The sequence below is a fragment of the Haemaphysalis longicornis genome, unplaced genomic scaffold (genome assembly GCF_048455015.1).
Source record: "Haemaphysalis longicornis isolate Haplotype H1 unplaced genomic scaffold, Haemaphysalis longicornis Haplotype H1 scaffold_10, whole genome shotgun sequence".
Taxonomy (NCBI): domain Eukaryota; kingdom Metazoa; phylum Arthropoda; class Arachnida; order Ixodida; family Ixodidae; genus Haemaphysalis; species Haemaphysalis longicornis.
The window spans coordinates 5,395,199-5,467,287 of record NW_027526204.1 but is presented as its reverse complement, the minus strand read 5'-3'; positions in this window follow the sequence as shown (position 1 = coordinate 5,467,287).

Below are 72,089 nucleotides of genomic sequence, written 5' to 3'. Positions count from 1 at the left end.
GACTTATCAATCACCGCAATAACAGCATTTCTCAACGCATGTTGGATAACAGGGCAAATACCGGAATCATGGAAACATGCCAAGGTTATCCTCATTCCTAAGCCAAACAAACCACTCACGATCGAACATCTCCGCCCCATTTCCCTGACGTCATGCTTAGGAAAACTCATGGAGCACGTAATCTTAGCCCGTCTCACAACATACATGAACGACACTGAACAATTCCCCCACAGTATGATTGGCTTCAGAACTGGTCTGTCAACTCAAGATGTACTTTTACAATTATCAGAGCAAATCATCAAACCGCCCAGCGGCCTAGACACGGCGGCCATACTGGCCCTGGACCTGACCAAAGCATTTGACAACGTTGCACACGAGGCCATAATGTCGGGTCTAGGATCGGTCAATCCGGGCGAAAGAATTTACAATTACATTAAGGACTTCTTGTCGAACCGGACAGCCGCCATACATCTAGACAGCCTCATCTCTAACACTATCCCGCTAGGCAGTCGAGGCACGCCACAAGGAGCCGTCCTGTCACCATTACTTTTCAATCTGGCAATAATAAATATTCCCCTAAAGCTAGCACAGATTCCCCACCTCTACCATAGCCTCTACGCAGACGACATCACCCTCTGGATGAACCGGGGGAGTGATGGCCACATCGAAGAAACGCTTCAAAGAGGCGTAGAAGTGGTGGTGGAGGAGGCGAGGAAAGCGGGCTTGACCTGCTCCCCGGTCAAGTCTGAGCTACTATGTATTCCCCCGAGCCACAAAAAACAACTCAGACCCAACATCAAAGTTCACATCGAAGGGAGAGAGATTCCAGAAGTCACTTCCCTCAAAGTCCTTGGGCTTCAGATACAATCATCCAGACTGAATAACAACTTTCTCAAGACGATAGAACGGCATGTAAACCAAACTACTAGTCTCCTCAAGAGAGTCACCAATAAGCACTCGGGCCTCACCGAGCAGGACAGGGTCCGCCTCCTCCAAGCCTTCATCGTGAGCCGAATAGTTTATTCCATTCCATACCTTAAGCTTACAACGGTAGAAACGGACAAAATACACGTCCTCATTAGACGCGCCTACAAGGCGGCGCTACGCCTCCCCCCCGGCACGTCAACTGCCAGACTGGAAGGGTTAGGCCTTCACAGTAAGGCCAGCGAACTTGTCGAAGCGCACCTGATGGGACAATACGAACGCCTCGCTCGCAGTCCCACAGGAAGACACATCCTCCAAAACCTAGGAATAGGATACCACACCCTATATCAGGATGCAACAACTATTCCCCATAATATTCACGCTAACATCATAGCCAAACCACTTCCCCGCAACATGAATCCCACGTACCACACTGATCGGAGGGAACAACGAGCCCGCGCCCTGCACAAGAAATACAAAAACGACCCGTTAGTAGTGTACGTAGATGCAGCGGAATACAGGCACCATGAGGCTTTCACCGCAATCGCTGTTTGCAATTACCCCCAAACCAGCATCATTGATTCCATTACAGTCCGGACGCCCATCCCAGAACCGGCGGAAGAGGCGGCGATAGCGCTGGCCCTTTCACTCAACCCTACCCCTGCAACAATCATTACGGATTCTAAAACCGCTCTCCAAAATTTTGCCGATGGACGCATATCCCCAACGGCGCTCAAAATTTTGCTCAGGAACCCCCCGCAATCCCCAGTATGACTGATCTGGACCCCCGCGCATTCTGGGCTCGAGGGAAACGAGGTGGCCCATCACCTAGCCCGGGGATTTACTATCAGGGCAGGGCCGAACCCGTATCCTTACCACGGAGCCCGGTCCGCGCGGGACCGTCTGATCGGTTTTCACGATATTACCACCTACTACCTCCTCTCCCGCCGGATCTATCCTCGGGCGGACAAATCCCTGACATTAGAACAAAGCCACGTCTGGCGCCAACTCCAGACGGGAGTCTTCCCCAATCCGGCCGTTATGACGCATATCCACCCCAGCCTTTACCCGACCTCGGCGTGCCCCTTATGTGGCGCTCATGCCAACCTGGCCCACATCATCTGGGCATGCCCCGAGGACTTTCCCGAAATCCCTTCTGAGGAGAGGTGGGAGGCCTCGCTTCGCAGCCCCGACCCGGACCTACAGGTACGCCTGGTCAAGAGGGCGGAAGAGGTCGCCGAAAGGCATCGGCCTACGGTCACCACGAGCTCGCCCACCTAACTCAAGGAGAAGACGTCCTGGTGGGGTGGACGTTCAGCCCTTACCCGTCGCCAACATAAGGACTTCAATTCTCTTTGGTCGCTTCCTCAGCCAATAAAGTGTTTTCTCTCTCTCTCTCGCGTAAAAAGCAAGCGACCAGCTCACCGAGACTCCCACGTGGTTTACCAAACTTCTCGCACTAAAGACGAGGACAGGAGAGAGGTGCACACTCGAAAATATCGGAAAGCAAACCTCGAAAGCAAACCTTAAGCTCCCTATGGCACCAAGACTGCCAGAACAGAGGCCAGAAAAGAGGGTTTAACGCTGGTTGACCACTCTTGACATGTCGTAGACACTCGAGTCACGGCGCGGGGATTAAAAAGAAGGTCCCCTTCACCCCGAGAAGTCAGAGTGGCGCTGGCTACCACCCCCAAGCACAGGAAAAAATTACAGTGACATAAATACCACAGAAAGCAGGGGAGAAAATTGCCCCGCCGTTAGCGTAGTGGTTATCGCACCAGACCGGTATTCTGGAGGTCGTGGGTTCGGATGCCACCTGGCGGGCATTTTTTCTGTGCTTTCTTTCTTTCTTTCCAAATTCTTTATCTGTTTCAATGACCTACCGCAACCTCCCCTTTGCTTTCCGAGGTTTTCTTCGCTGGCAATCCTTATTTCTGTGTTATTTATACGAGCCCCTCAATTGCTATTCTGATTCGCTACATGCATAGCGAGGGCCTCTGTTCTGGCAGTCTTGGTGCCATAGGGAGCTTAAGAGGGTTTAACGCTGTTTGACCACTCTTGACATGTCGTAGACACTCCAGTCACGGCGCGGGGATTAAAAAGAAGGTCCCCTTCACCCCGAGAAGTCACAGTGGCGCTGGCTAACACCCCCAAGCACAGGAAAAAATTACATTGACATAAATACCCCACAAAGCAGGGGAGAAAATTGCCCCGCCGGTAGCGTAGTGGTTATCGCACCAGACCGGTATTCTGGAGGTCGTGGGTTCGGATGCCACCTGGCGGGCATTTTTTCTCCGCTTTCTTTCTTTCTTTCCAAATTCTTTATCTGTTTCAATGACCTACCGCAACCTCCCCTTTGCTTTCCGAGGTTTTCTTCGCTGGCAATCCTTATTTCTGTGTTATTTATACGAGCCCCTCAATTGCTATTCTGATTCGCTACATGCATAGCGAGGGCCTCTGTTCTGGCAGTCTTGGTGCCATAGTGAGCTTAAGAGGGTTTAACGCTGTTTGACCACTCTTGACATGTCGTAGACACTCCAGTCACGGCGCGGGGATTAAAAAGAAGGTCCCCTTCACCCCGAGAAGTCACAGTGGCGCTGGCTAACACCCCCAAGCACAGGAAAAAATTACATTGACATAAATACCCCACAAAGCAGGGGAGAAAATTGCCCCGCCGGTAGCGTAGTGGTTATCGCACCAGACCGGTATTCTGGAGGTCGTGGGTTCGGATGCCACCTGGCGGGCATTTTTTCTCCGCTTTCTTTCTTTCTTTCCAAATTCTTTATCTGTTTCCATGACCTACCGCAACCTCCCCTTTGCTTTCCGAGGTTTTCTTGGCTGCCAACCCTTATTTCTGTGTTATTTATACGAGCCCCTCAATTCCTATTCTGATACGCTACATGCATAGCGAGGGCCTCTGTTCTGGCAGTCTTGGTGCCATAGGGAGCTTAAGAGGGTTTAACGCTGTTTGACCACTCTTGACATGTCGTAGACACTCCAGTCACGGCGCGGGGATTAAAAAGAAGGTCCCCTTCACCCCGAGAAGTCACAGTGGCGCTGGCTAACACCCCCAAGCACAGGAAAAAATTACATTGACATAAATACCCCACAAAGCAGGGGAGAAAATTGCCCCGCCGGTAGCGTAGTGGTTATCGCACCAGACCGGTATTCTGGAGGTCGTGGGTTCGGATGCCACCTGGCGGGCATTTTTTCTCCGCTTTCTTTCTTTCTTTCCAAATTCTTTATCTGTTTCAATGACCTACCGCAACCTCCCCTTTGCTTTCCGAGGTTTTCTTCGCTGGCAATCCTTATTTCTGTGTTATTTATACGAGCCCCTCAATTGCTATTCTGATTCGCTACATGCATAGCGAGGGCCTCTGTTCTGGCAGTCTTGGTGCCATAGGGAGCTTAAGAGGGTTTAACGCTGTTTGACCACTCTTGACATGTCGTAGACACTCCAGTCACGGCGCGGGGATTAAAAAGAAGGTCCCCTTCACCCCGAGAAGTCACAGTGGCGCTGGCTAACACCCCCAAGCACAGGAAAAAATTACATTGACATAAATACCCCACAAAGCAGGGGAGAAAATTGCCCCGCCGGTAGCGTAGTGGTTATCGCACCAGACCGGTATTCTGGAGGTCGTGGGTTCGGATGCCACCTGGCGGGCATTTTTTCTCCGCTTTCTTTCTTTCTTTCCAAATTCTTTATCTGTTTCCATGACCTACCGCAACCTCCCCTTTGCTTTCCGAGGTTTTCTTGGCTGCCAACCCTTATTTCTGTGTTATTTATACGAGCCCCTCAATTCCTATTCTGATACGCTACATGCATATCGAGGGCCTCTGTACTGGCAGTCTTGGTGCCATAGGGAGCTTAAGAGGGTTTAACGCTGGTTGACCACTCTTGACATGTCGTAGACACTCCAGTCACGGCGCGGGGATTAAAAAGAAGGTCCCCTTCACCCCGAGAAGTCAGAGTGGCGCTGGCTACCACCCCCAACCACAGGAAAAAATTACATTGACATAAATACCCCAGAAAGCGGGGGAGAAAATTGCCCCGCCGGTAGCGTAGTGGTTATCGCAGCAGACCGGTATTCTGGAGGTCGTGGGTTCGGATCCCACCTGGCGGGAATTTTTTCTCCGCTTTCTTTCTTTCTTTCCAAATTCTTTATCTGTTTCAATGACCTACCACAACCTCCCCTTTGCTTTTCGAGGTTTTCTTGGCTGCCAACCCTTATTTCTGTGTTATGTCTACGAGCCCCTCAATTCCTATTCTGATTCGCTACATGCATAGCGAGGGCCTCTGTTCTGGCAGTCTTGGTGCCATAGAGAGCTTAAGAGGGTTTAACGCTGGTTGACCACTCTTGACATGTCGTAGACACTCCAGTCACGGCGCGGGGATTAAAAAAAAGGTCCCCTTCACCCCGAGAAGTCAGAGTGGGGCTGGCTGCCACCCCCAACCACAGGAAAAAATTACATTGACATAAATACCCCAGAAAGCGGGGGAGAAAATTGCCCCGCCGGTAGCGTAGTGGTTATCGCAGCAGACCGGTATTCTGGAGGTCGTGGGTTCGGATCCCACCTGGCGGGGATTTTTTCTCCGCTTTCTTTCTTTCTTTCCAAATTCTTTATCTGTTTCAATGACCTACCACAACCTCCCCTTTGCTTTTCGAGGTTTTCTTGGCTGCCAACCCTTATTTCTGTGTTATTTATACGAGCCCCTCAATTCCTATTCTGATACGCTACATGCATAGCGAGGGCCTCTGTTCTGGCAGTCTTGGTGCCATAGAGAGCTTAAGAGGGTTTAACGCTGGTTGACCACTCTTGACATGTCGTAGACACTCCAGTCACGGCGCGGGGATTACAAAGAAGGTCCCCTTCACCCCGAGAAGTCAGAGTGGCGCTGGCTACCACCCCCAACCACAGGAAAAAATTACATTGACATAAATACCCCAGAAAGCGGGGGAGAAAATTGCCCCGCCGGTAGCGTAGTGGTTATCGCAGAAGACCGGTATTCTGGAGGTCGTGGGTTCGGATCCCACCTGGCGGGCATTTTTTCTCCGCTTTCTTTCTTTCTTTCGAAATTCTTTATCTGTTTCAATGACCTAGCACAACCTCCCCTTTGCTTTCCGAGGTTTTCTTGGCTGCCATCCCTTATTTCTATATATATATATATATATATATCTATATATATATATATATATATATATATATATATATATATATATATATATATATATATATAAATATAAGTTTTTCTTCTCATATATATATATATATATATATATATAAAAGAGAAGAAAAACTTCGAACAAGGTAAGAGCACGATTGTGGCCACAATCGTGCTTTTACCTTGTTCGAAGTTTTTCTTCTCTTGTGTTCTCTACCATCTTCAAAGTTCTACTACTCCCTATGTATATATATATATATATATATATATATATATATATATATATATGTATATATATATATATATATATATATATATATATATATATATATATATATGTATATATATATATATATATATATATATATATATATATATATATATAGGCGAGAGATTGCCCTGAGGAAAGCAAGTTCTCTTTGCTGAAACGTAGGCCACAACCGTGCTTTTACCTTGTTCGAAGTTTTTCTTCTCTTGTGTTCTCTACCATCTTCAAAGTTCTACTACTCCCTATATATATATATATATATATATATATATATATATATATATATATATATATATTTAGGACATGAGGGGCTCGTTGAGGTAATAGAGATAGGTCGGCAGTCTGCAATGCCAAAGGAGGCATTGGGGTGTTGTTTGGCTCTTTTTTTACTACGGTTAGTGAAGTTAACTTTTTTACATACAGTCGACTCCACTTTTAACGATACCGTATATAACAATATATCGGACATAACGATGAACAGCTATGGCCCCGTCAACGTTTGTACTCTTTTTATGGTTAAATAAACTGCTTATTACAATGCTCCAGTGCAACGATATCGGATATCACGATTGACTCTGGTTATATTGTGCACCGAAAGTGCAACAGTGACGACTCTAATGACGCAGTTGCGCAGCCCACTCAGGTAGTGCGTTCGTAGCAGGCGCAATGCGTGACACAGCCCTCTGAACTTTGCTTCCGCCAAGGACATTTACCTCAGCTAGGTGAAGCACTTGTAGGTGCTCCTGGAAAAGATATGCGCTAGCTTCACACGCGGCAAACAAAGGTGACCAACTGTGGCTTCTTTTCCGGACATTAGTAGTAGTATTTTGCTGGTATGCAAATAAAATGTTTTGAGCTCTGTTCCGTCTTTTTATTTCGCAGCCCCCTTGTAACAGTTACCGCTTATTACGATGGGATTTCCTTTGCCCTTGGATATTGTTATAGGTGGACTAGACTGTATACGTAAGAAAGAAAGAAAGAAAAACACGCGCCCAAAGTGCGGACCGAACCCACGCCTTTCGATTAGATCTCGAATGCCTTACCAATTCGGCTATCTTTGCGACTGTGTTCTCCTTCACTGTCTGGGGTATTTATAGTTACCAGAACTGTATCTGGAGCTTGAGCCAGCGCCACTTCAGACAATACGGGGAGAAGGGGGCACCTTCTTTTCGACCTCCGGGGCATGACTCGAACGTCTACAGTCGGTCATGAGCGGGTAACTGGCGGAAAGCACTCTTATCCCACCTAGGCATCAAGGCTGCCAGTGCCGAGACCCTGGCTAGGCTTTTGCAGAATAATATAGTTAGGAAAATGAGGGGCTCATTGAGGTAATACAGAAAGATAGGTCTGCAGTCTACAACACCAAATGAGGCATAGGGGTGTTGTTAGGCTCCTGTTTTTACTACGGTTATTCAGGTTAACATTTTTATTTTATCTAAGAAAGAAAGAAAGAAACACACGCGCCCAGAGTGGGGACGGTACCCACGCCTTTTGATTTGTTCTCGAATGCCTTACCAATTCGGCTATCTGGACGTCTGTGTTCTCCGTCACTTTCTGGGGTATTTATAGTTACTAAAACTGTATCTGCGCTTGAGGGTGGTGGCCAGGGGCGCTCTGACTACACGGGGAGAAGGGCACCTTCTTACCTTAACGATTAAAGTTGATGCTTGGGCAAGTTGGGGTTCCATAATATTGAATTCACAGCGCAAACAAGAAATGAGGACGAAAGGTGCCCTCGTGCCTCCCTTTCGTCCTCGTTTCTTGTTTGGGCTGTGAATTTAATATTACCTTAACGAGCCCTCATTTCTTAAATGCCTTAAATGCAAAAGCCTAGTGAGAGTCTCGGTTCTGGCAGCCTTGATGCCTAGGTAGCGTAAGAGGGCTTTCCGCCAGTTAATAGCTCATAACACGCTGTAGACGTTCGAGTCACGCCCCGGTGGTTAAAAAGGTCCGCTTCACCCCGAGAAGTCCGCGTGGCGCTGGCTACCACCCCCAAGAACAAAAAAAATTCATAAAGATAAATACCCCAGAAAGTGGAGGGGAAAATCGCCCCGCCGGCAGCGTAGTGGTTATTGCACCAGACCGGTATTCTGGAGGTCGTGGGTTCGGATCCCACCTGTCGCGCATTTTTTCTACACTTTCTTTCTGTATTTCAAAATTCTTCATCTGTTTCAATGACCTCGCACATCCTCCCCTATGCTTTCCGAGGGTTTCTTGACGGCCAACTCTTATTTCTGTGTTATTTATATATATTCTTATATATATTAATTTATATATATTATATATAATTCTGTGTTAATACATATATATATATATATATATATATATATATATATATATATATATATATATATATATATAGGGAGTAGTAGAACTTTGAAATGGTAGAGAACACAAGAGAAGAAAAACTTCGAACGAGGTAAAAGCACGATTCTGGCCTACGTTTCAGCAAAGAGAACTTGCTTTCCTCAGGGCAACCTCTCGCCTGGCAGGCACGGTTTATATAGGGGTAGGACCCCAGGTGAACGGAGAGGGAAAGATGGAAAAGAAATTGAGCAAGCTGATTGGTTTGGGAGTGTGTCGGGGGAGAGATTGAGGGGCCAAGAAGGTTGTCTAGTCTAAGCCGGCTTAAGCCGGCTTAAACCCTATATAAACCGTGCCTGCCAGGCGAGAGATTGCCCTGAGGAAAGCAAGTTCTCTTTGCAGGAACGTAGGCCCCAATCGTGCTTTTACCTTGTTCGAAGTTTTTGTTCTCTTGTATATATATATAAATATATATATATAGATATAGCGTATGAATAATGTACAATGGGGCCGGTAAAAATGTACAGTAAAAGAGAAGACTAAAGGGTAATGAACGAACGTGTATTAACGTTTCGGCTTGGGGCAAGCCTTCACCAGAATAAAAAACAAATGGCAAGTAAACTGGCTTATAAAGCAGGACGAGCCAATCACGGTAAACATGGTGACACGTGTTGTGTTGGGCACGACGACAACAGTTCATGAACGTTTGATTAACACTTGACTTCAGAGCAAGGCTAACAGGATTTCTAAATGCCAGGTCCTTTACACTGGCAAGAAACAATGACAGGTGTACAAAAAATGTAGATAGAGTAATGGGAAATGGGTGTGGGAAAAGGGCAGTGGATGAAAAAACAAACGTTCTACTGAACAGCAGAGTCAGCATAAAATATACACAATGCAGAGCGGCAAAAAAGGGAAAAAAGATAAAACGGTAACATCTGAACAGTCAGCCGGTCGTAAGGAATACAGTATAGATAGCATCACTTGTGAGACTAATGCCGAAGCTAAGATGGAAAAAATGGTAAAAAATGCTTATTTGGGGCACGCGCACACCCACATACACGTGGGCCAATGCAAACACAAGTATATCTACGTAAACAGCAGTAAAAAGGTTACACAGACGCGATCAGTGCGACAAGAAAGCCACCACGTCAACGCTTTCATATAAACCCGATTTCATAGATTTGAATTTGTGAATGAGATACGATTCCCTGACTTCTCTAACATGATGTGAGCGGAAACCAGATTCAAGGATTGTTGCTTTTATTTTGTTAAATAAATGACCAACTACGTTGACATGTTGGGACAACGGCAGGTTCGGGAGGGTTATAATATGCGACTTGTGATTATTAAAACGAAGTCGAAAAGACATGCGGGTCTGGCCAATATACTGAAGCCGGCATTCGGTGCACTGGAGCAGATAAATCACGTTTTTGGTTTCGCAAGTGAAATTGCATTTTATGTTTAGTGTGAAATTGGAAGCTGTACTGCTGGCTGTGGCAGTTGTCGTCATTTGGGGACAAATTTGACATCGCGGTTTTTTGGCAGGGTTGGCAGCCAATGCAAGATTGGCGAGTGGTCTTAGACGAAGTCAGTGAATCGCGTAGGTTCGCCGATCGTCGATAGACAACGCGAGGCGGATCTTGAAAAATGCGTTGGAGCCTCTCGCTTTGCATAAGTATGTTGTGATGCTTCTTAAGAATTGATGTTACTTTAGGGGCTGAGGATGAATAACTGAGTACCAGATTAGTGGTTTGCTGAGTGCGAGGCTGTGTCGTCGGGAGTAAAAGTGCGTTGCGATTAAGCATGCTTGCTCGTGTCACTGCATCGTCAATAATCTGCGTGGGGTATGTTTGTCTAGTCAGGGCCGCGCGGAGTACTGCGCAGTTTTGATTGAAGTCGGATTCTTGCGAGCATATCCTATTAAAACGAACCGCTTGCTGTAAGGTATGCTAGTTTTATGATGTTTTACATGACTGCTTTCGAAGTGGAGGTACTGATGGCGGTCTGTGGGCTTTCTATAAAAATTTGTAGTTAGTTTTGCATCCGTAACTATCACTGTGACGTCAAGAAAGTTGATTCCTTCAGTCGAGTACTGATGCGAAAAGGAGATACGGGTGTGGCGGTTGTTAAAACCATAAATGAAGGAGAGAAGTTCATGTTCGCCATGTTGCCAAATTAGAAAAACCTCGTCTATGAAGCGTTTGTAATAGAAAGGCTTAAGAGCGCATCTATACAGGTATGCTGTTTCGAGAGAACACATGAAAATATTAGCATTGCTTGGTCCCACCCTCGTCCCATTGAAGTACTGTTTATCTGAATATAGTGTGCACTATCGAATTCAAAGTTATTTAGTTCGAGATTCAGTTTTAACAACGTTGCCATTGTGTCACCATCAACCGGACTTGATTAGCAGAAGGCTTCATAGGTTTCAACGACAGCTCGTATGCCATCGCCGTGAGGTATATTAGTGCACAATAAGGCTACATCCAAAGTCACGAACAGCGAACCGGGCGGAATGCAGAGTTCAATGATATCGTTAAACAAATGGTTTATGTCTTTTACAAATCGAGGAAACTTAGGTGGGATATTGTTTATGAGCGAGTCTACATAAAGGGATAGTTTTTTTGTCACTGTGCCAATTCCGGATACGATGGGACGACCTGGATTATCTTTTGATGTATTTTTGGCAGTAGATAGAATCTACCTGCTACCGGACTGAGTGGAACAAGGGATTTTATTGCGTCTGGTGCTACCTTATTAGCCTGTGCCAAAGTTTGTACGGTTTCCTTGATAGTGGCATTAAATTCTTCTGTGGGATCGGAATCGACACGTTTATAAAAAGAACTGTCGGATAACTGTCTCAAGGCTTCGTTTATATAGTCAATTTTATTCATGACAACTATTGCGCCTCCTTTGTCTGCTGTCTTAATGATGATTTCAGGATGCGTCGCTAACAACTTGAGCGCGTTGCTTTCATCCGCCGAAAGATTCTTACGATATGGGGCCTGCTTTTTGTAGGCGTCAAGAATTTCCCGCCTGACGGCAGATATATACATGTCTAAACACTTGTCACGCTGTGTCGGGGGAGTGCAATGCTTATGAGAGGGTAAAGGGTCATGCGTCTCATTAGGGTTGGGGTGATCGTAGAAATACTCCCGAAGTCGTAAATTGCGGCAAAAGTTATCCAGGTCTTTGAAGAGGGAAAATTCGTTAAAACCACTGGTTTCCGGGCAAGAACTTAGGCCACGGGTTAACAGACTCAATTCAGCAGGAGAGAGGGTAGCGCAGGACAAATTTAAAATGCAAGAATTTTGAGGACTAGCGGACTGCAGTATTGGCTCGTATTTTTTGCTGACTCCAACATCTAACCGCTGATGAACCGTAGCGGGCTGTACAATTCCGTCGCGGCGAAATTTCTTAGATTTTACTAAACCGATTTCATTACTCTTTTTATGTTCGTATTCCTGTAATAAGCCTATTTCGCGTGAGGACAGTTCGGATGACATCCTTATCTGTTTTTCCGTGTTGCGGAGCGATTTTTCGGAAGACTCATGGTGATCAATAAGAATTCGTGCGAGTTCAAGTGAAGCATTTTTTAAAACCCTCTCCCACCTAGCGATGTGATGGGCGGACATTTTAGACGTAGCTGGCTTTAACATAATTTGTAGGCCCTTAGGAGCTTAAATTGAGAACGAGTCAGCGGGCAATGGAGCGGAAGGTGACAGGTGTAACATTAAGGGACGGGAAGAGAGCGGAGTGGGTCAGGGAGCAAACTGGTGTTTAAGACATATTAGTAGAAATTAAGAAGAAATGGACGTGGGCAGGACATGTAATGCGAAGGCAAGATAACCGCTGGTCATTAAGGGTAACAGAGTGGATCCCTAGAGAAGGCAAGCGTTGCAGGGGGCGGCAGAAAGTTAGATGGGCAGATGAGATAAAGAAGTTTGCGGGGATAAATTGGTCACAGTTGGCACAGGACCGAGGCAATTGGAGAGTAATGGGAGAGGCCTTTGCCCTGCAGTGGGCGTAGATAGGCTGGTGATGATGATGATGAGGAGCTTTAGATGCTCTGACGTAACTTTTGAGGGAGGAGGCATGCATCTGGGAACGAATGCGTTTGTCGGCAATTTTTCTTAAATTGAGAAATGTCTTAGAAACTGGCCGGGAAACAGCACCCTTTGATGCTGACCTGGGTAGTCACTTTTGCGACGAAGGTTTCGCGACGTCGGACTACTTGCGGAGTTGGTATCTGGGGGCCTCGGTGGCGCTAGAAGTGACGGAGGGATCGCTGGAAGTGGGTAGACCGGGGGGAGTCGCAAATCCTTGAAGGCTCGAACCACGGTCAGACGATGGTTCTGCCGGGTTGCCAGTCGGATGCGTAGGTGAAGCCGGGGCGGCTGCAGATGAGTCCGAGTGCCTGGCACATGTCGGGTGATGGGTTCCTGGGCGGGCTGGTACAGATTGGGGGCTCGAACGCAGGCGTTCCTGTGGGTGGACTATCCCTCCATTGGGGGATGACTCGGTGGCTGACACCGGTTCTTCAGCGTCACCAGGTGGTGGGTTAGGTGGTGCGTCGGCACACTGGGAGGCATAGCATGGGATGGGGCATTTCACGGGCTCGGTTTCGAGGACAAGTGACTGGGGGCTTGAAAGCACGCAATCCTGGGGGTGGCAAATCGGTGCTGAAGTTATGGCTGGCGGCTGGGCTTCAAGTGACGAGTCTTGTGGGATGGTTGGTTCGGAATCACGGTGATCGGGCCGCGAAATTAGCGGTTTCGAGACTACCGGCAAACTGTCAATTTGATGGCTAGCTGAGGGATCAGTTCTTGGGGCAGGGACGCTTGCGCCGTCAGCCCAGTGTGGTGAAGACGAATTGAAGCACAGCTGTCTGATGTGGCTGTCCATAATTGCGACACCTTCGTAGCTGGGGTGGAAAACGTCGGCTGCAAGAACCCGAGGAGCAGGCATCCATTCTAGTTCATGGTTCAGGGTATGCAGAAGTTTTGACTGTTGGCAAAACCGATAAAGAAGGTGGTTATAGTAACACGCCTTTCTGTTGAATTTTAGGATGAAGGGTAGGTTGCGGTGGCCTTTACGGCGGTTGCTGTTTAGTGGCAAGATAAGGGTGGCGTAGATGCGTCTGATCTTGGGAAGCTCTTTTGCGATGTAGTCGCATAAGGCTTGGTACTTGTCAAAGGTCAAGCGTCCTGTTCCCGAGCTGAGGTCGTTGGTGCCTATGTGCAGGATGACGGTTGTAGCGGTGCAAGGGACAAAGTCCAGCAAGGAGCGAACGTCTTTGATGACGGAACCAGACGGTGACACAAAGGCAGGGGTGCCATTCTATTCCGGGTCAAAGTACTGATGAAAGTACTTGGCTTGTGAGTCACCTAACACGACAGTGCTCGTGGTTGTCTTCGGGAACTTTACGGAGATGTTCGTACCCGTAGTCTTTCCCGAACCCATAGTGGAATAAAGCGTATGAATAAACTACAATGGGCCCGGTAAAAAATGTACAGTAAAAAGAAGACTAAAGGGTAACGAACGTACATGTATTAACGTTTCGGCTTGGGGCAAGCCTTCGCCAGAATAAAAAACAGATGGCAAGTAAACTGGCTTATAAAGCAGCACGAGCCAATCACAGTAAACATGGTGACGCGTGTTGTGTTGGGCAGGACGACAACTGTTCATGACCGTTTGATTAAAATTTGACTTCGAACAAGGCTAACAGGATTTCTAAATGCCAGGTCCCTTACACTGGCAAGAAACAATGACAGGTGTACAAAAAATGTAGATAGAGTAATGGGAAATGGGTGTGGGAAAAGGGCAGTGGATGAAAAAACAAACGTTCTACTGAACAGCAGAGTCAGCATAAAATATACACAATGCAGAGCGGCAAAAAAGGCGGAAAAAGATAAAACAGTAACATCTGAACAGTCAGCCGGTAGTAAGAAATACAGTATAGATAGCATCACTTGTGAGACTAATGCCGAAGCTAAGATGGAAAAAATGGTAAAAAATGCTTATTTGGGGCACGCGCACACCCACATACACGTGGGCCAATGCAATCACAAGTATATCTACGTAAACAGCAGTAAAAAGGTTACACAGACGCGATCACTGCCAGCGACACGAAAGCCAACACGCCAACGCTTTCATTTAAACCCGATTTCATAGATTTGAATTTGTGAATGAGATACGACTCCCTGACTTCTCTATCATGATGTGAGTGGAAACCAGATTCAAGGATTGATGATGATGATGATTGTGGGGTGTAACGCGCCGACGCAACGCAGGCGATGAGGCGCGCCGTAGTGGAGAGCTCCGGTTAATTTTGACCACCTGGGGATCTTTAACGTGCGCCGAAATCTCGTACACACGGGCGTTTTTGCTTTTCGCCTCCATCAGAAAAGCGGCCGCCGCGGCCGGGAGATTCAAGGATTGTTGCTTTTATTTTGTTAAATGAATGACCAACTACGTTGACATGTTGGGACAACGGCAGTTTCGGGAGGGTTTTAATATGTCCCCAAATGACGACAACTGCCTCAGCCAGCAGTACAGCTTCCAATTTCACACTAAACATGAAAGGCAATTTCAGTTGCGCAACCGAAAATGTGATTTATCTGCTCGAGTGTACCGAATGCCGGCTTCAGTATATTTGCCAGACCCGCAAGTCTTTTCGACTTCGTTTTAATAATCACAAGTCGCATATTAAGAACCTCCCGAACCTGCCGTTGTCCCAACATGTCAACGTAGTTGGTCACTCATTTAACAAAATAAAAGCAACAATCCTTGAATCTGTTTTCCGCTCACATCATGATAGAGAAGTCAGCGACTCGTATCTCATTCACAAATTGAAATCTATGAAATCAGGTTTAAGTGAAAGCGTTGGAGTGCTGGCTTTCTTGTCGCACTGATCGCGTCTGTGTAACCTTTTTACTGCTGTGTACGTAGATATACTTGTGTTTGCATTGGCCCACGTGTATGTGGGTGTGCGCGTGCCCCAAATAAGCATTTTTTGCCATTTTGTCCATCTTAGCTTCGGCACTAGTCTCACAAGTGATGCTATCTATAAACATTTTCATCCGTTAATTCTCGATAAGATCAGAGCATGTTCCGAGCTGTGTTGTGCATGCGCAGTTTCATCTTCCAGCCGAATGTGCCAATTGTAAGGCCGCTAGCACAGCCCACTGACGAAATGGAAGCACCCAGGACGAATAAAATAAAAACGTCTATACTGTATTCCCTACGACCGGCAGACTGTTCAGATGTTACTGTTTTATCATTTTTCCCTTTTTTGCCGCTCTGCATTGTATATATTTTATGCTGACTCTGCTGTTCAGTAGAACGTTTGTTTTTTCATCCAGTGCCCTTTTCCCACACCCATTTCCCATTACTCTATCTACATTTTTTGTACACCTGTCATTGTTTCCTACCAGTGTAAGTGACCTGGCATTTAGAAATCCTGTTAGCCTTGATCTGAAGTCAAATGTTAATCAAACGGTCATGAACTGTTGTCGTCCTGCCCAACACAACACGTGTCACCATGTTTACCGTGATTGGCTCGTGCTGCTTTATAAGCCAGTTTACTTGCCATCTGTTTTTTATTCTGACGAAGGCTTGCCCCAAGCCGGAACGTTAATACATGTTCGTTCGTCGCCCTGTAGTCTTCTCTTTTACTGTATATATAGTCGTGAAGTAGATTCTTTAGGTGTTGCAGGAATACGCACAAAGTGAAAGTACGCTCTTCGGAGAATTTATTTCCGACGTTTCAACCTGAGACAGGTCTTTTTCAGGAATTAAAGCTTCGGAAAAAATCGTGCGGACTCAGCCTCGGTTCGGCGCCTCGAAACACAAGCCACATGGGAAACAAACACACAAACTACCACCCACACCATACAGAGCTTATTCTGCCAAAGGCAAGCGAAAAAGACCCCCAAAAGAACAAACAAATCAAACAAATAAACAAAAACGAAAGACAGAGGGGGGGCGGGGGGGCGTGGAGGAACATACTGCATGTACGTGAGTGGTGGGGATGACAGGAAATGCGACAAGTTCATGGGTGGCGAAGGGCCGAAAAACATCCGCTGTCTCCAAGAGGGGAACACTACAAAGCATATGCCGCCACGAGCGGTGAGTTTACATGCGGGTCACCGGTAACAAGGATTAACTACCGACCGTCTTCAGCGGCAAGGTCAAGAATGCAAGCGGGCCCTTTACTGTAAGTTGAGCCCAGGTAGCTTCCGCGAATTTGGGGGGTCCTACAAAAGCCAATGGGGAGCCCATTTGAGGCGTCCCCTTCCGCGTCCCTACGCCGCCCTCTGTACACGGCGTCGCATCGTGTCGCGCCAGGTCAATGCACTGCGTGTTAACTGTTAGCACTCGGCCTGTCGCCGGCCCGCGTGGACCCCTGGGCTTATTTCACGGAAATATGGCGGAGCACGACAATTTGTAAAAACATAAAAACAAGAAGAGAGAGGCGACCGTCGGTGTGTGCCGCGCCTCCGGGACAACCAAAAAATAGAAAAGAAAAGGAAAAGAAAGAAACAATGCAAAAGACAAGCAAAGCAACACATCAGCGAAAAGACAGGAAGGACGCGCGCACCCCGTGAGCACTAGCATCGGGGATCACAGTGTGAATACAAGACAGCCGAGGCATAACCCACAAAAGACACCAAAATAAAAGATTTCATACAGGTTCGGTTGAAATTGAAAGCTTCAACATTCGATTTCATATTTCTCAAGGGTAAAATGGGTATGACATCTGGTTAAATAGATAGGCAATGGGTACAATCTGGCTATTAATGAGGCGTGTTATGCTTGCTAAGTGCTGAGACAAGGAAATGAGATAGAAAAAAATCACAAATACAAAATAGCGGGGGCAGGAAGGGAAGTGTTGGTAGGGGTCGGAAGCCGACGAGACAAATATAATGACAGCGGAACAAGGCGGTAGGTTGTTGGCGTTTCAAAGCACAACCTCACACCAGGCTGCCTGTGCACCTCACACCGTGCAATGCCGTGCGCGGGAAAGGCCGATGTACACGAAGGGCTTAATGTAAGCACAGCAAAAGGACAACAAAACTACAAGGTCTCGTATGTCCCGGGGTCACAATGCCTCAATGGTCATGCAGCGTACGAATTACAGTCATCGCTCCAGGACTCTCCTTCAGGGTATTAAATTTATAGATTAAGTAAGACTCAGATTGTTCTTGCTTCCTACAGCTAGAAACTGGCGCGACACGACGCGACACCGTGTACATGCGCGGAAGGGGACGCCTCAAATGGGCACCCTCATTGGCTTTTGTGGGACAACCCAAAGTCGCGGACGCTACCTGGGCTCAAACTACAGTAAGGGTCCGCTTGCATTCTTGACCTTGCCGCTGAAGAAGGTCGGTAGTTAATACTTGTTACCGGTGACGCGCATGTAAACTCACTGCTCGTGGCGGCATGTGCTTTGTAGTTTTCCCCTCTTTGGAGACACCAGATGTTTATCGGCCCTTCGCCAACCAGGACCTTGTCGCATTTCCTGTCATCCCCACCACTCGCGTACATGCAGTATGTTCCTTCTCGTGCCCCTCCCCCTCTTTTTTCGTTTTTTGTTTGTTTGTTTGATTTGTTTGTTCTTTTGGGGGTCTTTTTCGCTTGCCTTTGGCAGAATAAGCTCTGTATGGTGTGGGTGGTAGTTTGTGGATTTTTTCCCATGTGGCGTATGTTTCGGGGCGCCGCCCCCACCCTGAGTCCGTACGATTTTTTCCGGAAGTTTCATTCCTGAGGAAGACCTCTTTCCGTGGAAACGTTGGAAATAAAGTCTCGGATGCGCCTACTTTCAGTTTGTATTTATATATAGAAATATATATATATATATATATAGTCTGGAATCAAAAACTCACACAGAGCGCGAAAAAATAAGGTTAGTAGAGACATAGACACACGAGAAGAACATTAAAAATAAAAATAAAAGTTTACTGACGTTTCAGGGAGAGGAGAAAGGGAGTCCCCTCCCTGAAACGTCACTAAACTTTTATTTTTATTTTTAATGTCCTTCTCGTGTGTCTGTGTCTACTAACCTTATATATATATATATATATATATATATATATATAGCAGAACAGAAAGATACGGGACGAGGGACTCGGTAAAGATACATATCAAGGTTGCAGTCGTCATTGCCAGTGCTATTCGGCTTTTTTCGAAATATTTAATAGGGCCGAATGACGTGTGTCTGTCACGTTTCTTTGATACATTGATCAATAAGCGAAAATATAAGTCGAGAAAAAATCCGCCGTTTTTCCGGGAGCGGGACTCGAACCCACATCTCCGCATAACCGGTGCGGTGCGTTCGCCATTACGCTATCCCGCAGCGGCTTCTCTCTCGACTTTAAAGCGGGGGTTTATATTTACAAGAGCTCTGAGGCCGGACAACTAGCGCCGCCCCTCGACTACCGCGGGAGACGTAGAACGTCTTCTTTCCCAGCGGCCGCCACGTAGACCGTGGTCGGAGGTCGGGGTGAGCAATTGGCATACCCGAACTGCTGGAGCGAGTGCCTCGTAATGCATGTAGCAGAACAGAAAGATACGGGACGAGGGACTCGGTAAAGATACATATCAAGGTTGCAGTCGTCATTGCCAGTGCTATTCTGCTTTTTTCGAAATAAATTAAATTTGGCCTTTTTCGGCCTTTTTCGGAATAAATTAAAAACGGCGGATTTTTTCTCGACTTATATTTTCGCTTATTTATCAATGTATCAAAGAAACGTGACAGACACACGTCATTCGGCCCTATTAAATATTTCGAAAAAAGCCGAATAGCACTGGCAATGACGACTGCAACCTTGATATGTATGTTTACCGAGTCCCTCGTCCCATATCTTTCTGTTCTGCTACATGCATTACGAGGCACTGGCTCCAGCAGTTCGGATATGCCAATTGCTCACCCCGACCTCCGACCACGGTCTACGTGGCGGCCGCTGGGAAAGAAGACGTTCTACGTCTCCCGCGGTAGTCGAGGGGCGGCACTAGTTGTCCGGCCTCAGAGCTCTTGTAAATATAAACCCCCGCTTTAAAGTCGAGAGAGAAGCCGCTGCGGGATAGCGTAATGGCGTACGCACCACACCGGTTATGCGGAGATGTGGGTTCGAGTCCCGCTCCCGGAAAAACGGCGGATTTTTTCTCGACTTATATTTTCGCTTATTTATCAGTGTATCAAAGAAACGTGACAGACACACGTCATTCGGCCCTATTAAATATTTCGAAAAAAGCCGAATAGCACTGGCAATGACGACTGCAACCTTGATATATATATATATATATATATATATATATATATATATATATATATATATATATATATATATATATATATATATATATATATATATATATATATATATATATATATATATATATATATATATATATATATATATATAGACAGAAAATAAGGGTTGGCAGTCAAGAAAACTGTCATGTGGTAAGAAGAGCCCATACCCGAAGGGGGATTGGCCCCAGAAGAAGATGTTCCCAGAAAAGATGAAGAGAAAGAAAAATCAGCATACGGGATGGTGAGAAGGATTTTGAAGTGACCAATGGAGAAGAAACACAGGGTAATCGAAGAGGAGGAGGAGGTAACTTGTTCAGCGAATGGGAGCCGCACACGATAGAATGCGAGGTGAAGAGGAAGAGAACGAAGTTGGAGTAGAGAGAGTGGAACGGGTTCTTTGGAGGAACGGTGGGAAGTTCGGGCCGTGCCTGCACACCGCACCAGCGGCATCGCACCGTTTGGCAGCGGGCTGCCCGGAACCACCGATTACCAGCAGCTGCGCTCTGCTGGCCTCCTGCTGACCGGCGGCATCGCACCGCCGGCGACGCGTCGAGCCGTGCCCCACGACGCACCAGCGGCATCGCACCGTCTGGCAGCGGGCAGCTCAAGACCACCGATTACCAGCAGCTTCGCTCTGCTGGCCTCCTGCTGAGCCGCGCTGCTCAGCGAAGCCGAGTCATCGCACAGCGGGCAGCTCCGGACCACGACGCACCAGCACGGGCCATCGCGACGTTCGGCGACGTTGGGTGACGCGTAACCCAACCGACCCACTGGGCCACGTCATCGGCATCGCACCGTGGTACCGGCGGTAGGATGTTTGGATTTGGAATAGACAGTTAATGGGTTATAGTGACTATCTGACTAGATTTTTGGGATAGTATGAGGTTCTGCTTGTTTTTTGTGTATTATATGACATGCTTGTGAGTTTGTTATGATCGTGTTCGGTTGAGTGGTTTTGTGCTGTAAATATATTGTGTTGCCATTCAATGAATCAACTTGAGCCTCATTTCTCGGCCGCGTGAGACGCGTGACAAAAACCTCGGAAAGCATAGGGGAGGTTGTGGTGGGTCATAGAAAGAGATGAGGAATTTTTTGAGTCGAAAAGAAAGTGGTGGAAAAATGCCCGCTGGGTGGGATCCGAACCCACGACCTCCAGAATACCGGTCTGGTGCGGATCCCACCCGGCGGGAATTTTTCCACCACTTTCTTTTCGACTAAAAAAATTCTTCATCTCTTTCTATGACCCACCACTACCTCCCCTTGGCTTTCCGAGGTTTTCTTGACTGCCCACCCTTATTTTCTGTCTTATTTCACGGAGCCCCTCATTTCCCATTTTCTGATTATATATATATATATATATATATATATATATATATATATATATATATATATATATATATAATTTGGAAATGAGGGCCCTCATTTCCCATTTTCTGATTATATATATATATATATATATATATATATATATATAATTTGGAAATGAGGGGCTCGTTAGGAAATAAAGAAATGCCGGCAGTCTACAACGCCAAAGGACGCATAGGGGAATGGTTAGACTATTTTTTGACCGTTAGTGAAGATATGGTTTTTTTACTATTTACGTAAAAAGAAAGAAAGAAGAACACGCGACCAGAGTGGGGACCGAACCCACGCCTTTCGATTAGATCTCGAATGCCTTACCAATTCGGCTATCTGGGCGACTGTGTTCTCCTTCACTCTCTGGGGTATTATATTTACTACAACTGTACCTGACGCTTGAGGGTGGTAACCAGCGCCACTATTACCTCAATGAGCCCCTCATTTTCCTAACTATATTATTCTGCGAAAGGCTAGCGAGGGTCTCGGTTCTGGCAGCCTCGATGCCAAGGTAGCATAAGAGGGTTTCCCGCCAGTTAGCCGCTCATGACAGGCCTTAGACGTTCGAGTCACACCCCGGGGTTCAAAAAGAAGTCCCCTTCTGCCCGTATTGTCTGAAGTGGCGCTGGCTACCACCCTCAAGCGTCAGCTACAGTTGTAGTAAATATAATACACCAGAGAGTGAAGGATAACACAGTCGCCCAGATAGCCGAATTGGTAAGGCATTCGAGATCTAATCGAAAGGCGTGGTTTCGGTCCCCACTCTGGGCGCGTGTGTTTCTTTCTTTCTTTCTTTCTACGTAAATAATAAAAAAACTAATGGTCAAAAAATAGTGTAACCATTCCCCTGTGCCTCATTTGGCGTTGTAGACTGCCGGCATTTCTTTCTACATATATATATATATATATATATATATATATATATATATATATATATATATATATATATATATATATATATATACAGGGTGTCCCAGCTATCATGCACCAAGATTCAAAAAAAGAGTAAAGGCGTAACTCGAAAGAAACCAGGTGCATAACGTTTGCAGTACTGTAAAAAAGCGGACAATATTTTTTTCTTTACTGAGAATAAATTAACTAATTGTAATTAATTATCTAAGTCGAGAAATACTGTCCTAATCGCTAAAGTGTCAATGAGACACTTGTAGGTAACCACGAGGGGCATCTAACTGCGGTATTTGAAGCGATGAATTAATTGCACACACATTTATTCTGACTGATAAAGGAAACCCGCGAAATATGAAAAATACCACGTGACGGGGCCTCCGCGCGCACCGTAAAGCAACGCCCTGAAACAGGCTGCCTCTGCGTTAGCCAGGATGAAATAGACAAAAGAAAGAAAGAAGAAATCGCCACCAAGTTTGTTCCTTATCTGCACATGCGTCCGGCGAATCTTGCTGCTGCTGCTCCTTCCATTTATTCTATTATCAATGTGATGCGCTGTCTCTTCGGGCGGGTAACACGCGAAGCAGTTGCTTTCAATCAACTTTGTTTGGGGACGCTGCTTTACAATGCGCGCGTAAACGTACTCACGTGGTATTTTTCATATTTCGCGGGTTTCCTTTATCAGCCAGAATAGATGAGTACGCAATTAGTTCGTCAGTGAAAATACCGCAGTTAGATGCCCCTCGTGGTTACATACAAGTTCCTCATTGACATTTTAGTGCTTAGGACAGTATTTCTCGATCTAGATAATTAATTACAATTAATTAATTAGGTCTCATTAACGAAAAAATTACTATCCGCTTCTTCACAGTACTGCAAATATTACGCGCTAGGTTTTCTTCGAGTTACGCAATTTCTCTTTTTTCAAATCTTGGTGCATGATAGCTGGGACACCCTGTATATATATATATATACAAAGTGAAAGTACGCGCATCGAAGACTTTATTTCCTATATATATATATGTGTGTGTGTGTGTGTGTGTATGTATGTATGTATGTATGTATGAATACAGATGCAGAATTTTTTGAGTCAGAAAGAAAGTGGTGAAAAAATGCCTGCACGGTGGGATTTGAACCCCCGACCTCCAGAATTCCGGTCTGGTGCGAGGATCACTACGCTACCGGCGGGGCTGTTTCCCCGCCACTTTCTGGGCTATTTGTGCTAAGGTATTTTTTTTCCTGCACTTGGGGGTGGTAGCCAGGGCCACTCGGACTACTCGGAGTGAAGGGGATCTTCTTTTAACCCCGGGACGCGACGCGAGTGTCCACGACATGTCGAGAGTGATCGACCAGCGTTGAACCCTCTCAAGCTGCCTTTGGCACCAAGACTGCCAGAACAGAGGCACTCGCTATCCATGTAGCGAATCAGAAACGTGAAACGAGGGGCTCGGTGTATTAAGACAGAATAAGTGTTGGCAGTCAAGAAAACCTCTGAAAGCAAAGGGGCAATGTGGCAGGTCATAGAAACAGATAGTCAGACAGTGAAAACTTTATTGCATAACAGCCAGTGATCCTAGACATCGGCCAAGAGCCCTTGGGCTCTATCAGCGTCTTCGGCCAGCTGAATGGCCCAGACTTGATCAGCTGGGTCGGAGCTGAGCAATACGGTCTCCCATTGCTGAGCACGAGGTCGCGGGTTCGATTCCCGGCCGCGGCGGCCGCTTTTCTGATGGAGGCGAAAAGCAAAAACGCCCGTGTGTACGAGATGTCGGCGCACGATAAAGATCCCCAGGTGGTCAAAATTAATCCGGAGCCCTCCACTACGGCGCGCCTCATCGTCTGCGTTGCGTAGGCGCGTTAAACCCCACAATCAATCAAATCAATCAACGGTCTCCCATTGCTCTACAGTAGCGATGTTGCGACATAACGTTGTCGCCTGTGGACAAGCCCACAGCATGTGGGCTAAGTCTGCCCTGTCCTTACACCGGTGGCACTTGTCAGAATATTGCCCAGGGTAACAGTGACTGTACGCAGCCGGGTTGGGATACGAGTTGGTCTGTAAAAGTCTCCAAGCCACGAATTGTCATTTACTGAGGGTAGGATGAGCCGGGGGGAAGCGGGTCTGCTCTAGCCTGTAATGATTAGTTATGTCCCTGTAGGACACACGGCGATCCCTACCCGAACAGCGATGTGAATGAGCGTTGTTGTCGTCACCAGCTCGGCCATAAAATCCTCGAGCGGCGTTGTGCGCGCATTCATTCCCAGCCAGGCCAGAGTGTGCAGGTGCCCATATTAAACATATCTTGCCCGATCCCCGAATGTTGTTGAGCCCAATCCTTAGAATTGCAGATGCCTCTGGGGAGATGCGCCCCCTTGTGTAATTTATAATAGCAGACTTTGAGTCGCTCACCAGGTATTTGATTTTTGCGGATGCCGTCATTGCCAGGGCAATGGCCGCCTCTTCGCCCACCTCCGGTTCGCTCGTGCGGACCGACGCGGAGCTGATGGAATTGCCCTGGTGATTGACTATTGCAATTGCCATAGCATTGCGACCCGGATAGTCGGCCGCGTCCACGTAAAGCACGTCCTCCGAACTTCCGAATCGTTTGTGCAGGGCTTTCGCCCTTGCCTGCCTGCGTTCCTGACTGTGAACCGGGTGCATATTTTTAGGGAACGGTGGGATGTGAATTTGATCGCGCAGTCCGGGAGCCAAGGGTATCTTCTGAGTGCCTGTTTGCAGGTGGTTAATGCCCAGGGAGCCGAGAATATGCCGACCCGTCTGGCCGTAGCTAAGCCGTTCCCGTTGAGCCAGCCGTTCAGCCTCTATTAGTTCGCTAAGGGTATTGTGAAGCCCCAGCACCTCGAAACGTTCTGTCGGAGCAGTGATCGGGATGCCGAGGGCCTGCTTGTAGGCCCGTCTAATGAGGGCGTCAATTGTGAGTTCTTCGTCCTTTCTGAGGTGTAGAAAAGGGGTGACGTAGGTTATCCTACTGAGGACGAAGGCTTCAACTAATCGGACAAGGTTGTGCTCCTTCTTACCGTGATGCCGGTTAGCGATTCGCGAAATGAGTCGGGTAGTCTGATGCACGTTTTTTTGGAGCGCGAGGACGGTTTCCGAGTTGTGTCCATTGGCCTGTATTCGGAGACCAAGAACCCGTATACTGGACACTGTGGGAATGGGCTGCGTTCCATTTGCGAAAATATTCACAACCGGGGGGTTCGGGTCTGTACGTCTACCCCTACTAGTGGGCCTGTAGAGCAACAATTCTGACTTTTGCGAGGAACAACTGAGGCCCCTGGGACTTACGTACCGCTCCACCACCTCAATGCCTTGTTGCAAGATGTCCTGAATTTGCCCGTCACTGCCTCCACTGACCCAAAGCGTGACATCGTCCGCATAGAGGCTGTGTTGGAGACCATCGATCTTTTCCAGTATTTCGGGAAGCCCCATCATGGCTACGTTGAAAAGAAACGGGGAAAGGACTGAACCCTGTGGTGTCCCCCTGCTCCCAAGCTTGATCACATCTGATTGGAGTCCCCATATACCTAGAGTAGCTGTGCGTTCTCATAGGAAGTTACTTACGTAGTTGTATACCCGTTTTCAAAGGCCCAGTCGGCCGAGGTTGTCAAGAATTGCCGAGTGTTTAACGTTGTCGAACGCCTTCGTTAACAGATGAAGAAGTTTTTGAGTCAGAAAGAAAATGGTGAAAAACTGCTCGCCGGGTGGTATCCAAACCCACGACCTCCAGAATACCGGACTGGTGCGATGACCACTATGCTACCGGCGTGGCTATTTTACCACGCGCGCACTTGAAAATCTTTCTACGTGACTGCTCTCAGTCAAGAGGAAACAGGGAAAGAAGGTGTTGGGGCGAGTTCATAGGCAGTATTAACGTTATTAAAATATTTACAACGCAAAAGGGAACACAATAGAAAAAAATGGCCGTGTATCTGCTCCTTTAGTTGCGAATGTCGATAGTCTTTCGTCAACATTTGCCTTGTAAAGGCCTCCCTTCGCTTTCCCTCTCAACTGTTATGTTGTTCCTCGGCCGTTGCGCTCCTCCCAAAGTAAACACGCTGAAGGTTTGTTCAATTCAACTTAAATTTACCTCGTTCCACTGCTTCAGGCTGTCTGCCTCAGTGCCGGCGCTGCCGTATGGCGGAGACCCGCGTAAATTGAGGCTCCCTATATTTCAACGTTAGAAAACCACGTTGCCCTTCTCCACGTGCTTTCCAAGCGGAACGTGAAACGTCTCTAGTGGAACTGTTCGTTACTGTTGCCGTATGAGTTCTTGAAATGCCGCCAGAAGCTTTTGTGACGCGGGCGACAGCAGGCGACGGAGTGAATGTGTTTTTTTCTTCAGTGGATGTAGAATTTGCTATCACTGAAATAAATCACCCATGAACACTGCAAATATCACTTGTGTATTGATTTTTTGCCTGATATTGGAGTAATGTATTGTTTTGGCTCAACACAGTTGACAAGTACGAACATTGCCACCGGACTTAGACGTTTAGATTTCGCTGCGAGTATATAAGACTATTGCGCAGCTTTCATTTGACTTTGTCCGGCTGGCTGAATCGAGTCACAGACAGGCAGGAGACAGACAGACCAAACTTTTTGTCTTTAAGTACCCCATGAAAGGCTATCGCTCTTAAAAGCGACGGGGCAAGCGGCTGTGAATGTGGTCTTCCGCCATCCCATTGCACACTGCGCTTGTTGTCATCACTGACTTTCGCGCTGTAAATATTTGTATAAAAAAGCAGTGTCGTTTGTGTTGTCTTGGGCGGTGAGTTGCTCCATCATGCAAACAGCCTTTCATGTTAACTGTGTGTGCTTGAGCGCCAGCAGAAAACCACGGCCGCGCGACACCGGTGTGCCGAATTTTAAAAAGTGGACCAGATGTTTCCACTAAGAGGAAAGAGAAGGAACGATCAGTACCACTCAGTAGCACGTTTGATGTTAAGTGCGCGCACACCGCACCACACACGCACCACGCGCACACACCGGAAGGGAACGAAGGCGCTGTGTATATAGCAAGCACCACACTTGATCCGCCCGTAGCGAAACGTGGGAGTGAAGAATGAATGGGATGACTTGGTTCTTCGGAGTTTGCGGGATTCGACGCATAGAAACGTTGTTCATCGTGAATAACCTGCCGGAAGTTTTTTTATGTTTCCTTTGATCGCCACACTGTGCTGCTTGATTCAGCAAACTACGTTGTAAATGGAAACGAAATAGACGTAAATTTAGGAATATATTTGTTTTCTGTGTGCAGAGATGACTACCTTCAAAATTACACAAACTCCCGTGTTTTGCTTGAACTGCCAGAGAAAATTACCAGCTACGATTACATTGGAGTCTGCAAGTTCTACCGAAAAAAGTGGGTAAGTTGCGGTTTCGTATGGTTCTCGTGATACTTTGTGCACCGCATAAAAATGCGCCACCCAAGATAATGAGTTTTTTATTGAGAAGTAAGCCGGTCGAAACCGTCTAAGCACTGAGATTATATCTTTATTTTTATTTAGACAATACTGTCAATCCCCAAGGGGGATTATTACAGGAGTGAGCATATACATTCAATGTTACAGAAAAGATGCCGAACTTGTGCAGGGAAAGCACCAGGATTATTGTAGTACTACAGTGCACATTCACAGTAGGCATATGCAAAAGAATACAGTAAAAAGAAAACGATTATCTATACTCAAACCACGGCCGCTCGCGCTCAAACAATGCCCACACCAAGATGCATACAAGCATCAAATTACATGGATTTCAACGTATTCAGGCAATTCACACAGTAATGAGGCACCCCAATTAAATACAAGGTAAGTATGAACCCCATCCATCAAGATACACAAACTAGCACACTTTTTCGGCAAGTTCCAAAACTTTTTCAGTGGCTGGCTGTTGAGTGATAACAGGGCCTAATGCATTCTATTTCCGAATGATGCGTGGAAAAAAAGAATAGCTAAAAGTGTTGTTATTAAATGAGTACTCCTCGAATTCCCAAGAATGGGATTGTCTTGTTGGTCTAGGGTGGCAAAAGGTCAAGAAGGAATCAGGGTTTATTCTCAATTATTTGTGGATTATGTGATATAGAAACTCTAGTCCAGGAAGCTGTGCGCGGCTTGAAAGGGTGGGCAGCCCTGCCCGACGTAATAGTTCAGTTGGCAAGTCCGTGCGCCCAATCTGTCGTAGATAAAGCGCACAGCTTTGCATTGAACCCTCTCCAGAGTTGTAATGTCGGACGCGGTGTGGAGCTTCCAGACAACAGATGCATATTCCAAGAGAGGCCGTATGAACGTGACGTTGCAAGAAGTTTGGTTCAATGGGTGGAAACCGAACCCTTTTGATAAAAATATTATTGTTTAACGCTTTCTCTGTGACGTAGCGGACATGCTCCGTCCAGCCAAGATCGGAACATACCGTCACGCCTAGGTATTTATAGTGGTTTACACTTCGAAATTTTGTATTGTTAAAATTGCGCGTGGCGAGTCGAATACCCCGGCGTCTGCTCTGCAGGCTCTTTATAGTTTCGGCGCGCGTGGTTCTCGAACCGTCGATTTACATCTAGAACATTGTAGCCAAGATCGGAACATACCGTCACGCCTAGGTATTTATAGTGGTTTACACTTCGAAATTTTGTATTGTTAAAATTGTACGACAAATTTATTTTGAAGTTTTCTTAGTAATGGTCATGCACACTGTTTTATCGACGTTGAACTTCATTTGCCAGCCGTCGCACCACTGAGTTATCTTTTTAATGAGTTATTTATTTAGGAAAGCACGTTTATTGGAGCGAACTTGTGCTCCCGTAACAACTCAAAGAATACAGAGGCAGCAAGCAGTAGTCAACAAAGTCACGTACGCATGCGAGCGACGGCGAGTCGAATACCCCGGCGTCTGCTCTGCAGGCTCTTTATAGTTTCGGCGCGCGTGGTTCTCGAACCGTCGATTTACATCTAGAACATTGCAGCCAAGATCGGAACATACCGTCACGCCTAGGTATTTATAGTGGTTTACACTTCGAAATTTTGTATTGTTAAAATTGTACGACAAATTTATTTTGAAGTTTTCTTAGTAATGGTCATGCACACTGTTTTATCGACGTTGAACTTCATTTGCCAGCCGTCGCACCACTGAGTTATCTTTTTAATGAGTTTCAATTTAGTTTCAACTGGTCTTCAGGGTGCTTTACTTCGCTATAGAGAATGCAGTCGTCTGCAATGAGCCTTATTGGAACGTCGACTTGGTAAGTACATACATACATACATACATACATACATACATACATACATACATACATACATACATACATACATTTTATTTCATCCTCATGACAAACAGATACAAGTGGCAGGCCGCGTAAGCAACCTCTGCTTTTATGCGGGGCAGGGCAGTCGGTTCGAGAAAAAAGAAGATAATAAAGGCACAATGCATTCTGCTATCAAATCGAAATACCGTCAAAAACTTGTATTGTTATAATAAACAATATATATATATATATATATATATATATATATGTACAGTCGAACACGGGTATATCGAATTATTGTCTATATCGAACTCATAAATTATCCCCTTGAAAATTCTGTGTAAGAGTAGAGGAATTCGTAGGAATTCGTACTTCTATATCGAACCGCATTTTTCCCGACATTGGTTATATCGAACGCCGCGCGAGCTGGAAGGTGCTCTTCGGCGGTCGCTGCACCCCCGATTGAGGTTGAGAAGGATATAGAGGAATGCGCAGGCATGGCGAAGGCTGGCTCGCAAACCAAATCCCCCCTACCGGAACGAATTTGCGCTTGTCCAGTCGGGCCCCGCTACCGGCCGCCGTAGCGTTAGCGGACGGAGCCCGGTATGCTAAATCTCTCTAGGCACACAAGCCCGAACGCTCGGAAAATATGACACTGCGAGGTAGGGATGCCCCGAATGCGCACGTCCTTTTTTTTTTTTTTTTGGCGGCTCCGTACGTCCGCCGGCTTGTCAAAAAAGAGTTTTGTTGTCTCTCTCACTGGGTCTCTCTTCCCCCGATGTCGTCTCGGGAAAGGGAAGAGGTAACAAAGGCGCTGGCGGCCTCCTCCTTCTTTTGCATTTTGCTGCTGTTGCTGCTGTTTGGCGAGTTGTCCCGCACCTTTCGGAGATCACTGTTTCTCTCGGAGATGACCATCGCGAGCGCTTGGAATTGTTACCTTCAAAGTTCTTGTGGTACATGCGCGCTGTTCTTCTTTTGCGTGCGTGTTGTGCGTGGTGTGCGAAGGCGCAGCGTACTGCTGGAAGTTTCTAGTTGTGCAGCCTCGAGAAGATCGAGACCAATGTCTTTAATTTCATTTCCAGGACGAAGAAGCAGGCGATTTTTTTTCACGAAAATAAAGCGTCCTGTTGCGTCCTGAGTGCGGAATTAGTTGTCATTCCTGAATGCGACGATCGGCAAGTGATCGTCCGCCATAGGTGAGGTCTCAGAGCCCATATTTTTTATAGCGAATTTTTCATCTATCGAACTATTTCGCGGTCCCCTTGGAGTTCGATATATCCGTGTTCGACTGTATATATATATATATATATATATATATATCTATATATATATATATATATATATATATATATATATATAGTAAAAAATGGGTATAGCTTCTAACAAAACTGTTTATTGGTCGACGTTTCGATCGGATGCCGATCTTTCTCAAGACCTATATATATATATATATACAGAAAGAAATGCGGGCAGTCTACAACGCCAAAGAAGGCATAGGGGAATGGTTGGACTATATTTTTTTTACCAAATATTATTTTTTTTTTTTTCATAATAATTCAAGCGAGAAAGAAAGAAAGGAAGAAAAACACGCGCCCAGAGTGGGGACCGAACCCACGCCTTTCGATCAAAAGGCGTGGGTTCGGTCCCCACTCTGGGCGCGTGTTTTTCTTCCTTTCTTTCTTTCTCGCTTGAATTATTATGAAATAATAATAATAATATTTTAACTAACGGTAAAAAAAATATAGTCCAACCATTCCCCTATGCCTTCTTTGGCGTTGTAGACTGCCCGCATTTCTTTCTGTATTTCCTAACGAGCCCCTCATTTCCTAACCATATATATATATATATATATATATATATATATATATATATATATATATATATATATATATATTTTGTAAGCGCAAGTCCGGCCTTCTCGCCGGAGCCTCTCAATATATATATATATTGAAATGGGGTGTATTGGCAAGGGTTGCTGTGTAGGCGAAAGACAAGGAGGGCACAGGCCGAGCACAGTCCGAGCACAGTCGACGCTTGGAGGAAGCAGAGCGAGAGAGAACCCCGTCGCTCCAGGCGATGGCGGTGCGGCTTCCATATTCGGCTTCTGCTACCGACGACGATAAAGTGGCGCACATCTCCCGCAGGGGATTGGTTACGGTCTTGATTCTTCCGGTGAACGTTGCCAATCTTCTGCATTACAATCACCCCCGGGCGAAGAGGGTAGCCATCCTGGCGACTCAAGGCGCTGGCGAAACAAGTGGATCGTAATAGGGTTTTAGACGTTCAACATGCACTGTTTCCCGACCACGGCGTCGGAGATCCTGGGAAGGTGTTAAGGGCTCGACAACATAATTGACTGGGGAAGTCTGTTCGACGACGCGGTAAGGGCCTTGATAGTTTGACAGGAATTTCGATGAGAGACCAGGAGTCCGAGTGGGTACCCAGAGCCATACACGAGAATCAGGAACGAAGCTCGGCACGGGCTTGCCATCAGTGTGTGATTTTTGGCGGCCCTGTTCATCCGTGGTAAAAGAACGAGCAAGTTGCCGGCATTCTTCTGCACGCTTGGCGGCCTCCGAGACCGGAGCACACTCAGATGGATCGGGACGATACGGCAGAATGGTGTCCAACATACACGATGGCTCACGCCCGTATAAAAGGAAAAATGGAGAGAACCCAGTCGTGGCTTGAGTGGCGGTGTTATAGGCGTACGTCACGTAAGGAAGCACCAGGTCCCAATTTCTATGATCGGACGCCACGTACTTAGACAACATATCTCCAAGGGTGCGGTTAAAGCGCTATGTTAGACCGTTTGTCTGCGGGTGGTAAGCTGTGGTCATGCGATGGATGACATGGCATTCTTTAAGAAGCGCCGAAATGACGTCAGACAGGAAGACACGTCCCCGGTCACTGAGCAGTTCTTTAGGGGCACCGTGACGAAGTATAAATCGATGCAAGAGAAACGAGGCAACGTCACGTGCCGTGGCAGTTGGCAGAGCAGCGGTCTCTGCATACCGTGTTAAGTGGTCAATGGCCACTATAGGCCAGCGGTTTCCGGCGGCTGTGCAAGGTAATGGGCCGTACAAGTCAATGCCAACACGGTCAAAAGGCTTGGCCGGGCAAGGCAGCGGTTGCAAAGGACCGCTCAGATGGGGCACCGGCGCCTTTCGTCGTTGGCAGTCTTGGCAGGACCGAACGTATTTGAGCACAAAGCTGTACATCCCACGCCAAAAGTAACGAATGCGCAAACGTTGATAGGTTTTGAGCAGGCCGGCATGACCGCACGTGGGATCGGAATGAAAAGAGGCGCACACATCGGATCGCAAATGTTGAGGGATGACAAGTAACCATTTGCGGCCGTCGGCGTGGTAGTTGCGGCGATAAAGCAGCCCATCGCGTACCGCAAAGTGTGATGCTTGCCTACGCAGAGCCCGAGTCGTAGCGGCCCTGGAAGGATCGGATAGGCAGCTGATGAGGGAAGCGATCCAGGGATCCTTCCGTTGCTCGGCTGCCATATCAGTCACCGAAAGGGCCAGCAGGTCACCGGACGGCTTCGCAAGGTCAGAAGAAACTGGTGAACGTGACAGAGCGTCGGCATCAGAATGCTTCTGACCGGACCTGTATATGACGCGGATGTCGTATTCTTGTAGGCGAAGCGCCCATCGCCCAAGACGACCTGCCGGATCCTTTAACGACGCCAACCAGCAAAGCGCGTGGTGGTCAGTGACCACATCAAATGGGCGGCCGTACAGATATGGTCGAAACTTAGCAAGCGCCCAGATGATGGCCACGCACTCCTTTTCGGTTACCGAATAATTCGCTTCAGCTTTCGTCAACGTGCGGCTCGCATAGGCAACGACATATTCGTCAACACCAGGTCTTCGTTGGCAAAGCACGGCCCCAAGGCCAACTCCACTGGCGTCAGTGTGAACTTTAGTAGGCGCTGTAGGATCGAAGTGGCGGAGTACAGGTGGAGAGGTCAGTAGACAACGCAGAGTTTCAAACGCGTGGTCGCAAGCTGGGGACCAGTCAGGTAAGTCGCTGGCACCACCAAGGAGTTTCGTCAATGGCGCAATGATAGAGGCAAAGTTGCGGATGAAACGTCGGAAGTATGAGCAAAGGCCTATGAAGCTCCGAAGAGATTTTATATTAGTGGGCTTCGGGAACTCGGCCACTGCACGGAGTTTCGCTGGGTCGGGTAGAACGCCGTCCTTGGTGACGACGTGGCCCAAGATGGTTAGCTTCCTCGCGGCGAAGTGGCACTTTTTTAGGTTCAGTTGGAGTCCAGCTCGAGAAAGACAGGTTAAAACCTGTTCTAGGCGCTGAAGGTGCGTCGGAAAATCGGCAGAAAAAATGACAATGTCGTCTAAGTAGCACAAGCAAATTTTCCACTTGAGTCCCCTCAGAATATTGTCCATCATGCGTTCGAATGTTGCCGGGGCGTTACACAGCCCGAACGGCATAACATTGAATTCATATAATCCATCAGGGGTGACAAATGCCGTCTTCGAGCGATCAGCGTCGGCCATAGGTACCTGCCAATATCCGGATCGCAAGTCAAGAGACGAGAAAAACTCTGCCCCCTGCAAGCTGTCCAGAGCGTCATCAATGCGTGGAAGCGGATAGACGTCTTTGCGCGTGATATTGTTGAGTTTGGTTGTGGCGGCACTTTTGCTGTCATCAAATAGTGCGTCACAGAACGAAAACTCAACTTCTGCGCGCGCACAGTCGATCAATGCGTTATGACGCGAAAGGAAGTCCCACCCTAATATGATGTAGTGGGAACACGCCGGTAGCACAATGAGTTCAATGAAGTACAGCACGTCCTGAATAACGACTCTAGCCGTGCAAACGGCCATTGGTTCAATGTTGTGCGCGCTTGCGGTTCGGAGCGACAGTCCTTGAAGAGGCGTCGTGACTTTGTGCAATAAACGGCATACATCGGCTTTGATGACGGAAAGAGCAGCTCCCGTGTCTACCAGGGCGACAGTGCGAAAACCTTCTATGGTAACGTCGATAACATTAGTAGGGGACGAAGGAGGGTGAGGCCTTGTACTTTTCGACGTCAGCGCAGTTCTTGCCTCGGGAACTGCGGCGACTAGTTTTCCGTGTCTTCGTTAGTTTTCCGTGTCGACGGTAGTCCACGCAGAAGCGAATGGATCCATCCTTTTTTTGACGAGCACGACAGGAGATGCCCACGGGCTGCTTGAGGGTCGAACAACTCCACGCTGAAGCATGTCGTCCACATGCTGCTCGATGGTGCGGCGCTCAGCTGGGGAAACGCGATAAGGCCGCTGCCGGAGGGGGGCATGGGTACCAGTGTCGATGGAGTGCTCGACTGTAGATGTGCGGCCAAGTTCGCTTTGGGCCAAGTCGAATGACGATTGAAATCGTTGAAGCAGCGCCAAAAGTTGGACTTGCTGGGTAGGGTCTAGACCGTCGTCAACAGAGGCAAGAAAAACATCAGTCGAAGGCTCCGCCCCAGGCGGACATGGGTCAAGTCCGGCAACCTGAACCTGAGAAGTGCGGTCCGGAATGGCTATCACGCGACCAGGATCTATGTATTCCAAGCTGCCAAGTGTTTCACCCTCCAGAAGGGCGCACGGCGCCGAAGACACGTTAGTGACAAACATGTTGCCCGTTCCAGCGCTGAGAGTAAGGAGGGCAGACGGCAGGGGAAAACATTTGCGGCGGAGAAAAACGTCAGAGGGCCTAAACAGCGCCGTGGCGTCAGTCGTGGATGCGCAGCGCACGGGCAAACAAACAGAAGAATAGGGCGGGACGTCTGTGTCGGCTGCAATGACAAGTTTGGTTGTGGCGGCACTTTTGCTGTCATCAAATAGTGCGTCACAGAACGAAAACTCAACATCTGCGCGCGCACAGTCGATCACTGCGTTATGACGCGAAAGGAAGTCCCACCCTAATATGATGTCGTGGGAACACGCCGGTAGCACAATGAGTTCAATGAAGTACAGCACGTCCTGAATAACGACTCTAGCCGTGCAAACGGCCATTGGTTCAATGTTGTGCGCGCTTGCGGTTCGGAGCGACAGTCCTTGAAGAGGCGTCGTGACTTTGTGCAATAAACGGCATACATCGGCTTTGATGACGGAAAGAGCAGCTCCCGTGTCTACCAGGGCGACAGTGCGAAAACCTTCTATGGTAACGTCGATAACATTAGTAGGGGACGAAGGAGGGTGAGGCCTTGTACTTTTCGACGTCAGCGCAGTTCTTGCCTCGGGAACTGCGGCGACTAGTTTTCCGTGTCTTCGTTACCAGGACGACGTCGCATCGGAGAAAGCGAGCGACGGCGCGGGGAAGATGGACGACGGTCAGTAAATGTGGTGCGATCCGAAGAGCGAGGTTCAGTCGGGGAGCGAAGTGGCACCTGGGCTTGAGCCGACGGCGGAAAACCGGCATGTGTAGCGTCCCATAATGACGGCGGACGGCGGCGGCAGTAGCGTGCGACGTGCCCAGGTACTCCACAAGCAAAGCAAATAGGACGATTATCCGGAGTACGCCACGGACCACCGGCCTGGGAATTAAACCGTGGAGGCGGAGGCACAGTTGGGACAGCTCGAGGTTGCACCGGAAACGTCGGCTGGTACGTCAGGGTTGACTGCGGCAATGGTCTTGCGGTGATGTTGGCGTATGTGACTGGCGCGGCAAACGGCACGTATTGCGGACCAGGCGGAAGTGCTTCGGCAACTTCATCTCGGATCACATGCTCGAGAGAAGCTCCTAGCGTCGACACAGGCATTGCCGCGGCAGGTAGAAGAGACAACTGACGGGCCACCTCCTCCCGCACGAAGTCTTTGATTTGCGAAAGCAACGAAGGATCTGCGTGCATCGCTGACAAACTTGACACACAGTCATTCTGTACAAGAGATCGTCGAGTGAGGGCCCGTTGCCTCCGTAACTCATCGAAGCTTCGGCACAGGTTAATGACTTCGGTCACGGTGCGTAAGTCCCTCGACAAAAGCATTTGGAAGGCGTCGTCATCTATTCCTTTCAAGATGTGCTTGATCTTTTCAGCTTCTTGCATAGAGGGGTCGACGCGCCGACACAGGTCGAGGACGTCTTCAATGTAACTCGTGAAGTTTTCACCGACCTGCTGGGCTCGTAAGCGCAAGCGCTGCTCTGCTTGAAGCTTGCGCACAGCTGGACGGCCGAAAACCGCAAGGAATTGGTCCTTAAACTCAGCCCATGTCTTAAGGCGGCTCTTGTTATTCTTGAACCACACCTCAGCGACGCCGGTCAGGGGGAAGCTCACGTAAGTGAGTTTGAAAACATCGTCCCACCGGTTGTACGCGCTCACCCGCTCAAAGGTTTCGAGCCAATCTTCCGCGTCGTTTTCGTCAGTGCCGTTGACGTCTGGCGGGTCTCGCTCACGCACAGCAACAGAGCACATCACAGGCCGAGGCGCGGGTGTAGTGGTTTGGTTGGCTTCGCTGGTCATCCTTTCGGGCAGCTTTCGGCTCCGGAGTTCCAGGACTGGATCGTGACCCCGGCTCCTCCACCACTTGAAATGGGGTTTATTGGCAAGGGTTGCTGTGTAGGCGAAAGACAAGGAGGGCACAGGCCGAGCACAGTCCGAGCACAGTCGACGCTTGGAGGAAGCAGAGCGAGAGAGAACCCCGTCGCTCCAGGCAATGGCGGTGCGGCTTCCATATTCGGCTTCTGCTACCGACGACGATAAAGTGGCGCACATCTCCCGCAGGGGATTGGTGACGGTCTTGATTCTTCCGGTGAACGTTGCCAATCTTCTGCATTACAATATATATATATATATATATAGTCACGAAGCCACAGACGACGCATTTGTCTTGAAGGAAAGCACGTTTATTGGAGCTAACTTGTGCTCCCGTAACAACTCAAAGAATACACAGGCGGCGAAGCAGTAGTCAACAAAGTCACGTACGCATGCGAGCTACGGCGAGTCGAATACCCCGGCGTCTGCTCTGCAGGCTCTTTATAGTTTCGGCGCGCGTGGTTCTCGAACCGTCGATTTACATCTAGAACATTGTAGCCAAGATCGGAACATACCGTCACGCCAAGGTATTTATAGTGGTTTACACTTCGAAATTTTGTATTGTAAAAATTGTACGACAAATTTATTTTGATAGTTTCGGCGCGCGTGGCTCTTTATAGTTTCGGCGCGCGTGGTTCTCGAACCGTCGATTTACATCTAGAACATTGTAGAACCAAGAAGATTATTCTACGCTGTTCACGTTAGATCGGAATGCTCTGCCTTTCAGAACAGATAACACATGCGGCACAGAAAGACTGGAACACGCGCTTCCCTTGGAACAGAGATAACACAGACCGGCGCAGCCGGGCGGTAAAAGCAAAAACACAAATAAACCCAATGCATGGTCCGCGGCAATATATACGTGGAATCTGAACCGGGCAACGTGTAAACCGAGAACCTTATCTAGTGAAGCAAGTCTAGAGGTGTTCTTCGAGGAATTAAAGGGCATCAAATGGCATATCACAGGGCTTATTGAGGTTAGGAGAACAGGTGAAGCCTTTACGGTGCTGGAAAATGGACACGTTCTATGTTACCGCGGTCTAAAGAACAGAAGAGAAATGGGCGTAGGATTTCTAGTCAATAAAAGCTTAGCTGGTAACAGAGAAGAATACTATAGCATTAACGAAAAGACAGCAGGTCTTGTAATTAGGCTCAATAAGAGGTACAAGCTCAAGGTGGTACAGGCATAACCCCCCATCCAGCCATGACGACCCGGTAGTGGAGCGCTTCTATGAAGATGTGGAATCGGCAATGGCTAAAGTAAAAGCACAGTATAACGTAGTTATGGGAGATTTATGGGAGATTTACGTAGTTATGGGAAGCATCAGGCTGGAGACAAGGCAGTTGGAAACTATGGTCTGGGATGTAGAAATAGCAGGGGGGGACCTCCTAGTTGAGATTGCAGAACGGAATAACCTACGCATAGTGAATACCTTCTTCTGCAAACAGGAGAGCGGGAAGTGGACGTGGAGGAGCCCGAATGGGGACCATGAAAATGAAATGAACTTCATATTATGCGATAACCCTGGCGTTGTGAAGGATGTGGAAGTGCTCGGAAGGGTAAGGTGTAGTGACCATCGTAGGGTAGGATCTCGAATTAAGCTAGATTTGAGGAGGGACCGTAACAAGCTAGTACGAAAGAAGCTGATTAAGGAGCAATCAGTAAGGCATAAAGTAGAAGAATTCAGGATCGCGCAGCAGAACCGATACTCTGCTCTTACTGAGGAAGCCGAGCTTACCACACAGGAAGCCAGCGACAACCATACACGCATTATCACGGAGAGTGCAGAAGAGGACGGGGGCACGATGGCTAGGAAGGATACTGGCAAACTTTCCCGGGAGACGAAAGATTTAATTAGGAAACGGCAAACCATGACAATCTCCACCCCAGATGACAGAATAGAACTAACCGAGCTTTCTAAGTTAATCAATAAGTGTAAGACAGCTGACATACAGAGGTATAATATGGAGAGCATCGAATACGCTGTAAAGAACGGAGGTAGCCTGAAAGCAGTAAACAGGCGTCTTGGCGTTGGCAAAAATCAGATGTATGCACTTAAGGACAAGCAAGGCAATGTCATCACAAATAGGCATAACATAGTCACAGTGGCCGAGAAGTTCTATATGGATCTGTACAGTAGCGAGGACATCCAGGGATAATGCCGAACGAGAAAGTAGTTCAGAGGCGATAGACATCCCACCAGTAACGACCGAAGAAGTCAGGAAGGCGTTGAAAGAAATTAAAGGGGGCACAGCACCTGGGAAGGATCAGATAACAGCAGACCTCTTGAAGGATGGAGGAGAAATTGTACTCGAAAAAATGGCAAACCTGTATAGGCAATGCCTAATTACCGCAAGCGTACCGGAATCTTGGAAGAACGGGAACATCCTCCTAATCCATATGGGGACATGAAGGACCTGAAAAATTACAGGCCCATCAGCTTACTGTCAGTCGTCTACAAGGTACTTACCAAGGTAATCGCTAACAGAATTTCTGCCACCTTAGATTTCAGTCAATCTAAAGAACAAGCAGGGTTCCGTAAAGGTTATTCAACAATAGACCATATTCACACGATCAATCAGGTGATAGAGAAGTGCGCTGAGTATTCTGAACCCCTATATATAGCCTTCATAGATTATGAGAAAGCATTCGACTCGGTCGAAACCCTAGCAGTTATTCAGGCATTACGGAACCAGGGAGTAGATGAGCATTATGTAAAAATACTAGAGAATATCTACAATGGGTCCGCAGCTACCATCATCCTGCATAAGGAGAGCAGTAAAATACCTATAAGGAAGGGCGTCAGACAAGGAGACACAATGTCTCCAATGTTATTCACAGCATGTTTACAAGAAGTATTCAGAACGTTGGATTGGGAACAGGTGGGAGTAAGGGTTAATGGGGAATACCTCAGTAACCTCAGATTTGCTGATGACGTTGCCTTGTTAAGTAACTAGGGGGACAAATTGCAAAGCACACTTTCCGCACTGTACGAACGGAGTAGAACCTTGGGACTGAAAATTAATATTCCATCGAACCATGTACGGGTTTGTTTATTTATTGTTTGTGTTTAATGCCCGGCCGCGCCCGGCTCTGTTATCTGTGTCCCATGCGAAGCGCGTGTTCCATTCTTTATTTCTATACCGCACGGGCTATCAAATTCAGATAAGCAAAGTGTTTCGCCCTAACGCCACTAGCCCAGAATAATCTTCTGTGATCTACAATGTTCTGGATGTGAATCGATGGTCCCAGGAACTATCGCGCCGAAAGATAAAAGCCTGCACAGCAGACGCCGCGGCATTCGATTCTGCGACGCTTGCCGACGCAAGTCACTTTGTTGACCGCTGCTTCGCCGGCTCTATTCTTTTGAGTTGTTAGGGGAGCACAAGTTCGCTCCAATAAACTTCTTTCTCCTTCAAGACAACTGCGTCGTCCTTGTCTTCGTGAAATGTGGTGGTGGTGCTGGGTAGTCACCCTTGATGCTTCTACGACATCTGGAAGCCGCCAAGCCAGTCCAACCAGAGAAAGCCGCCGACTGCAAGGATTGCTACCCGAGCTCGGTCTTATGCCAGAAGGGCCCAAGAGAAGAAACGCTGCAACCAACACAATGATGCAAGAAACAACGTCGCCAATCGTCCTGCAGCAGCCCCGGGAACCGCCATCGTTCCGGGGAGCCCCCGCTGAAGACCCGGGAGAATGGTTGGAGAAGCTGGAGCGCGTGCGGACCTTCAACAGGTGGGACTATGAAGAAACCTTCCGGCATGTTTTCTTTTACTTGGAGGATGCAGCTCGAACTTGGTTCGAGAACCACGAGAGCGTCTTGACCTAATGAACGCAATCCAAAAGAGAGTTCCTTAGGACCTTCACGATCGTGGTGAGAAAAGAACGAGCTGCGCTTTTACTGGAAACTCGAACGCAACACCCGAACGAAGGAGTCGTAATCTTCGTTGAGGAAATGAAGCGACTATTTCGTCGCGCGGACCCGGATATGACGGAAGAAAAGAAACTGAGGTTTCTGATGCGGGGAGTAAAGCAAGAACTTTTTGCTTGCCCTGTCCGCAACCCCCCCAAATCGGTGGCTGAATTCGCATCCGAGGTGGCCGCCATGGAGAAGACGTTGGAAATGCGCACGAGGCAGTACGACAGTCCCATCAATGCGCTAGTTGCAGACACGATCGATGCGGGGCTCTTAGCTCTGACACATTACGTGATACAATCCGCGCTATCGTCAGGGAAAAACTGCGGAAACTCTTCCCAACAACGCCGCAACCCCAAGTCACCTCTATGAGTGACGTGATTCGGGAAGAAATTCAACTCGCTTTGGGGACTTCTACGCCTCCCGAAGTACCACGGGAGCCTCAAGCTATGACCTACTCCGCGGCTGTTCGACGACCCCGCCCTGCTCCAACCCGTCTTCAAGAAGTCCCGCCGTACCGCCGTCCACTGTCGCCCGCCCGACCCCCTGCACGCCAAAACCTGGCGCCGAGGAAGACGGACGTATGGCGAACCGCCGATAATCGTCCGCTGTGCTACCACTGCGGAGAGGCCGATCACACTTACCGTCGCTGCCCGTACAGGAGACTCGGACTGCGTGGTTTCTCCGTCGACGCCCCCGACCCGGCCAGCGCCCTACTTCAACCGATCGCCGTCGCTCTGACCATACCAGTCACCCAACCGCCGTAGCAGTGCTGATTTCGCACGTGGAAGGTCCCCCAGCCCACGCGGGGGGAACAAAAAGCAGCAACTTTTGGAGGTAAAGTTGCATGATCGCGGAAAAATTAAAACCCTTCAACGACGCAACGACTCACGGAAGACAGTGATTCACGACATGCCAACATCCCGACGACCCGACCTAACCCTGACGAGACTCCCGAACACGACGACAGCTACACGGCGCGACGCGTACCCGACCTGACCGAGACGTCCGCTGAGATGACGACAACGACGACGCACAGAGCCCGACCGTCAACACACACAAGCCGAGATGCGACGCCCCGACGAACCCGGAACTCGAGGAAGGCGGCATCCGACGTCAAGGTGTCCATCGACGGCTTTGACGTAGTCGCCCTCGTAGACACGGGAGCCGACTACTCAGTAAGGAGCGGACCATTTGCGTCTAAGCTGAAGAACGTTATGACCAGATGGGACGGTCCGCACATACGCACAGCGGGAGGACACCTCGTGACGCCAAGTGGAACGTGCACATCCCGCGTCACCATAGATGGCACGACGTACGTTGCCGCGTTCGTAATCTTGCCTAACTGCTCCCGCGACGTAATTCTCGGAATGGACTTTTTAACGGACAACGGCGCAATAATTGATCTGCAGACCAAGTCGATAACTTTTTCCTCCGATCACTCCATGACGCCGGAACCGAACCCCGAACACCGTGCAGCTGTAAGGATCGCCGATGATCATGTCGCCCTGCCACCCCGCGCAAGTTTGATGATCACCGTCTACTGTGAAGGTGCTGCTCCTGACGTTGACGCTATCGTGGAGAGTGACCAAAGGTTGCTTCTCGACCGCGGTGTGTCTGCCGCAAGAGGCATTGCGCGGTTTAAGCAGCGCAAATCCCACGTTTTCGTCACCAATTTCACTCAGGAGTACCAGCATTTAAACAAAGGCGCTTCAATTGCGTTCCTTGAAGAAACGCAACAAGCAAGTGACGTGATCGCGGTTGCCCAATTTGAACGCGCACCCCAAGATACCTTCAAGCTTCCGAATCCCTTCGACATGAATCCGACGTTACCGCAAGCAGAACGAAACAAAAATATTGGCTTTGCTGCGTCGCTACAGGGAGTGTTTTTCTTCGAACTCAAAACTACGTCAGAAACCTCTAGCAAAGCACCGAATAATAACTGAAGATGGAGCCCGACCTACCCGACAGTCACCGTACCGCGTCTCTTCCCACGAGCACGAAGCCATCCGGAATCAAGTCGACGACATGCTCAGCGACGACATTATACAGCCATCTAAAAGCCCCTGGGCTGCGGCGGTTGTACTGGTACAGAAAAAAGACGGCACATTAAGGTTTTGCGTTGACTACCGGCGACTGAACAAAGTCACCAAAAAGGACGTATACCCCCTGCCACGAATCGACGACGCCTTCAAGCACCTCTGCCATGCGAAGTATTTCTCATAGATGGATCTGAAGACCGGCTGCTGGCAAATTGAGGTGGACGAGAGAGACCGATAGAAGACCGCATTTATAACCCCGGACGGCCTATACGAGTTCAAGGTGACGCCGTTTGGTCTGTGCACGTCGCCAGCAACGTTTCAAAGAGTCATGGACACTGTGCTAGCTGGCCTGAAGTGGCACACCTGCCTCGTATACCTCGACGACGTTGTGGTATTCGCCCGGACTTTCGACGAACATCTTGCAAGGTTGGAATCTGAAACTCGAGGCCATCCGTACGTCGGGGTTAACGCTGAAGCCCGAAAAGTGTCGCTTCGCTTACGAGGAACTCAAGTTTTTGGGACACGTCGTCAACGCCGCGGAACTCCTGCCTGACCCGGCGAAAACATCAGCCATAGCGAACTTCCCAAGACCGAAAGACAAAAAGAGCACGCGAAAATTTCTCGGACTGTGCGCACACTACCGGCGCTTCGTCGCAAGCCTCGCACGCATCGCAGAGCCACTTACGCGCCAGACAAAAGATAGCACCCCTTTCGCCTGGGAAAACGCACAAGAAAAAGCATTCTGCGAGCTGAAACAACGCCTGCAAATCCCACCCGTGCTCGCTGATTTCGACGAAAACGCCGAAACAGAAATCCACACGACGCCAGCGATATAGGTTTCGGGGCCGTCCTCGTCCAAAAGCAGAGCGGGTGCGAAAAGGTAATCGCCTATGCAAGCCGTGGTCTGTCGAAGGAGGAGAAAAACTTCTCTGCCTCCAAAAAAGAGTGCCTGGCAATCATATGGGCCATTTCGAAGTTTCGCCCAAGATTGTTACAGACCACCAGACGCTGTGTTGGCTTGCCAATTGGAAGGACCCCTCTGGCCGTCTAGGGCGGTGGAGTTTGCGCCTGCAAGAGTTCGACGTTACAATCGTCTACAAATCCGGCAGGAGACACTCAACGCCGACTGCTTGTCCCGCGCCCCTGTCGACCCACCACCACAAGACTCCGATGAAGACAGCGCGTTCTTCAGAGTTGTTACGGAGAGCGACTTTGCCGCCCAGCAGCGTGCTGACCCCGACTTGCGCGTAATGATCGACTACCTCGAAGGACGAAACGTCGCCGTGCCTAGAGCGTTCAAGCGGAACTTACCAGCATTCAGCCTCAAAAACTCCGTCCTCGTGAAGAAGAATTTCAGCCCCGGAACGAGAACGAATTATCTACTTGTCATCCCCGCAGACCTTCGTGACGAAATTTTGGAATCGTCCCACGACGACCCGTCTTCCGGACATCTCGGCACAGCTCGCACTATTGCAAAGATTAAGGCGAAGTACTTCTGGCCCCGCCTTACATCTGACGTCACCCACTACGTTCGGAGTTGCCGTGACTGCCAGCGACGAAAAACGCCGCCGACAAGACCCGCCGGACTTCTGCAACCGATCACCGTTCCGTCGAGGCCCTTTCAACAGATTGGAATGGACCTTCTAGGCCCGTACCCTACGTCACGATCAGAGAACAAGTGGATTGTCGTAGCGACAGACTACATGACGCGCTACGCAGAGACCACCGCTCTTCCGAGGGGGACCGCACAAGAAGTCGCCAAATTCTTTATAAACCAGGTTGTGCTGCGACATGGAGCCCCTGAAGTCCTAATCACGGACCGCGGAACGGCCTTTACCGCGGAGCTGATGCAAGGAATCTTACGCTACAGCAACACGGATCACCGAAGAACGACGGCGTACCACCCCCAAACGAACGGACTAACGGAACGTCTGAACAAGACGATTGCGGATATGCTGTCCATGTACGTCGACGTTGAACATAAGACTTGGGACGAAGTCCTCCCGTATGTCACGTTTGCGTACAATACAGCGATGCAGGAAACTACGCAGATGACACCGTTCGAGCTTGTCTACGGAAGACGGCCGACTACGATGCTCGACGCCATGCTTCCGCATGTAGAAGACGACGACCTCAACGCCGACGTGCAAGGATACCTTCAACGAGCGGAGGAGGCCCGCCAGCTCGCTCGAGTTCGTATAACGGACCAGCAGCTGGTGGATGCCGGCCGCTACAACCTCCGACGCCGAGACCCCGAGTACCAACCAGAGGATCGTGTGTGGGTTTGGACTCCCATTCGACGACGCGGACTCAGTGAGAAGCTTCTGCGACGGTATTTCGGACCCTACCAGATTCTACGACGTATTAGCCAATTAACCCACGAAGTGATCCCCAGTGGTGATTCCGGCACATCACGACGACGCACGCGACCCGAAGTCGTCCACGTGGTTCGCTTCAAACCGTACATCGCAAGATGACGAACTCTTTTTGTTGTTGTTCTGTTGTGGCTGTTTGTTCAGACTCTCGTTTTATTTTAGCATCGGGTCGATGCACTCTTAGAGGGCGGGTAATGCCGCGAACCATGTACGGGTTTGTTCATTTATTGTTTGTTTTTAATGCCCGGCCGCGCCCGGCTCTGTTATCTGTGTCCCATGCGAAGCGCGTGTTCCATTCTTTATTTTTATGCCGCACGGGCTATCGCATTCAGATAAGCTGAGTGTTTTGCCCTAACGCCGCTAGCCCAGAATAATCTTCTGTTATCTACAATGTTCTGGATGTGAATCGACGGTTCCAGAAACTCTCGCGCCGAAAAATTAAAGCCTGCACAGCAGACGCCGCTGCATTCGATTCTGCGACGCTCGCCGATGCAAGTCACTTTGTTGACCGCTGCTTCGACGCCTCTGTATTCTCTTGAGTTGTTAGGGGAGCACAAGTTCGCTCCAATAAACTTGTTTCTCCTTCGAGACAACTGCGTCGTCCTTGTCTTCATGACAATATGCAGAAAACTAAAGTAATGATCAATAACCTCGGGACAGCACAACAGTTTGGGATAGGGGGCGAGGTAGTAGAAGTGGTAAAAGAATATATCTACTTAGGCCAAGTTGTGACCCCGGATCCCAATTATGAGGCAGAAATAATTAGAAGGATCAGAATGGGGTGGAGTGCATACGGCAGACATTCTCAGATAATTATAACAGCCTACCATTGTCCCTGAAGAAGAAAGTGTATAACAGCTGCGTCTTATCGGTACTCACCTACGGGGCAGAAACGTGGAGGCTCACTAAGTGGGTTCAACTTAAATTGAGAACGACTCAGAGGGCAATGGAGCGGAAAATGATAGGTGTAACATTAAGGGACAGGAAGAGAGCGGAGTGGGTCAGGGAACAAACGCGTGTTAAGGACATACTGGTGGAAACTAAGAAGAAGAAATGGACGTGGGCAGGGCATGTAATGGGACGGCAAGATAACCGTTGGTCATTCAGGGTAACAAAGTGGATCCCTAGAGAAGGCAAGCGTTGCAGGGGGCTGCAGAAAGTTAGATGGGCGGATGAGATCAAGAAGTTTACAGGCACAAAGTGGTCACAGTTGGCACAGGACCATGGTAATTGGAGAATAATGGGAGAGGCCTTTGCAATGCAGTGGGCGTAGGTATGCTGGTGATGATGATGATGGTGATATATATACATAGTAGATCACAATAGAAACATACCAGTATTTAATGACTCGACGTTTCCGACGGGGACCGTCTTTTATCAAGAGTAATACCTTACAGAATAGAAGTGGTTTATATACAGTTCAAGCACTTGAGGTTCCGGGGGCGGTGACATATTTTTAAGAATGGAAGCTAGGAGGAAGAGAGAAAAGCGCATTGAAACATGAGAGAGAGAGCCAGTAATAAGGAAGCACAAACTAGAAAAGCAGAAATAAGTGAGAGAGTGTGATGGAAAAAGGAGAGTAAGGGAGAACTAAACCGAGTGAGAAAGGTAGCAGTGGGGACAGGCAAACTAAAAAATTTCCCCGCATTTCGCCGAGGGGAAGAATGTGAAAGTGCGAATGCGCGAAAGTGCGAATGCACGAATGCAATTTGCGCGGTTCGGTAATGTTCGCGAAAGAGAGATCACACACACACACAACTACAAAGAAAGAAAGATGCATTTATTCACAGACACCTATTTGTGTTGTCGTTGTACTTGATTGCTAGAGCGGATCTCAGCTTTGAAATTTCGTGTCAGTACTCCTTTAAGCGGGTGGATTAGCACTTCTCACGCCCGATTCGTGGCCAATCCCCCACGTGGGTATGTGCCATGCACAGACACCTATTTGTGTTGTTGTTGTACTTGATTGCTAGAGCGGATCTCAGCTTTGAAATTTCGTGTCAGTACTCTAGCCCTTCTCACGCCCGATTCCTGGCCAATCCCCCACATCTGTATGTGCCATGTCAGCGGCCAGGCAGCGCTCGCCCATCTCCCCCCGTTGCCAAGGAAGACGAGGAGCGCGCGCACCCGCAGTTGTTGCTATGTGGACGGACGGCGGTCGCCGGAATTCAGGGTCGCTTATAAAGTGCATTCGCACTTAAAAAAACTACCACCTCCCCTCGCGGGAACCCCTGTGTAGATGCGACGCATGGCGGGTTCCCGTTGCAGCGTTGGACAGCGGAGGAACGGCGCTGGAACGATGGAGCGGAGCGGCGCAGGCACCGCGTTTTATAGCGCGCATAACGTTGAGGGGACGCGCCGGCGCCAGTGCGTCTGCCGCGGCTATGACGCAACACAATCCAACACAATCCACTTTAATCCAATCCAAATCCAATCCAATCCAACCCAAGTCAATCCAATCCAAGACAATCCAATCGAATCCAATCCAATGCCCCTCGCTAGAGAGTGTTCGATATCGGAGAGGAGAGGGGGTGAGCGGCGGAGAGCGAAGCCGGCGCGGCGAGGAGAATGGGGGAGGAGCGGACGGCGACAACAACGACGCCGACGCCGGATGGAGGGACAAGGTGGGTGAATTAGGTGTGTGGCAACTTAAAAGTTATAAAGAACCGAGAGGACACGACAGACAGAAGCTGAGGAGCGATAGGGGACACGATTGCGTGGTCGGCAGCGGTGGCGAGTTGTAAACGCCCGCGAAGGGATGTCATACGTGAGCGCGCGCCTCGAAGACGCGCGGCGGGGGGTGGGGAGGCGGAGGGGAAGAGGCGGGGGGGGGGGGTTGCAGAGCGTGTTTTTGACGGCCTCAAAGACGTTCCCCCATCCACCCCCCTCCACCCTTCCTGGTTAGTTCGCGGCGGTGCCAAAGCAGTAATGTGTCTACGTGTCCGAGGAACCTGGGCAGAAAACAAGCTGTCTTCAGTCGCGCCGGCGACAAACGACAAAGCAGTTGGACAGTCAGAATAGAAAGTAATGGTGTCTGAGTAGGGAGACATGAATCGCCTTCCCAGAGAGGCAAGATCGACTGCCGCGGCGAACTGTAATCATCCCGGTCAGCGTCTGCTCCCAGAGCGGAGCAGTGCGCAGAGTAGTAGGGAGACATGAATCGCCTTCCCGGAGAGGCAAGGTCGACAGCCGCGGCGAGCTGTAATCATCGTCCACCCTCGTCCACTTTTCGCCGCGGCCGGCGCCAAAGACATCAGCTATCTGTGTATTGGAGAAATCTGGGAAGGGCATGCACGGAAGCCCGAAACGCCGCCGAACAAGGGGCGGGCAAAACGAGCCGCCCCTGTCACACGGGCGACAGGGGGTTAAGCTGTCGGGAAGTCCAAGCAGGAGTGATGAGTTATGAGAGGCTAGGCAAGAATCACCTCGCATGGTGGCACAGCGAAGATAGTAAGTTAATCGGGAGGGAAAAAAGGGAAGGGGATACAGGCATTCAAACAGAAACAGCAATGCAAGAAAACTGAAAAAACAAAAAAAGAAATATCGAAAACGGTTGGAACAAATGTTCTCACAATTTTAAAATGGCTGAAGTTGTTGCCAGAGCCCCTGAATTGTAAGACAAATTTGACACTTTTACATGATTCGTGTTGTTTTAAAACACATTTCGGGTGTTTCTGGCACTAACAATGTTCATTATTTAAAGACTGACACATAGACAAACGGCAGTGTGTGTCCCTCCAGGTAGCGCTTGCGAAGGCAGCAATCAATCAATCAAAGGCAACAAACAAACAATCAATTGAAATGCACATATAGAAAATCGGTGAGACAGGTGAAGGATCTTGAGCCCTCGTTACAAAACACGGAAGCGATAACAATAGACATCAGGACTCTATGGCAGAGCAGCCATCGAAATACAAAGCATAACTAGCTGTTGTGTAAAACTTTTTTAAGAAGGAACGGCCTTACATACAGCACATGGCGTTGCAAACCGCATGCATTAACACACGAAGGAAAGGCAGAAAGCATAGCTCTTATTTACAGGGATAAATGAAATATCCAGACAAAAGAAACCAGTAAATGTGTGCACGAGAAGTGTCGCACAAACTTCTATACATCATACGGAGAGGAAGGAAAGTTTGCCAGCACTCTCGTTTATACCATTTGCAAGGGTGCTGAATATGTCAATCAGGAAAGATTCCCGCACTTCGCGGTCGTGATGTGTCCTGAAACCCGACTGAAGTACAGTGACTGCAAATTTGTAGAATGGATGCCCTAGTGTGGTGACGTGCTTGGATTATCGGAAGGTGTGGCAGCGCGGTTACATCGGATTGGTGGTTGTTAATACGCATTCTGAGGGCTGTTCCTGTCTGTCCCATGTACTGCGCGTGGCACAATGTGCATTCAAGGAGGTAAATGACGTTTTCGCTGTCGCAGTTGTAGTCGCCCTGTATACGGAAGAAGAAGTGCGACCCTGTGCACCGCACGGTTTCTATTTTTTGCACCATTGGACAAAGCTTGCACTGAGGTTTGTCGCATGGTCCGCAACCTGTGCTTTTGGGCTTGTTAATTTTAGGGAATGTTACAATGTCTTTTATGTTTCGAGCCCTCCTGTACACCGTTCGGGGAGGCACAAGAAAGACGCGTTTCATTTCTGCGCTCTAGAGGAGGATATTATAATTCTTTTTAAGTATGCTATTCACGTTTGGAGCGCTTGCAGAATATGTGAGAATGAGGATGGTTTGGATTTTTGAAGTAGATGGTTTGGCATGGTTTAGGAGTTCAGTTCGGCCCATCCGTGCATGCGCTTTCAAGAGTTCTCACAGACACAGCTGATGTCTTTGGCGCCGGCCGCGGCGAAAAGTAGACGAGTATGGACGGGGGATCGTCTATGAGGCCGACGTAAACACGCACCCTCCACGTGCGGATAGATTCAAAACGCGCGCTCGCGTACGCACTGCTCCGCTCTGGGAGCAAACGCTGACCGGGATGATTACAGCTCGCCGTGGCTGTCGACCTTGCCTCTCCGGGAAGGCAATTCATCTCTCCCTACTGCTCTGCGCACTGCTCCGCTCTGGGAGCCGACGCTGACCGGGATGATTACAGTTCGCCGAGGCTGTCGACCTTGCCTCTCTGGGAAGGCAATTCATCTCTCCCTACTGCTCTGCGCACTGCTCCGCTCTGGGAGCCGACGCTGACCGTGATGATTACAGTTCGCCGCGGCAGTCTAACTTGCCTCTCCGGGAAGGCGATTCATGTCTCCCTACTGCTCTGCGCACTGCTCCGCTCTGGGAGCCAACGCTGACAGGGATGATTACAGTTCGCCGCGGCTGTCGACCTTGCCTCTGCGGGAAGGCAATTCATCTCTCCCTACTGCTCTGCGCAATGCTCCGCTCTGGGAGCCGACGCTGACCGGGATGATTATAGTTCGCCGCGGCAGTCTAACTTGCCTCTCCGGGAAGGCGATTCATGTCTCCCTACTGCTCTGCGCACTGCTCCGCTCTGGGAGCCGACGCTGACCGGGATGATTACAGTTCGCCGCGGCAGTCTAACGTGCCTCTCCGGAAAGGCGATTCATGTCTCCCTACTGCTCTGCGCACTGCTCCGCTCTGGGAGCCGACGCTGACCGGGATGATTACAGTTCGCCACGGCAGTCGATCTTGCCTCACCGGGAAGGCGATTCATGTCTGCCTACTGCTCTTCGCACTGCTCCACTCTGGGAGCCAACGCTGACCGGGATGATTACAGCTCGCCGCGGCTGTCGACCTTGCCTCTCCGGGAAGGCAATTCATCTCTCCCTACTACTCTGCGCAATGCTCCGCTCTGGGAGCCGACGCTGACCGGGAGGATTACAGTTCGCCGCGGCAGTCTAACTTGCCTCTGCGGTAAGGCGGCGCATGTCTCCCTACTGCTCTGCGCACTGCTCCGCTCTGGGAGCCGACGCTGACCGGGATGATTACAGTTCGCCGCGGCAGTCTAACTTGCCTCTCCGGAAAGGCGATTCATGTCTCCCTACTGCTCTGCGCACTGCTCCGCTCTGGGAGCCGACGCTGACAGGGATGATTACAGTTCGCAGGGGCAGTCGATCTTGCCTCTCCAAAAAGGCGATTCATGTCTCCCTACTGCTCTGCGCACTGCTCCGCTCTGGGAGCCGACGCTGACCGGAATGATTACAGTTCGCCGCGGCTGTCGACCTTGCCACTGCGGGAAGGCGGCGCATGTCTCCCTACTGCTCTGCGCACTGCTCCGCTCTGGAAGCCGACGCTGACCGGGATGATTACAGTTCGCCGCGGCAGTCCAACTTGCCTCTGCGGGAAGGCGGCGCATGTCTCCCTACTGCTCTGCGCACTGCTCCGCTCTGGGAGCCGACGCTGACCGGGATGATTACAGTTCGCCGCGGCAGTCTAACTTGCCTCTCCGGAAAGGCGATTCATGTCTCCCTACTGCTCTGCGCACTGCTCCGCTCTGGGAGCCGACGCTGACCGGAATGATTACAGTTCGCCGCGGCTGTCGACCTTGCCTCTCCGGGAAGGCGATTCATGTCTCCCTACTGCTCTGCGCAATGCTCCACTCTGGGAGCCGACGCTGACCGGGATGATTACAGTTCGCCGCGGCAATCGATCTCGCCTCTCCGGGAAAGCGATTCATGTCTCCCTACTGCTCTTCGCACTGCTCCGCTCTGGGAGCCGACGCTGACCGGGATGATTACAGTTCGCCGCGGCAGTCGACCTTGCCTCGCCGGGAAGGCGATTCATGTCTCCCTACTGCTCTGCGCACTGCTCCGCTCAGGGAGCCGACTTGACCGGGACGATTACAGCTCGCCGCGGCTGTCGACCTTGCCTCTCCGGGAAGGCGATTCATGTCTCCCTACTGCTCTGCGCACTGCTCCGCTCTGGGAGCCGACGCTGACCCGGATGATTACAGTTCGCCGCGGCAGTCGACCTTGCCTCTCCGGGAAGGCAATTATGTCTCCCTACTGCTCTGCGCACTGCTCCGCTCTGGGAGCCGACGCTGACCGGGATGATTACAGTTCGCCGCGGCAGTCGACCTTGCCTCTCCGGGAAGGCGATTCATGTCTCCCTACTGCTTTGCGCACTGCTCCGCTCTGGGAGCCGACGCTCACCGGGATGATTACAGTTCGCCACGGCAGTCGATCTTGCCTCACCGGGAAGGCGATTCATGTCTCCCTACTGCTCTGCGCACTGCTCCGCTCTGGGAGCAGACGCTGACCGGGATGATTACAGTTCGCCGCGGCAGTCTAACTTGCCTCTCCGGAAAGGCGATTCATGTCTCCCTACTGCTCTCGCACTGCTCCGCTCTGGGAGCCGACGCTGACCGGGATGATTACAGTTCGCAGGGGCAGTCGATCTTGCCTCTCTGGGAAGGCGATTCATGTCTCCCTACTGCTCTTCGCACTGCTCCGCTCAGGGAGCCGACGCTGACCGGGATGATTACAGTTCGCCGCGGCTGTCGACCTTGCCTCTCCGGGAAGGCGATTCATGTCTCCCTACTGCTTTGCGCACTGCTCCGCTCTGGGAGCCGACGCTCACCGGAATGATTACAGTTCGCCACGGCAGTCGATCTTGCCTCACCGGGAAGGCGATTCATGTCTCCCTACTGCTCTGTGCACTGCTCCGCCCTGGGAGCCGACGCTGACCGGGATGATTACAGTTCGCCGCGGCAGTCTAACTTGCCTCTCCGGAAAGTCGATTCCTGTCTCCCTACTGCTCTGCGCACTGCTCCGCTCTGGGAGCCGACGTTGACCGGGATGATTACAGTTCGCAGGGGCAGTCGATCTTGCCTCTCCGGGAAGGCGATTCATGTCTCCCTACTGCTCTTCGCACTGCTCCGCTCTGGGAGCCGACGCTGACCGGAATGATTACAGTTCGCCGCGGCTGTCGACCTTGCCTCTCCGGGAAGGCGATTCATGTCTCCCTATTGCTCTGCGCACTGCTCCGCTCTGGGAGCCGACGCTGACCGGGATGACTACAGTTCGCCGCGGCAGTCGACCTTGCCTCACCGGGAAGGCGATTCATGTCTCCCTACTGCTCTACGCACTACTCCGCTCTGGGAGCCAACGTTGACCGGGATGATTACAGCTCGCCACGGCTGTCGACCTTGCCTCTCCGGGAAGGCGATCCATGTCTCACTACTGCTCTGCGCACTGCTCCACTCTGGGAGCCGACGCTGACTGCGATGATTAAAGTTCGCCGCGGCAGTCGATCTTGCCTCTCCGGGAAGGCGATTCATGTCTCCCTACTGCCCTGCGCACTGCTCCGCTCTGGGAGCCGATGCTGACCTGGATGATTACAGTTCGCCGCGGCAGTCTAACTTGCCTCTCCGGGAAGGCGATTCATGTCTCCCTACTGCTCTGCGCGCTGCTCCGCTCTGGGAGCCGACGCTGACCGGGATGATTACAGTTCGCCGCGGCAGTCGACCTTGCCTCTCCGGGAAGGCGATTCATGTCTCCCTACTGCTCTGCGCACTGCTCCGCTCTAGGGAGCCGACGCTGACCGGGATGACTACAGTTCGCCGCGGCAGTCGACCTTGCCTCTCCGGGAAGGCGATTCATGTCTCCCTACTGCTCTGCGCACTGCTCCGCTCTGGGAGCCGACGCTCACCGGGATGATTACAGTTCGCCACGGTAGTCGATCTTGCCTCACCGGGAAGGCGATTCATGTCTCCCTACTGCTCTGCGCTCTGCTCCGCTCTGGGAGCCAACGCTGACCGGGATGATTACAGCTCGCCACGGCTGTCGACCTAGCCTCTCCGGGGAGGCGATTCATGTCTGACTACTGCTCTGCGCACTGCTCCGCTCTGGGAGCCGACGCTGACTGGGATGATTAAAGTTCGCCGCGGCAGTCGATCTTGCCTCTCCGGGAAGGCGATTCATGTCTCCCTACTGCCCTGCGCACTGCTCAACTCTGGGAGCCGATCCTGACCTGGATGATTACAGTTCGCCGCGGCAGTCTAACTTGCCTCTCCGGGAAGGCGATTCATGTCTCCCTACTGCTCTTCGCACTGCTCCGCTCTGGGAGCCGATGCTGACCGGGATGATTACAGTTCGCCGCGGCAGTCGACCTTGCCTCTCCGGGAAGGCGATTCATGTCTCCCTACTGCTCTGCGCACTGCTCCACTCTGGGAGCCGACGCTGACCGGGAGGATTACAGTTCGTCGCGGCAGTCGACCTTGCCTTTTCGGGAAGGCGATTCATGTCTCCCTACTGCTCTGCGCACAGCTCCGCTCAGGGAGCCGAGGTTGACCGGGATGATTACTGCTCGCCGCGGCTGTCGACCTTGCCTCTCCGGGAAGGCGATTCATGTCTCCCTACTGCTCTGCGCACTGCTCCACTCTGGGAGCCGACGCTGACCCGGATGATTACAGTTCGCCGCGGCAGTCGACCTTGCCTCTCCGGGAAGGCAATTATGTCTCCATACTGCTCTGCGCACTGCTCCGCTCTGGGAGCCGACGCTGACCGGGATGATTACAGTTCGCCGCGGCTGTCGACCTTGCCTCTCCGGGAAGGCGATTCATGTCTCCCTATTGCTCTGCGCACTGCTCCGCTCTGGGAGCCGACGCTGACCGGGATGATTACAGTTCGCCGCGGCAGTCGACCTTGCCTCTCCGGGAAGGCGATTCATGTCTCCCTACTGCTCTGCGCACTGCTCCGCTCTAGGAAGCCGACGCTGACCGGGATGACTACAGTTCGCCGCGACAGTCGACCTTGCCTCTCCGGGAAGGCGATTCATGTCTCCCTACTGCTCTGCGCACTGCTCCGCTCTGGGAGCCGACGCTCACCGGGATGATTACAGTTCGCCACGGCAGTCGATCTTGCCTCACCGGGAAGGCGATTCATGTCTTCCTACTGCTCTGTGCACTGCTCCGCTCTGGGAGCCAACGCTGACCGGGATGATTACAGCTCGCCACGGCTGTCGACCTTGCCTCTCCGGGAAGGCGATCCATGTCTCACTACTGCTCTGCGCACTGCTCCGCTCTGGGAGCCGACGCTGACTGCGATGATTAAAGTTCGCCGCCGCAGTCGATCTTGCCTCTCCGGGAAGGCGATTCATGTCTCCCTACTGCCCTGCGCACTGCTCCGTTCTGGGAGCCGATGCTGACGTGGATGATTACAGTTCGCCGCGGCAGTCTAACTTGCCTCTCCGGGAAGGCGATTCATGTCTCCCTACTGCTCTGCGCACTGCTCCGCTCTGGGAGCCGACGCTGACCGGGATGATTACAGTTCGCCGCGGCAGTCTAACTTGCCTCTGCGGGAAGGCGGCGCATGTCTCCCTACTGCTCTGCGCACTGCTCCGCTCTGGGAGCCGACGCTGACCGGCATGATTACAGTTCGCCGCGGCAGTCTAACTTGCCTCTCCGGAAAGGCGATTCATGTCTCCCTACTGCTCTGCGCACTGCTCCGCTCTGGGAGCCGACGCAGACCGGGATGATTACAGTTCGCCGCGGCAGTCTAACTTGCCTCTCCGGAAAGGCGATTCATGTCTCCCTACTGCTCTGCGCACTGCTCCGCTCTGGGAGCCGACGCTGACCGGAATGATTACAGTTCGCCGCGGCTGTCGACCTTGCCTCTCCGGGAAGGCGATTCATGTCTCCCTACTGCTCTGCGCAATGCTCCACTCTGGGAGCCGACGCTGACCGGGATGATTACAGTTCGCCGCGGCAATCGATCTTGCCTCTCCGGGAAGGCGATTCATGTCTCCCTACTGCTCTTCGCACTGCTCCGCTCTTGGAGCCGACGCTGACCGGGATGATTACAGTTCGCCGCGGCAGTCGACCTTGCCTCGCCGAGAAGGCGATTCATGTCTCCCAACTGCTCTGCGCACTGCTCCGCTCAGGGAGCCGACGTTGACCGGGATGATTACAGCTCGCCGCGGCTGTCGACCTTGCCTCTCCGGGAAGGCGATTCATGTCTCCCTACTGCCCTGCGCACTGCTCCGCTCTGGGAGCCAACGCTGACCCGGATGATTACAGTTCGCCGCGGCAGTCGACCTTGCCTCTCCGGGAAGGCAATTATGTCTCCCTACTGCTCTGCGCACTGCTCCGCTCTGGGAGCCGACGCTGACCGGGATGATTACAGTTCGCCGCGGCAGTCGACCTTGCCTCTCCGGGAAGGCGATTCATGTCTCCCTACTGCTTTGCGCACTGCTCCGCTCTGGGAGCCGACGCTCACCGGGATGATTACAGTTCGCCACGGCAGTCGATCTTGCCTCACCGGGAAGGCGATTCATGTCTCCCTACTGCTCTGCGCACTGCTCCGCTCTGGGAGCAGACGCTGACCGGGATGATTACAGTTCGCCGCGGCAGTCTAACTTGCCTCTCCGGAAAGGCGATTCATGTCTCCCTACTGCTCTGCGCACTGCTCCGCTCTGGGAGCCGACGCTGACCGGGATGATTACAGTTCGCAGGGGCAGTCGATCTTGCCTCTCTGGGAAGGCGATTCATGTCTCCCTACTGCTCTGCGCACTGCTCCGCTCAGGGAGCCGACGTTGAGCGGGATGATTACAGTTCGCCGCGGCAGTCGACCTTGCCTCTCCTAGAAGGCAATTATGTCTCCCTACTGCTCTGCGCACTGCTCCGCTCTGGGAGCCGACGCTGACCGGGATGATTACAGTTCGCCGCGGCTGTCGACCTTGCCTCTCCGGGAAGGCGATTCATGTCTCCCTACTGCTTTGCGCACTGCTCCGCTCTGGGAGCCGACGCTCACCGGAATGATTACAGTTCGCCACGGCAGTCGATCTTGCCTCACCGGGAAGGCGATTCATGTCTCCCTACTGCTCTGTACACTGCTCCGCCCTGGGAGCCGACGCTGACCGGGATGATTACAGTTCGCCGCGGCAGTCGATCTTGCCTCTCCGGGAAGGCGATTCATGTCTCCCTACTGCCCTGCGCACTGCTCCGCTCTGGGAGCCGATCCTGGCCTGGATGATTACAGTTCGCCGCGGCAGTCTAACTTGCCTCTCCGGGAAGGCGATTCATGTCTCCCTACTGCTCTTCGCACTGCTCCGCTCTGGGAGCCGATGCTGACCGGGATGATTACAGTTCGCCGCGGCAGTCGACCTTGCCTCTCCAGGAAGGCGATTCATGTCTCCCTACTGCTCTGCGCACTGCTCCGCTCTGGGAGCCGACGCTGACCGGGAGGATTACAGTTCGTCGCGGCAGTCGACCTTGCCTTTTCGGGAAGGCGATTCATGTCTCCCTACTGCTCTGCGCACTGCTCCGCTCAGGGAGCCGAGGTTGACCGGGATGATTACAGCTCGCCACGGCTGTCGACCTTGCCTCTCCGGGAAGGCGATCCATGTCTCACTACTGCTCTGCGCACTGCTCCGCTCTGGGAGCCGACGCTGACTGCGAAGATTAAAGTTCGCCGCCGCAGTTGATCTTGCCTCCCCGGGAAGGCGATTTATGTCTCCCTACTGCCCTGCGCACTGCTCCGCTCTGGGAGCCGATGCTGACGTGGATGATTACAGTTCGCCGCGGCAGTCTAACTTGCCTCTCCGGGAAGGCGATTCATGTCTCCCTACTGCTCTGCGCGCTGCTCCGCTCTGGGAGCCGACGCTGACCGGGATGATTACAGTTCGCCGCGGCAGTCGACCTTGCCTCTCCGGGAAGGCGATTCATGTCTCCCTACTGCTCTGCGCACTGCTCCGCTCTGGGAACCGACGCTCACCGGGATAATTACAGTTCGCCACGGTAGTCGATCTTGCCTCACCGGGAAGGGGATTCATGTCTCCCTACTGCTCTGCGCACTGCTCCGCTCTGGGAGCCAACGCTGACCGGGATGATTACAGCTCGCCACGGCTGTCGACCTTGCCTCTCCGGGAAGGCGATTCATGTCTCACTACTGCTCTGCGCACTGCTCCGCTCTGGGAGCCGACGGTGACTGGCATGATTAAAGTTCGCCGCGGCAGTCGATCTTGCCTCTCCGGGAAGGCGATTCATGTCTCCCTACTGCCCTGCGCACTGCTCCGCTCTGGGAGCCTATCCTGACCTGGATAATTACAGTTCGCCGCGGCAGTCTAACTTGCCTCTCCGGGAAGGCGATTCATGTCTCCCTACTGCTCTGCGCACTGCTCCGCTCTGGGAGCCGACGCTGACCGGGAGGATTACAGTTCGCCGCGGCAGTCGACCTTGCCTTTTCGGGAAGGCGATTCATGTCTCCCTACTGCTCTGCGCACTGCTCCGCTCAGGGAGCCGACGTTGACCGGGATGATTACTGCTCGCCGCGGCTGTCGACCTTGCCTCTCCGGGAAGGCGATTCATGTCTCCCTACTGCTCTGCGCACTGCTCCGCTCTGGGAGCCGACGCTGACCCGGATGATTACAGTTCGCCGCGGCAGTCGACCTTGCCTCTCCGGGAAGGCAATTATGTCTCCATACTGCTCTGCGCACTGCTCCGCTCTAGGAGCCGACGCTGACCGGGATGATTACAGTTCGCCGCGGCAGTCAACCTTGCCCCTCCGGGAAGGCGATTCATGTCTCCCTACTGCTCTGCGCACTGCTCCGCTCTGGGAGCCGAAGCTGACCGGGATGATTAGAGTTCGCCGCGGCTGTCGCCCTTGCCTCTCCAAGAAGGCGATTAATGTCTCCCTACTGCTCTGCGCACTGCTCCGCTCTGGGAGCCGACGCTGACCGGGATGACTATAGTTCGCCGCGGCAGTCTAACTTGCCCCTCCGGGAAGGCGATTCATGTCTCCCTACTGCTCTGCGCACTGCTCCGCTCTGGGAGCCGAAGCTGACCGGGATGATTAGAGTTCGCCGCGGCTGTCGCCCTTGCCTCTCCGGGAAGGCGATTCATGTCTCCCTACTGCTCTCTGCACTGCTCCGCTCTGGGAGCCGACGCTGACCGGGATGATTACAGTTCACCGCGGCAGTCTAACTTGCCTCTCCGGGAAGGCGATTCATGTCTCCCTACTGCTCTCTGCACTGCTCCGCTCTGGGAGCCGACGCTGACCGGGATGATTACAGTTCGCCGCGGCAGTCTAACTTGCCTCTCCGGGAAGGCGATTCATGTCTCCCTACTGCTCTGCGCACTGCTCCGCTCTGGGAGCCGACGCTGACCGGTATGATAACAGTTCGCCGGTGCAGTCGACCTTGCCCCTCCGGGAAGGCGATTCATGTCTCCCTACTGCTCTGCGCACTGCTCCGCTCTGGGAGCCGATGCTGACCGGGATGATGACAGTTCGCCGCGGCAGTCGACCTTGCCTCTCCGGGAAGGCGATTCATGTCTCCCTACTGCTCTTCGCACTGCTCCGCTCTGGGAGCCGACGCTGACCGGGATGATTACAGTTCGCCGGGGTTGTCTAACTTGCCTCTCCGGGAAGGCGATTCATGTCTCCCTACTGCTCTGCGCACTGCTCCGCTCTGGGAGCCGACGCTGACCGGGATGATTACAGTTCGCCGCGGCAGTCTCACTTGCCTCTCCGGGAAGGCGATTCATGTCTCCCTACTGCTCTGCACACTGCTCCGCTCTGGGAGCCGACCCTGACCGGGATGATTACAGTTCGCCGCGGCAGTCGACCTTGCCTCTGCGGGAAGGCAATTCATGTCTCCCTACTGCTCTGCGCACTGCTCCGCTCTGGGAGCCGACGCTGACCGGGATGATTACAGTTCGCCGCGGCAGTCTAACTTGCCTCTCCGGGAAGGCGATTCATGTCTCCCTACTGCTCTGCGCACTGCTCCGCTCTGGGAGCCGACGCTGACCGGTATGATTACAGTTCGACGGTGCAGTCGACCTTGCCTCTCCGGGAAGGCGATTCATGTCTCCCTACTGCTCTGCGCACTGCTCCGCTCTGGGAGCCGATGCTGACCGGGATGATTACAGCTCGCCACGGCTGTCGACCTTGCCTCTCCGGGAAGGCGATTCATGTCTCACTACTGCTCTGCGCACTGCTCTGCTCTGGGAGCCGACGCTGACTGGGATAGTTCGCCGCGGCAGTTGATCTTGCCTCTCCGGGAAGGCGATTCATGTCTCCCTACTGCCCTGCGCACTGCTCCGCTCTGGGAGCCGATCCTGACCTGGATGATTACAGTTCGCCGCGGCAGTCTAACTTGCCTCTCCGGGAAGGCGATTCACGTCTCCCTACTGCTCTTCGCACTGCTCCGCTCTGGGAGCCGATGCTGACCGGGATGATTACAGTTCGCCGGGGTTGTCTAACTTGCCTCTCCGGGAAGAGGACTCATGTCTCCCTACTGCTCTGCGCACTGCTCCGCTCTGGGAGCCGACGCTGACCGGGATGATTACAGTTCGCCGCGGCAGTCTCACTTGCCTCTCCGGGAAGGCGATTCATGTCTCCCTACTGCTCTGCGCACTGCTCCGCTCTGGGAGCCTACGCTGACCGGGATGATTACAGCTCGCCGCGGCTGTCGACCTTGCCTCTCCATGAAGGCGATTCATGTCTCCCTACTGCTCTGCGCACTGCTCCGCTCTGGGAGCCGACGCTGACCGGTATGATTACAGTTCGCCGCGGCAGTCTAACTTGCCTCTCCGGGAAGGCGATTCATGTCTCCCTACTGCTCTGCGCACTGCTCCGCTCTGGGAGCCGACGCTGACCGGTATGATTACAGTTCGCCGCGGCAGTCTCACTTGCCTCTCCGTGAAGGCGATTCATGTCTCCCTACTGCTCTGCGCACTGCTCCGCTCTGGGAGCCGACGCTGACCGGGATGATTACAGTTCGCCAGGGTTGTCTAACTTGCCTCTCCGGGAAGAGGATTCATGTCTCCCTACTGCTCTGCGCACTGCTCCGCTCTGGGAGCCGGCGCTGACCGGGATGATTACAGTTCACCGCGGCAGTCTAACTTGCCTCTCCGGGAAGGCGATTCATGTCTCCCTACTGCTCTGCGCACTGCTCCGCTCTGGGAGCCGGCGCTGACCGGGATGATTTCAGTTCGCCGCGGCAGTCAATCTTGCCTCTCCGGGAAGGCGATTCATATCTCCCTACTCAGACACCATTACTTTCATTCTGACTGTCAAACTGCTTAGTCGTCTTGTTGCCGGTGCGACTGAAGACAGCCTGTTTTCTTCCCAGGTTCCTCGGACACGTAGACACATTACGGCTTTGGCGCCGCCGCGACGTAGCCAGGAAGGGTGGAGGGGGGTGGATGGGGGAACGTCTTTGGTGCCGTCAAAAACACTCTCCGCACCCCCCCCTCGCCTCCTCCCCCCGGGCGTCTTCGAGGCGTGCTCACGTATGACACCACTTCGCGGGCGTTTACAGCTCGCCACCACTGCCGACCACGCAATTATGTGACCCCTATCGCTCCTCAGCTTCTGTCTGTCGTCTCCTCTCGGTTCTTTATAACTTTTTGTTTGCCCGTCCCCACTGCTGCCTTTCTCTCTCATGTTTCAATGCTCTTTTCTCTCTTCCTCCTAGCCTGCATTCTTACACATATGTCACCGCCCCCGGAACCTCAAGTGCTTGAACTGTATATAAACCATTTCCATTCTGTAAGATATTACTCTTGATAAAGGACGGTCCCCGTCCGAAACGTCGAGTCAATAAATACTGTTATGTTTCCATTGTGATCTTCTACGTATATCACATCCAGTCGCCCGAAACGTCTTCTAACGACCTATATATATATATATATACATATCAAAGTTGCAGTCCTTATTGCCAGTGCTGTTTGGCGTTTTAACAGTGTTTTTTTTTTTATACTGCCGAATAAGGTATGATTGCTTTTTTTTATGCAGGAATAAAATAATTGAAAATTCAAGTCGAGAAAAAATGCGCCGTTTTTTCCGGAAGCGGGAATCGAACCCACAACCTCCGCATAACGCGTGCGGTGCTCTACCATTGAGCTAGTTCCGCGGCGACTCCCCTCTCGACTATAGCGCGGGGTTTTGTATTTACGACTGCTCAGAGCCCGGTCAACTAGCGCCGCCCCTCGATATATATATATCGAGATATATATCGAGATATATATAACGATATATATATAACAAGATATATATATATATATATATATATATATATATATCTTCATCGTCCTCGCTTCCCGCGCTGTTAACCCTTTTTCCAAAATGAATTACCAATACGCCCAAGCTTCCACTCTACTGAATTGGAAACATAAACACAAAAAAAAACTCTCAAACCCAGCACACAAAACCCTATCTGTGTTCAATTGTTCTCGTTGTAATCGTAACGTCTTGCTGAAAATTAAGCGCGAACTATAAAACACGGACAACAAAGAGGGACGACGCCGGCGCTTACTAAAAACCAGTGTGTCGAACCGAAAAAAATACCAGTTCGGTTACGGTTCTGATTCAGGCGAAATCATTTCGTTCCGGTTCAGTTTCGGTTCGACAAAATTACGTACTGAACCGGTTCTCGAACCGGTTCGATGAGTTGAATTATCACTGAAATTAGAAAAAAAACATTAATAGTTTAAAATGATAGTCAAATCAAAATACAAACAAACATTAAAAATGCAGCTGTTCCCCAAGGGCAGTGGCGCAATTGCAAAGCAAACTTTAAAGAATTACGAGATATTAGAAAAACAGATGAAGTGGCGACGATTTACCACCTACTTTCTCGCCGAGACTTGATGTTGTCCTAGCCACTATTCATAAAACCACCGCCAACAGATATGACAGTTGGATATATTTTCTGCCCTTTCCTTTTTCGTTGAGATCGCAATAGAATCGCCCATTACGCTAACCTGGAAGCCTTAAATTGAGGCCTGCGTATGGCGCGTTCAAATACCAGCGCCTAATACCAATGGCGCACATTTTTTTTATTTTTGTAACAAAGCAGAAAAATCCTACAACAGGCACATAAATATTACTTGGTCACCCTGAATAATGTGTTAGCTGTCACCATATCGAATGTGTTAGCCACACTTTTGTTAAAAGTAGCTTTAGTTAATTCTGAGTCACTGCATTATTGCTCTGACCACTGCAATTCTTTTTAATATAGCTATACCGGATGTGTGCATTAAAATCAGTATGTCATCGTACCGCCTGACCCCCGGCCATTGTTTCGTGTGCTACATTGCGGAATCTTATAACATATCATGCTGTTACAAAATGAAAGGAAAATTTGGCGCGCAGAGCATGAGATGGGACTTTTTTGGGGTACGCGTTCTTTAATTCGTGCACAGCAGTACTCCCCTACGGAACGAGTAGCAGTAGAATTAATGTTGCGAGTTGGGCAGTCAGTACAAGTGCAGCTTCGAATAAATCAGTTCTGAAAGCGACAAAACTGCAGAACAAGCAGAAAAAATGATCGCTGGGCGAATGGGACAGTGTGAGAAACCGGCCTCCCTTTCTGTACGTATAATCTGCTTTATTACTGTTTCTGCTTCCAAGACAAAGTCGAGGGCTGCAGTTTTTTGCCAAGGGATTAAGTGCGCACCTTAACAGTTTTCCCTGACACATCTGTTGTTATTTGTATCTGTAAAAAATGGAACTTGTCCACTGTACTGTCCTCAAAAACTTACCCCGGAACTCACTTCCTTCGCATTGATGACACGTTTGGTTGTGAAAGGCAGGGCAAAGAAAGTATAGAGCAATATCCACGTTTTGGTGCTTTTTTTACTTATTCGGTTTCACTGACTTTTTGCGCAATATTTTAAACCAACGTGATTCGCCTTTTCCTTTTTGTTGTTTTCCGTGTGAACACATTAACAAAAAACTGGCGGATTTGATGATCCCGTGCTATATCTCTGCTCTGAGGCGCAGCTTACGCTGCAGGCCGGCAGACTTATTTTAACCAGCTGGTGATATTAAACGTGGATCAAAATCTCCATACACGGACGTTCTCGATTTCCACCTACTTCAGAAAAAAGGTCGTGGGGAAGGGAGATCGAGGCCACTTGTGGTCAGCAGCAAACGGCTTAGCCACTGAGCAGCGCCTGCGGGCACACTTGTCAAGTATTAACAATTTCAGGAGTCGGACCTTTCTAACAAATTATGAAATGCAAATCGTTTGCACACGCCGGGTGTGGGCTTTCGCTGTTGCGCAGTGGAGCACTCCTGCAGCCTGATTGCTCCAATAAAGTGGCACCTAGGGAAGGGCAAAGTCATTTTATGTCCCTTGCAAGCTGCGGAGAATGACATTTTGTTTGGTCAGCTTGCACTGCACTCGCGTTTCTACCAGCAACAGAGCATTGGTACATTGGGGCTCATTCATTTCCCCTGTTGTTACATGGGCGTTATAGTGTTCAATTGTCTGGAGGGGAAAGTGCGCGAGCGGGTACGAAGTTGATGGCACGTGGAAGAAAACAAGGCCTGAATTGCATTGACTGTGCCATATCAACAACGTATGGTCGAACCGTTTCGGCATGAGCCAGTGACCGTTATTTCTTTTTTCGGTTCAGTTCCGGTTCGGGTTCAGCGCGCTTAAAAAATAACGGTTGGTTCAGTTCCAGCAAAAATACCGGTTCAGTTCCGTTTTTCGGTTCGGTTCGGTTCTGGTTCGACACTATGCTAAAAACTGAAAGGTTTACTTTCACAGAAAACACATATATACACCATCAGTGTGCGTGTTTCCTGTGAATTCTGTCATTGCCTAAAACATGTAGAAATTTTTGCCTTCTTTCTGGCTAGCGAGGAAACGACTTCGAGGTCTGTTTTTTTTTTTCGTTCGGGTGACCGTGCATTCCCGCTGCTCTTTTCTCGGTCCCGGTGCTTTCAACTGGCGGTTGATGACCGCGACGCAAGAGTAAAAGCGGCCAAATTTTTTGAGAAGCAGTTTGATGCGTGCATCATTGGCAATGTAATATTCCTCTTGCGGTGTTTAATGCCTACGCTTGGCGGGGACTATGATGAACGGCTTGGCTGGTGCACGCAGTTAGCGTAATTTAGCCAGCGTAACCGGCGCCCGCATGTAGATGTTCTGGTTTGGCGTTTTTACCGCAATTTGAAGGGAGGCGATAGGCGTGGTGAACTGCGTGCTAACCGAGAACGTCAGTTCTCAGCTTAAGGGCCAAGGGCACAAATAGCGCGAACCGATGTCACACATACAAAAAGGAGGCACACGACAAGGCGCTGACTGAAAAACGGTTTGAGGCCCTCGGAACGCGAAGCGATTCCGCCATAGTCAAAGAAACGAGGTGCTTCTGAAGAGGTCCCGCAAGTTTATGTGGCCAGGTGTTACGTTCGGATAAAAGTGACCGCACTTATCGGCCTTGGCCAAAGAGATGTATTTGGCGATGTTAAAGCTTGGACGCACCGAAGCCAGGCGGAACTTGTCTTCTCTAGCCAAAACCGGTTCTGTCAGCGCCGCTTTCCACCGGGCATGCCAATGAAAGGTTGGCTCCACTGAAGAAATGATTAGGGAAGGAGCAACAACGCCCTGTAGCAGCTGATAGGTGTCGGCGCAACGACGATGGGTTGTCTCCGATGCTAACAGAACCGCTAAACTGAAACGCTAACATTGATTATGCGGTTACGCAAAGATCGGATCATTGGTTCGCGTGGCCAACATGAGTAGCTTTCAGATATAAACTTGCATGGCCCGATACAAACAAGTATTGCTTGTACGTTCGCGCCCTTGCCTTAGCTTGAAGGATGCAGGGGTGCAGTAAAGCTAGTAAAAGTGACCATGACGCTTCTTTGTTTTATGCTTTTGTGTCCGGAAGTGCTGCTTTGCGCGTTGTTGGTGACCGCTGGCAGTTTATCCTCGGTCGAAGGTAACCCTTCCTTGCTTCTTTGTGCAGGATGGGAGTTCCGGGCACGTGGACATCCCGCCGAGATTCCAACTTCCCGCAGAGCAGACACTGGGCGCTCTAACGGGAACATCCCATGATGTCAATGCCACGGAGGTCATACTGAAGGACAGCGCCACTATGGTGTTAATAGGATTTGTCTACGATGGTAACGGCACAGGTAAGTAGAACTGTTTGTAGGTGATTATATTGAAACGCATTTATGTGGTTCAGCGCTATGGGACAGAAAGTTGTCCCTGTGGGAGCACACCGTATTTTAGGGGCGAAGCTCCTCTTGCTGGGGGCAAGTCCCGCGTAGCGCCGTCACACTAGTTCTCGAGGCGACCGCTAGAGGCGCAGCTGTGCAATAGTTCATCGGTCACCCGCTAGATGGCGCGCCGCCGCTTAAGGCGGCGCGGCACAGACCTGTACTCCTCCGTCACCGCAGCTCCGCTGCAGAATCGGAGCGGGCGAGGGACGCAGCGGTCAAGCGCCGAAAGCGGTCGCTACCTGAGGTCGGTAACGCCAACGCGCGATTCAAGCGGGACTTCTTCGATCGCTCATTCGGCCACAGCTGGAAGGTCGGGCTTGCCATTGCGTGATCGTGTTGGGTATGCCCTTCATGAAGGTCATGTCTTGACAGAGCACGCTGTCCAAGGACGCTCCTCCACCAGTTTCGAAATCCTGCCGCGTGAATGCATTGGTGGTAGGGCTGGTGCGGAACGTCATAGTCTTCTCGGAAACGTTGTGCCGCATGACTTTCATGGCCATGTAGAGCACGTGCTCCGGTCAAACACCGCGGCATCGATACGTAAATGATTACATCTTGTGTGTGTATAAGTGCATATTATTGAATCAATATGTAAATCATAAACATTGTGTATATAAGTGTATATACAATCACCCCTATAACAACGTGTCGAGTCTTTATATGATGTGTGGGTGAATGTTTCACAGCTTTACCGATAAGCATTGTAGCTTCGCCCCACTCATCATTCACTTCGTGGAGATGACGGGTTTTTTGCTTTACACAAGGGCTGTGGGGAGCGATGGGAGGACCTGGATTCCCTCCCTCTGGCTGGTCACAAGGTGTGCTCGTTGCATTTACTATTTTGAATTCAAGTACCCGAAATATGGGCGGCAATGTTTGGTGTTCACTTCACAGCGGCACAGATAAGAATGCGCACAGTACGATCAGCTGGACGATCATGTGCGGGAAGTAAGCTCTAGGAGCTGAAATACGATGGTGTTACAAACGTTGCCCTGTGCTTTAGACGTGAATCATGTGAGATTCGAAGCTGGTTTGATGGTTGATGATGCGACAGAAGTTGAAAATAGGGGAAACGCGTTAATCATGGGTGAACTTGAATTGCCCGCCATGTAGCCTAGCGTTTCATTGCATTGGTAAATTGTTGAAGCGTTTCACATCACGAAATTGGGAGCTGATTGTGTAAGCCAGACGTCGATAGCGCTCTGTGACAAAGAATATGCGGACTTAGCTAGCACTTGCCGTTAATCTTGATGTTCCGATGTTTTGTATCCCTGCACGGATGTGGCCCTTTGTTCATTCTTCATGAGTTTCATTTCAACGTTTTGAGTGCTGACTATGTGGGAGAGGGCGTACGAGAGCGTGCGTTTTATTGGAATGTTTTGTTTATCTCTCTGTCTCTCTCTCTTCTGTTGTAAACGTTTGTTTTCTGCAAGGTTCCCGAGAACAAACTAGTTGTGAATCAGCGCTTGTCCTGTCTACGTCTTTTTTCGTGCTGTTGCCCACAATGACGACATACCAACTTGCCCAACTCACCACTCTGTTACAGCCTATCGCCTTTGGCTTTTGAATCCACACTACGTCGTGGGTACGCAATGCTCATGAAAGCTCCGGATTTCATCTAAAGGGACTACAGTCGGTCGAACAGCCGAGATCTGTCTGGGTGGAAGTAGTTGAGGCCCTCCTGCGGAAACCTGAAGGGCTTATAAACCAAAGAGCTCAGGACCTGTCGAAAGCGAAACCTGTAGTACTACTCTTGTTCACATGACTGCACACAACTGGCTGCACACAAGGCTAAGAAGCTAAGCCTCGATGTGTTTTTTGGCCTTAAGACGCACAAAGTAGACTTGCCTTTCAGGGCGATCGTTCTGAAATCGGAGCCTGGCAAGAACTGATTGCCAAGTACCTCTCTTTCCGGGCCACTTTGAGAAACTACGGAGCTTCGAAGCGGGCGTCACGCTCACAGCTGCATGATGCCGCCCCCCGGTGAGCCTGAATCTACTCCGCCGATAGTCATCGTGTCTCACCCTCGTGATCCCGGTGATTTTACTGGCACTGATAACGTCGACGCGGATGAATGACTCCGCATGTACGAACGCGTCAGTGTTCACAACCGCTGGGATGAGACAATCACGCTGGCAAATGTTGCCTACAATCTTAAGAAGACGGCTGCGACTTGGTTCCTAAACAATGAAGCGAGGCTCACAAGCGGGGACGCCTTCGAAAAGGAGTTCCTGGATTTGTTCAATGACTCCGCTGTCCGTCAGCTAGCCGCAAAGAACGATCTCTCTTCACGCACTCCTGTACTGAGTCCTATGTCGCCTACATCCAGGACGTGTTGGCCTTTTGCGCCAAAGTAGATCCGAAGATGCCGGAGTCCGATGAGATTGGGCATGTCCTTAAGGGCACAGCAGATGATGCCTTCAATATGCTTATGTGTAAAGAGTGTGCCACAATTGACTCTGTGCTGAAGGAATGTCGCCGATTTGAGCAGGCGAAATGCCGCCGCATTGCGCAGCAGTTCACCCGTCTGCCTCATACCGCAGCAACCTTATCGTGTGCGGATCTGACAGCGCCTCCCAGTTAACCGACGGCTCCAGGCCCGATGCCACATTCTGACACGTTGACAAAGATCGTGTGCAGCGAAATCGAGGCCATGGCCCCGGCTCCTGTACACCTCCATGGGCATGGCCATAACCTGCCGACTATACAACTTATACAGGCCGTGGTGCGTGAGGAAGTCGCCAACCTTGGCATCCACCCTCTGTGTGCAATGGTTTGTCCGGACGTCTGCCACAACCTTCCGCCTTCATTTGCCCGGAATAACTTCCCACGGCGTTATGACGCCCCACCTTGTTACCGCCGCCGGAACCCTGCAGAATGGAGAACCCCTGACGACCGGCCTATCTGCTTCGAGTGTTCTCGCGTTGGTCCCGTCGCCCGTTATTGCCGACAACGCTGGAAGTCCCCTGCATGCTTCCGGTTTTCGCCCACCACCTACTCTTCTGACGATCGGCCTATTTAATTCCCCCCTGTTACTCAACCCCAGTATGTTCCCGACAGCTCTCACAGCAACCGCTCTGGCCGCTCCCGTCACCACAACGTCGCCAATCTCGTTCGCCGCAGCCTCGCCGCCCTTCGCCGCGGACTTCTTACGCATGCACCTCTCCGGGAAACTAGCCAATGCAGCTCCCGAAGGTGATGCTGCATATCCGACCCGGCCTGAAAATCCTCTGTTTACAAAGACGACGAGACGGAATTTGCTTGACGTTGATGTTGATGGTGTTCGCGGGAGCGCTCTAATAGATACCGGTGCCGCTGAGGTCGCCCGGCCATTGACAGATCTCCTTAAGGCTGATACCTCATTCTCCTGGGGCACCGCGCAAAGCGCAGCGTTTGCCGCTCTCGTTGACCGCCTGACTCGTTGCCCAGTTTTGGCCCATTTCGATCCGTTGGCTCCCACAGAACTTCGCACGGATGCGAGTGGCCACGGGATAGGGTTCAGAAACAGACTGGTCACGACAGGGTGATAGCGTACGCCAGCCAACTTCTCTCTCCCGCTGAACGTAACTATTCGATCACGGAACGTGAACGCCTCGCCCTCGTCTGGGCAGTCAGCAAGTTCCGTCTATATTTGTACGGCAAATCCTTTGCGGTTATTTCCGACCATCATGCCCTATGTTGCCTTTCGTCGATAAAGAATCCATGCGGACGACTCGGCCGCTGGGCGTTAAGACTCCAGGAGTATGACTATTCGGTGGTCTACAGGTCTGGTCACGTGCACAGGGACGCCGACTGCTTGTTTCGTCTTCCTGTTGATCCGCCTGATCAAACGTGGAATGATGATGACACCTGCGTATTTGCCCTGCCTGAATTGCACGTCATAGCCGCCCACCAATGACGCGACTCATCGCTTCGCAGGTTATAGACCGTCTTAGCTCAGAGCCGTCCGACCCATCTCTGCACGCCTTTATACTACGTAATGGAGTCCTGTTTCGCCGCAACTTCCGGGCGAATGGCCCTGACGCCCTTCTAGCCGTACCTCAGCATCTCTGTCCCGACATACACCACCAGCTTCATGACGTGCCGACGGCTCGGCATATTGATGTCACTCGGACCTACGACCGTGCGGCGACGCTTTTACTGGCCCGGCCTTCACCGGTCTGTGCGAAGGTACGTCACGGCTTGTGACCTTTGCCAACACCGCAAGACGCCACGGTCACTTCCAGCAGGCACTCTTCAACCAATTGATGTTCCTTCTGAACGATTCTTCCGGGTTGGATTAGACCTTCTCGGTCCTTTGCCCTCATCCCGCTCTGGTAACAGGTGGATCGCCGTTGCCACCGGTTACACCACGCATTACGCCATCACACGTGCCCTTCCTAGCAGCTGTGCCCCGTGGACGTCGCCGATTTTCTACTACACGCCGTCATTCTGCATCACGGTGCTCCTCGTCAGCTGATCACGGACCGTCGTCGGTGCTGCTTATCTCAGGTCGTCGACGACCTTCTTCGGTCCTACCGCATTAAGCACAACCTCACCACGGCTATCATCCGCAGACCAATGGGCTCGCTAAACGATTCAACAAGACGCTCACGGATATGCTCGCTATGTACGTGTCCACCGTGGCCACGGTGACTGGGACGTTCCTCTCCCTTACGTCACATTCGCCTACGATTCGTCACGCCTCGACACTGCCGGCTTCTCTCCTTTCTTCCTCCTTTACGGCCGCGACCGTGCCCTGCCATTGGACACCATATTGCCTGACTCGACAGCGCCACGAACTGAGTATGCACGTGATCTCATTGCCCAGACTGTGTGGCCCGCCAGATCGCCTAAGCCAAGATTACGGCGTCACAGGCAAGTCAGAAACGCCGCTACGACGAGACCCACCATGACATGTGCTCCCCACCTGGTTCCCTGGTTCTCCTTTCAATGCCTTCACGCCATGTGGGGCTATGTGAAAAACTACTTTCCCGCTTCACAGGCCCCTACCGTATCATTCGCTTGGTTACTCCTCTGACGTACGAAATTATTCCAGTCACGCCCCCACCGTCAACTGTGCAACCAGCGTCTCAAATTGTGCATGTGGGCCGCCTGAAGCTCTGCTTCGTCCGTGATTAAGTTCAGCCCTCTACTTCTACCGTGTTCAGCACCGGGACGTTGCTCCTACTGCCGCGGGTCATGTCACGGGCTCGGTCTTTTGGCTCCTTACCATAAACGGAACCAGTGGTCAACCCCCGCTCTGCGGGTATGCGCCCTTTGGGATAAGTGAACCCATAGGCTGGGGAAGAAGACGACACTCGCTGATGTCGGCGTGCGTGCAGTACCTGGGACATCGCGGCAGCCTTGTCTGTCGTTACTATCCCGCCTATTTTTGTACGTGCAATCTCTAAATACATCTCCTTCGTTGCCACGTCACAATATCTAACCCCATTACTGACTATCTGAAGCAGAATTCGTACGGAGCTTTTTTGCTTGCTCTACCGACATAAAGGACCTTTATTACTTCCTACAACATGACGTTCTGCTCACCTGCGTTCGAAAATGTATTGACAAACTTGGCGTTACCTTTTTAAATAACGCAGGAACGACTGCTGGTGGGTTTATAGAGCTAGAAAAATTCACGATTCTCTTGACAAAACGAAGGTGATAAAATTTTTCCGTTACGTGGATGATTATCTGTTAATATTATACTGTCCTCCCCACGACTTCGAAGCCCCCACTGAGCAGGCCATAGCGATTTTTAGTGAGCACCTCCAACAATTACTTGTTACTAGCGAGCTACTCCACG